Source organism: Sander vitreus, chromosome 21 (assembly GCF_031162955.1).
Source record: "Sander vitreus isolate 19-12246 chromosome 21, sanVit1, whole genome shotgun sequence".
Lineage (NCBI taxonomy): Eukaryota > Metazoa > Chordata > Actinopteri > Perciformes > Percidae > Sander > Sander vitreus.
In genome coordinates this window covers 2,409,611-2,481,699 of record NC_135875.1, presented here as the reverse complement: position 1 = coordinate 2,481,699, position 72,089 = coordinate 2,409,611, and the positions used below count along the sequence as shown (strand labels likewise).

At 42.2% G+C, this 72,089-nt stretch overlaps 3 protein-coding genes across 9 annotated transcripts in view; 1 reads left to right on the top strand and 2 right to left on the bottom strand.

Annotated features, from left to right (window-relative positions):
- Positions 1–8,188, top strand: part of c21h10orf88 (chromosome 21 C10orf88 homolog) — a 14,309-nt gene extending 6,121 nt beyond the window's left edge. For both annotated transcript variants that reach the window (XM_078279288.1, XM_078279287.1), the window contains exons 8-9: positions 441–642; positions 7,484–8,188. In XM_078279288.1, coding sequence (XP_078135414.1) covers positions 441–642; positions 7,484–7,706 — 425 coding nt within the window. In that variant the 3' untranslated portion in view covers positions 7,707–8,188. The remainder of the gene's footprint in view (positions 1–440; positions 643–7,483) is intronic.
- A 5,825-nt stretch (positions 8,189–14,013) lies between these two features.
- Positions 14,014–44,485, bottom strand: htra1b (HtrA serine peptidase 1b). Its single transcript, XM_078279437.1, has 10 exons — positions 43,850–44,485; positions 39,156–39,255; positions 38,311–38,425; positions 37,425–37,514; positions 25,197–25,391; positions 24,681–24,713; positions 22,714–22,828; positions 20,148–20,205; positions 16,165–16,260; positions 14,014–14,634 (listed from the first exon to the last, which is right to left on the bottom strand). The coding sequence occupies exons 1-10, from the start codon at positions 44,307–44,309 to the stop codon at positions 14,466–14,468; spliced, it is 1,431 nt and encodes a 476-aa protein (XP_078135563.1). The 5' UTR covers positions 44,310–44,485; the 3' UTR covers positions 14,014–14,465.
- A 22,254-nt stretch (positions 44,486–66,739) lies between these two features.
- The window catches only part of LOC144535908 (pleckstrin homology domain-containing family A member 1-like), a 31,133-nt gene continuing 25,783 nt past the window's right edge, over positions 66,740–72,089 (bottom strand). For 3 of the 6 annotated variants that reach the window (XM_078278687.1, XM_078278688.1, XM_078278689.1), the window contains exon 12: positions 66,740–68,848. In XM_078278687.1, the coding sequence (XP_078134813.1) occupies positions 68,459–68,848 (390 nt within the window). In that variant the 3' untranslated portion in view covers positions 66,740–68,458. Of the gene's footprint in view, positions 68,849–70,533; positions 70,710–72,089 lie in introns of all 6 variants that reach the window. The other 3 variants (XM_078278690.1, XM_078278691.1, XR_013503713.1) reach the window with 2 other exon arrangements.

Below are 72,089 nucleotides of genomic sequence, written 5' to 3'. Positions count from 1 at the left end.
TGTAGACTTGGAAACATCAATTTGTGATGTGTGTAAGTATGTCTGACATTTCATAAGAAATGTTTTCCTTTCTTCATGCAATTCTTAGTCTCGCGTTTTCATGACCAACCAGAATTCTGACTGTCTTGCTTGGCTCAAAAAAGACAAAATACTTGAACCAACTTGGAATGAAAATGCTGTAAAACTGGAACTGAAAAAGTTTTTGAGGGGCAATAAAAAAAATCGGTCTCTCCTTACTGCCTGATAAAACTCATTTGACCACAACGTTTTTAATGCTCTGAGGTCTCAGGGCATTATTAATATCTTCTTGAATTCTCCTTTTTGCATATAACCTGATCCTCATGTGTTTCATATCAAAATGTTCAAAACAAACTCAGCTTTCTGTATAGTCCGTTTCTTAGTTTTGAAATTCAGTTTGCGATGTGGTCTCCCATCCTTAGCGAGCAGTGAGAGCGGAGGCCCCGTGAGCCACGCCCAGATGGCGGAAATGATGTCACACTTCCTGAAAGGCCAGGGGCGCGGCCAGGCGTCGAGCTCCGGCCCCGAGCTTCTGCCCATGCTCCAGAGCCTCTGCGGACAGGTGACCAAGCTGAGACTGGACGACGCTGCAGAGAAGGAGAAGATGATGAGAAATGGCACATGGTGAGTGAAGTCCAGTCAGTCCGTCCTGTCAGACACTGTGTTTAAAACCAACTGCTGACGTTCAGAGAAATTACAAACAAGAGTTTGCTTATTCTTCTGGTCTGATTAGTCAACGAACAGGGTACATGTTTAAGACTTAAAAGTCTTAAACATGTCTTAAATGTTCATTGGTGTTTTAAGCCCCCAACGCCTGGAAGGCACTAGGATTAGGCAATGGTTAGGGTTAGGGTTAGGGTTAAGGTTAGGGTTATGTGCCTTGAAGTCAACGGTCGCAGCGCTGCCTGGAAGGAGACGTTGGGGGCTTAAAACACCATTGAGCGTCTTAAATATTGGAAAAAATAAGGCCTTAAAAGTCTTTCATTTCTTTAGAAAGTCTTAAATGTCATTCATAAAGGTCCCACCCTTGTTTAAGTTTATTTCATGTATATAGCACTTAACAAGCAAACAAGTTTGCACCAAAGTGCTTCACAAAGACAAAACCATATGTATACAAGCATAAAACACACATATATACATAGATATAGTGGACATCCAACACGATTCAGGTAGAAACAAGTTGAGACACAAATTGAAACCCTTGAAATCAGATAAACAGGAAAATATATATACATACATACACATATACACATACATAAAATAAAAGGAAAGAAAACTGGTTCAACACAACTCAAATTAAAAAGCCAGAGAATAAAAGATTAAGATGCACTTTTGTCCTTTCATAAGATTAAATAACTCCTACATTGTTTCGTCACAAAGCATGTACTGTATGTATTGAGTACTACAATACAATGTTGTATTAAGTTCAAGTATTTGGTAAAACAATTATTTAAATAGCCTAAACTCCTTTCTGATATTCCATTATATCCACTTCACATCAGGCGTCTTCAACGTTCTTTAGGCCAAGGACCCCTTAGCTGAAAGAGAGACAGAGCAGGGACGCCCATACGTATTGAATGAAATTGAGTTGCATTTTAAACGGTGCCTACAATACCGTGAAGGGTGGCCTAAAGCCCTTACACATAGCTTTCTATGGTGCCCTACGATACTAAGCTATTAAAATAATTGTTGACATAATCATATATTTATACATCATGTTTTAATGTCAAACATACATGTGGAAGGCACAGTGTATACTTGAGCTTAACTGTATCTGTGGATGGCTACTATAGTGGCTACCTTACCTATAGCCCAGTAAGCCTATCATCAATGTTGGCTAACTTTTTTTTTTCCACAAAAGGGGTTATTTATCTGTGCTAATATGTTGAATTCATGTTAATATATATTCTCAGACCATTTAATAAAAAAATAAAAAAACTTTCTGAAAAACAATCAAACAATAATTTGGCGGCCCCCCTGCAGTAACTCTGACATATCCGTAACTAAAGAGAATGGAAAGCACTGTAGAAGAAACAAGGATGATTTTTTTGCAGCCACATCATTGTGGCACAGTCCCGAGGGCGTGGATGAAACAGAGACTTGTTTATTTATTGGGCCAATAGTTCTGGATGTCTAAGGTGGCATTGTTAGCTGAAAGCTGACGCCCAAACGTCTCCCACTGCCTCGGGGTAAAATATTCACTGATCTCCAAGCTGCGTGTCAACACATATCGCACATTATAACGTTGTTGTTCATCCGACTGCATGGAGCTGCATAGGGGGTGTCCAAACTTTTTTTTTTTTTTGAAAGAGTCCCAGATTTGATAATGTGAAGATGCCCGGGGGCCAATGGTCCCTTCTGACATTTAACAATGAAAGTTACATACAGATGCACTGTTCTATAACCATTTTCATTGTCACAATTATAATTTTTATTTTTTAAATGGCAATGTAACCAAATCTACATCACTCAGGTACCCCGGAAATCCAGAGTTCTCGCGAGAGCACAATCTGAATTAGCTCAGCGAGTCACTCAGTAATGATGCTCATTAACTATGCCCTTGTAGCCGAGCTGCACCAATCACATCGGTGTATCTGATATAGGCGGGCCGGAGGCCAGCTAAACAGATGACGACAGTTTAATCTACCAGTTAGCTCCGCTGGTAGCTAAGAGTTTAATCTACCAGTTAGCTCCTCTGGTAGCTAAGAGTTTAATCTACCAGTTAGCTCCTCTGGTAGCTAAGAGTTTCATCTACCAGTTAGCTCCTCTGGTAGCTAAGGGTTTAATCTACCAGTGAGCTCCTCTGGTAGCTAAGAGTTTAATCTACCAGTTAGCTCCACTGGTAGCTAAGAGTTTAATCTACCAGTTAGCTCCTCTGGTAGCTAAGAGTTTAATCTACCAGTTAGCTCCTCTGGTAGCTAAGAGTTTAATCTACCAGTTAGCTCCACTGGTAGCTAAGAGTTTCATCTACCAGTTAGCTCCTCTGGTAGCTAAGCGTATGGAGCTCTGGATACGTCACCCCGTGTATTGTTGTGATTGGTCGTAGTGTTATCCAATTGCGTGCAGTGAGATTTTCATATGCATGCTTGGTGCCCCCCCTTGAGTTGGGCCATTTTCATTACTCAATGCCAGACCCTTTAATCTTTCGGATTTGGGTCTGGATTTCCAGGCTATCACTCAGGCGTGAATAAATCGGAAAAAAAACTAAACAATTCTGCCTTTACTTTTACATCTGTAGTCAGATAACAAAACAAACAAACTATGGACTAGCTTAAACTTCCCATGGAGTTAATAAATATCTGAACCTCAACGCTCATTTTAAACCTGACTTATTATGAATAATGCAAAGTTAATGCAATGTTAATTTAACTTTGGCCGGACTTCGGACATGCCTGTTCTAGACATTGTGGTAACAATTGTGCTTGGTAAACAGCTGACAGACTGGGTTACATAGAAGGATCTGTGTTTAACCAGTGGCTGTTAGCAGTGCTGGGAGGAGGCTGATACAGAGACAATAGAGTTCATTTATCAGCATCACTGTATGTGTTGAATGGTTAAAACGTTGGCAAACTGCACCAGACCTCATTGAATAAATGGAATTATTTTCAGCCATCACTGATGCAAAGGCTTAGTATGAGTTTTACTTAATGTACAGCTGGCATATGTTTCACTCTACAATTGAAAAAAAAAAAAGTGCCTGTGAGCTGGTGTGACAAACTGTTTGATAAATGAGGCTCTTTGTCAGAGCGGTGCAGCACGTGTGGTGCTCAGAGCAAGTCTGACTCCACACCGAGGAGAGGACAGCAGCTCAGCGGTACGTCTCGCCAAAACACATCAGAGTGGTAATCACGGGCTGAAATATTGAAAGAGTTTAATACTTTATATCAGATTATGCTATTATGTTAAAGAGGCGCTATGCAGTTTTGGCCATTTCTTCGCTGTTTTCTCTCTTTCTGCTGGCAGGTTTTTCTACAGAGCTCCCCCTACAGCTTCAGAATAGATATTTGGCAGCTCCTATGTTTACTCGTGTCTGACTCCTCTCTCGGTCAGTCTGCCGTTTCCTCTTTCTCTGTTCCTCCGACAATGCTTTCCTAGCTTTCTGCTTCTTTTTGGCCGGCTCAGCCATGACGATAGTGTGAAAAACCTTCATTGCAACCTTGTTAGCCGGTTCCTGAATGGGCGTATGTGTGCAGTGCCGTGAAGCCATTGGTTACATGGCGAGACCTGATATCACGCGATACTTCCTGACGCTGAGGCCGGCGGCTCGCCAGCCGAAAGATGCAAGGGTGGTTTTTCCGCTCACAGGCGCTAGGGGGGAGCGACGACCTCCATTCAACCCGAAAAAAGTCATATAACCATTCCAATGACTCCGAAGCTGTTCAGTTAAGGTAAATTAAGCTAAAAAAAACTGCATAGTTCCCCTTTAAACAACAACAGAGATGTGAGTACTAATGGTGTCCCTTTGCGACACAATTTTAATGGAAACCTTTTTTTCCCCCTGCATTTTCTGGGAATTTTCTAGACAGTTTGTTTTGTTGCTGATGTTGTTTTTGTAAAAGCCTGACCAGGGACAAGGACTGCAAATTAGCGGAGGCTAGACGTCCTACTCTTTCACATCTGATTGTGATAATGTTATAGGTCTTGTCCCTGATAAATAAACAATAATATAAAAAAAAAATTGATTGAAGTAATATCTACTAATCTGATAAACTGATTGATAAAACAAATACATATATGTACTGTAGTTTTTTAAAGAGAAGTTTGTCATTTGAGTGGTTGGTTGTTTTAAAGCTATGCTGCGTAGTTTCTGTCTCCCCCCATGAGGAATTCTAAGTAATGACAACAACACTGTCAGCGCGTCCACATGATACAAGCCTTCTGTGATCAGATACAGAGAGAGTTGTGTGGAGCTGATAGTCTTAATTAGCTTTGTAGCAACTCATTTGGCAACGGCTTGAATGTAACAGGCGTTCATGTTAATATCAAAAAGTTACGCATTAAAGCTTTAAAAGACGCTAATAGCAGTTTGCTCTCGTGAAATGTTAAAGAATTGTTACAGGAATTCTTTGTCCTCCAACCTGCAAAATAGCCTCGGGATTGAACTTGTTTTGGTGGAACATGTGGACGTTCAAAAGTAGTTTTAGTCGTGCAACAGAAAGATCTGAGGGGAAGTTAACCATAGTCCTCATAAATCCACCGGAAAAGAAGGACATATGGCGGCATTTCCGGTGGCAACAGAGCAATCCCAGAAGTGGAAGGTCGTGGATATAGACTACAATGGAATAAAAATTGCTTAGCGAGGATCAGAGATGAACGTTGGTGGAGTTAAGCAACAATGGGAAAGACTGAGCAGCAGCAGTCAGGAGTTCCTCTGGTTGTAAGAGAGGCTGTACTGGAAGTACTGGAGCTGCCAGAGCGGTGGGAAGGGCTCGAGAAAGACTTAAAGGGGGCTTAAAGATTCTTCAAGATCCTTGAGGGTATAAGGTAGGGCTGGGCAGTATGGAGAAAATCAGATATCACGATATTCTTGACCAAATACATCGATGTCGATATTGCGACGATATTGTAGGGTTGGCAATTGGTGCTTTCACAAAAATATTTACACAATGCAATTATCATCAATAATGTGGTTATACAGTTTCAAGTGAAATTATAGAGGAAAAAAAATACATGTTTTTTTCCCAGCTATATATGTTTACATGCATGCACAGAAAATAGTGTGATGTTAAAACAAATCTGCAATTCCTCAAATGATATTCCCTCAAAATGTTTCTGAGAAAAATGTAGTTAGTATGTGCTTGTTGTTATCAATTTAGACAACGTCATTGTATATCACGACATCTTGATATATGATTTCATTGAAAGACGATAAATTATCATATTGAATTATTGCCCAGCCCCAGTAAAAGGGAGTTCTGAGAAAACGCAAAAGCCCTGCAGAGAGACTGGAAATGTTTGAGAAGGTGGAAAAAAAAAAAGAGAAGAAGCAGAGGAGATGTTTTGTTAAGCATCTTGGTTTTGAGATGTAACCCGCAGGTGGTTAGGATGAAAGTCGGCTGTCAGAAGGAAATGTGAGTCAGATGGACGCAGCAGGATTTGGAGGTTAGGGGGAAGACGGTGGTCAGCATCGACTGTGTGGAGGCTTTAGTTTTAGTGTCTGTGTTTGTATTTGAGGGTTTTGTCTCTGATGTGGCTTCATGTTTGTTCATGAATCACTCACACTGACTGTCTTCCCACTCTCTCATTCCTCTAAACTAGACCCAAACATGCCTCTGTCTTCACATTTGAGTGCCTGATGCAAAGTCACAGTACAGTTATTATTACATTTAACACGAGTCACAACTTGTATTAACAAAACCTGGTCTAAAAATGTTATGTAAGGAGTTATCAATTTGCTTTTATTATTTATCATGCAAAAGTTCAGCTTAGTAAAAGTTTACTGTGGGTGTAACAAAGGAAAAACATCCACACACTTTTACCAAATAAAGCAGAGTTCCTTATTAAGATGGACAAAGAGAACTTAAAGGGTAACTTAGGGTTTCTTCAACCCCTATTTTCCTAAGTTTTTGTGTCTAAGTGACTGATGGGAACAAACAGTCTTTGACATTGGTCCAGTATTAAGCGAGATCGCTGCAGTCGGGGGAGTCAGCAAAACAAGCTACAATGTAAATTAATAGGGCAATTGTCCAGCTTATATTTACCTTCACAAAAGTGCTCGTTTTGCCGCTGACAGACTCAGATTAATATTCTGAGTGGCTGACAACATTATGGAAAGGATTTCTAAGGAGGTCGACCTTTCTGTTAAAGAGTAAGATCCTTTTTTTAAACATAAAAACATCCGCGAAATTGTGTTCGCTAAACCCACCAGACTCCATGTAAATAAACAGTCATTTTAGCATCGTAAAATACACTTCATTTAAAGTCCACAGCAACAAAACGCCAGAGCAGGGGGAATGAGAGGGGGAAACACCAGAGCAGAGCAGGGGGAATGAGAGGGGAAAACACCAGAGCAGGGGGAATGAGAGGGGGAAACACCAGAGCAGGGGGGAATGAGAGGGGAAACACCAGAGCAGAGCAGGGGGAATGAGAGGGGGAAACACCAGAGCAGAGCAGGGGGAATGAGAGGGGGGAAACACCAGAGCAGGGGGAATGAGAGGGGGGAAACGCCAGAGCAGGGGGAATGAGAGGGGAAAACGCCAGAGCAGGGGGAATGAGAGGGGGCAAAAGCCAGAGCAGGGGGAATGAGAGGGGGGAACACGCCAGAGCAGGGGGAATGAGAGGGGGGACAACGCCAGAGCAGGGGGAATGAGGAGTAAAAGCCAGAGCAGGGGGAATGAGAGGGGGAAACACTAGACTAGGGGGAATGATAAGTTGCTTTCAGTGTTCTCATTTTTGGAATTTTGACTTTTACTCTGCAGCCAGGCTTTTTAACCAAACGTTACCTCATTGTGGTGTCACTCTGCAGGGAGCTGGACCCGGCCATGGAGCGTCGTCTAGAGGAGATGGAGAGGAGGCTGAAGGAGCACGTGGACCGCCGCCTGGACGCTCTGGAGCAGAAGCTGGAGAAGGCCCTGCTGAGCGCCCTGCCGCTTGTCGTCCTCAGCCAGGGAGCCACGGGCAGCGGGGAGGGGGGAGCAGCCTCCACGGGAGCGTCGGAGCAGACCGCCCCGACAGCAGCCACGCACTGAGTTCAGAACCGCTTAAAGACTAACGTAACATGTAACCTGGAAGCCTTTCTGACCCTCGTCCTTCTCCAACTAGACCTTAGTGGCAGAGGGGAGGCAAAGCAGGACGCAGATAGTAAAACGAATTAAGGCTGAAATGGGAAATATGGATAGAATAACACAATAATCTCCTAAAATGTAAAATTGTGTTCAACTACAAGTATCCAGCTGTAAAGGATGCAGCCTCTGTAACAGTTGGTTTGTTTTTTTTATCTCTGGGAAAATAGCAAATGCGACACTGCTCGACAACGAAAAGGGAATGTCCTAGATGTAGGATGTTTGTTTGAAAGAAACCAAGAAAATGTGTATCTGCAGAGAAACCATATCCATATCACAGATAACAAGCATGTCCTGTGGCTGCAATGTATTCTGGAAAAAAGTCTTGGCCACATGAAAAAGTTCCTGGAAATACATCACGGAACAAAAATGCCATATTAAACCAAGCACTTTTTAAACAAACAGAAGACATGACCGCATGTGATCTTATTCAGGTTTTAACATATTAATAATGTACTGTACATGCATCACCACGAGAACACTTATTTATTATAAACACAACCTTGCAGGTTTAATGATTCACGAGTATCCATAACAGTTATTCTTATTCACACTACGTACTGTAAAGGCCCTGACACACCAACCCGATTATCGGCCGCCGATTCCACATGTTGAATCGGAAGGCGGGCAGTCGGACTCCATGACCAATCTGATTGGTGGAGCGCTAACCCGGAAATGACAAGCGGGATGAACCTGACTAACGCCTCTCAAAATCTGACGAAAATCTTTTAAACTGACCTTTGTTGATCTGAAATGAAGACAGATTCAGCAACTGCACGGCCTATTTCTCGCTTAAAATGTTTTCAGGAACACGTTTCGGTGAACTATTTTAGTAAAATATGAGATCGTATTCCAAACGAAGCCGCCATTATGCTCGGTTGTAAAATCCAGCCAGACCCACGTGACGCGTTCGTCCAATCAGCTGCCGGAGTTTATTTTTGGGTCGACAATGCAGATTAGCGCACGCGCAGAACGTACGGTCGCGTCGCTTCGGTGTGTTCTGAGGCACTTTTTGGACCAACTCGGGGAGGCAGGTCGGCCGTCAGGTTGGTGTGTCGGAGCCTTAACTGCACTGATCTGCTGAGACGTGTTCTGGTTAACTGTTTGGTTCAGTAAAGTTTGGTTTGACACTTGCGGAGACTCTCAAAAGGAACACACACTCCTGTTACAGGAGTGTTTATACAGGTTGTGACTGATTTAAAACGTATTTTAATATGGCACTGTAATGTTTGAAATAATGCACGTCTGTAACATAATGCTGCCAGTGTAAACCGTTTTGATCTGTGATGTTGATGGTTTGAATAACTATGCTTACATAAATAGCAATAAAAAATATATTTATACAGATCTTTTTTTGGGGGGGGTGTTTATGAACTCTGCTAATTCTACAGCGTTTCTTAAAGTGCTCATATTATGCTCATTTTCAGGCTCATAAATGTATTTAGAGGTTATACCAGAATAGGTTTACATGGTTTAATTTTCAAAAAACACCATATTTTGGTTGTACTGCACATTGCTGCAGCTCCTCTTTTCACCCTGTGTGTTGAGCTCTCTGTTTTAGCAATGCTAGCAGTTAGCCACCTCGTTCTCAATGGCAAAACACTGCTACAACACACAAGAGTTCACCCTAATCTACAAAAGCAATTGTATAGAACTACTTACATGTGCTTCATCTGCAGATATTCCACGCAAAGTTGGAAGTGCGCCCTCGTTAAGAAGAAGTCTCCCGGCTAATCCTGCCTTGTACTGACAGCTAGCTGATGTGGTATTAGCTAAAGTGGTTAGCACACACCAAATGTTTCGGCTAGTGACGTAGAAAGCCCTGCAGATGTTGACCAGCTGACTCAGAGACTGAAGGCAGGACACATTCAGAAACCGTATCTCACTCAGAACAGCATGGGTGTTTTTTTTTTTTTCAAGTTTGTATGTGTGTGGAAGCACCAGAGACAAAATAACACCCCAAATCCCAGAAAAAATGATTTTTTTCATAATATGGGCACTTTAAAACAAAGAGCAGTGCTTGTGCAACAAAAAAAAGACATTCTGAATAGAGAAGAAAGATGAGTGGGGGACTAATTTTGCAAGAGATAAGTGATTTACTTTCCCCAATTGGAAAGCTGCCGGACAGCAAGACATTTCAGAGGATAAGCAACTTGAAAGAATGATGTGGAACTGCGAAGAAAAAAACAAAAATCACATATTTTATGCAAACATAAATGCAAAAAAAAAGGCATATAACTGAAGTAACACTTAATCAAAGTTCAGTTAACTATGGCAACGATAACAAGCAGAACGTTTTTGGCATTCAGTTTGGTATCTTTGGGCTCCAGCGCTGCACTTTCTGACAAATATATGAGTCAGAGAATACTCTCAAGAGCTGACAATGCTGATTTATGGATAGTTTGTGTGGTACGACAGTGGCAGTTAGAGGAAAATTTCCAAGAGTTTCCCGAAAAGGCAAAATCAACTTAGCCGATGGTTCCTTCCAGTAACGCTGACTCATAATGAGTGGGTCCGAAGTCAACCATGAAGGTCACTGAAAGTCTTCTTATGTGGAGACCTGCAGCAGTTAGCCCGACATCTGAAAGCCAGAGGGCCTAGTTGCCAAAATTTAAAAAGAAACAGAAGAGATGGTCGGTGCCAACCAACTGTCAGCTGTGAGCTGAGTCAAATGGGGTCACATATTACGTAAGGAGGATACCGAATTATAAAATGATGTGCGGATGTTTTGTTAGACATGTGGAGGACAGACACTGAGTCAGCAGAGGAGAGCTCAGGGAGAAAATCTGCTCCATCAGTTAGGACAAACTGGGTCACCGGTTCCATTCACATCTCATCCAACTGGGATCGAAACGAAAGAAAAAACTCCCTGCTCCTGGAAGATGGGATTTATCTGCATTCCTGGAGGATGAAAAGATGTCAGTCACGTTTTAATGGTGAGCCCACCTCTGCTATGTGAGTGTGTAAGCACTTCAGCTTCTTCCACATTACAGGTGGACAACACACTACTGTATGTTTGCATGGTCAAGCAGAGTTAGCTGCAAGATGGCAACTCCATATTATAGAGGTGTCAAACTCACTAAGGGCCACATTGGAAAAAGAGAATCACACCAAGGGCCAGACATGTATAGTTTGTTGATATGCTTTTGTTTCATTGAAAAAGTAAAATATCTTTGACTTTATTACTGCATGTCGCTTTTTTATGTACATTTTTGTAGCTTTTTATCGTAATTTTTGTTGTTATTACCAACTTTTTGTGGCTTTCTCAGACAGATATGTCTCTATTTTCTCGCATTTTTGTCGCATTTTTGTCGACATAAAGCCCCACAAAAGTCAGCAAGAAAGTTCCTTAGCCATCATGGAATTTAGCAAATCAAGCAAAACAATGATTCATTTGTTTACAGCAAACTGTTTCTCAGCCTGAATATAAAAACTCTCTGCTTGTGGGGGGATTTCTGAGTCGGCAAATCTGCCAAATTCTGCTTTGAATGTCACGTAATTGCAGTTTGAAAAACATTTCCCCGTGTTTTTGGTCTGGTGCACAACTAGGTGCGCCAAAATCTAATGTGAACCTAAGTTGATATGAAGGCTGGCTCTAAATCTGCAAGGGGCCGGATTCAGCCCTTGTGTTATAGAAGGTAAGAAGAGACAAAACATTTGCAAAGGTTGCCCATTAAAGTGAGTCTTTCTGTTATCTCTTATACATCTTTCTATAATTGTTTTTGTGCCACATAAATTGGTGATACTGATGATCAAAACTCTGCAATCATGTGCAATTTGAGAGTATATTTAGTAATTTGTGGACACAAATCATTAGCCTGGCTGCGCCCTCCTACGTATTTCTGCTCAATTTTAATTTTCCTTCAGTACTGCGTCTGGGTTTGCGGTATATTCTTGGGTTTTCTCCGGCCACATCTTTACCGGTCCAATCAGCGAACAGAGGGAGTGGCTGAGAACGATGACGTTGAGGTCGTGCGCTAGTTTGAGTTGTAGTTCCGTAATGGCGGCGTGGCAAGTTAAAGCCCGACCAAGAACAATCTTTGCTGAGTTGTGTTGGTGGCCATGATGTTGTGGCCCTCCTCCCCACGGGGTTCGGGAACAGTTTGATTCTCCAGCTCGCTCCGTTAGTGGTGAAGGAGTTGGCTAAGGCTAACGCTAGCGATGCTAAGCCAACGTCACGACCAAACGTTAGCGATTGGTTATGTCAGATCCAGAGTGGCTCTGGGCAGATCCCAGTTAACACTTGTCTCTGGACCAATGAAATGGACCAGAGTCTGGTAGGACCAGGCTAATGGACCAGAGTCTGGTAGGACCAGGCTAATGTACCAGAGTCTGGTAGGACCAGGCTAATGTACCAGAGTCTGGTAGGACCAGGCTAATGGACCAGAGTCTGGTAGGACCAGGCTAATGTACCAGAGTCTGGTAGGACCAGGCTAGTGTACCAGAGTTTGGTAGGACCAGGCTAATGGACCAGAGTCTGGTAGGACCAGGCTAGTATACCAGAGTCTGGTAGGACCAGGCTAATGTACCAGAGTCTAGTAGGACCAGGCTAATGGACCAGAGTCTGGTAGGACCAGGCTAGTGTACCAGAGTCTGGTAGGACCAGGCTAATGTACCAGAGTCTAGTAGGACCAGGCTAATGGACCAGAGTCTGGTAGGACCAGGCTAGTGTACCAGAGTCTGGTAGGACCAGGCTAATGGACCAGAGTCTGGTAGGACCAGGCTAATGTACCAGAGTCTAGTAGGACCAGGCTAATGGACCAGAGTCTAGTAGGACCAGGCTAATGGACCAGAGTCTGGTAGGACCAGGCTAGTGTACCAGAGTCTAGTAGGACCAGGCTAATGGACCAGAGTCTGGTAGGACCAGGCTATCAAATCATGAACTATAGGAAAAACAGTTGAAGTCATTCAAAGATAAAAAATCTTAAATATATCACCAGAAGGTCCTCTCATTATCAGTCCTGGAGCTTTTCGCCCGTATCACTCGAGCTTCCTCAGCAGATGGAGTTGCTTAATTTCCTTTTTTTTGACCATGTTGGTGTAAAAGTTGAGATTAATACTGTCTTCATGACCTTGGAAACAGCAGTTGACACAACAATCTAAAAAAAAGCATTTAAATAATTGATTTGAGGAAACAAATTTTGCACAGAACTGTAATAGAAATACATATTAAAAAAAGTTGTCATTTAAAAATGATATAAATGATTTTTTTTTTTAGCATTCAACAACTTGTTTCCCAGTAATGAGCAACTGGCACTCTGTCAGGATGCTTGGAATCTAGTTGTTAAGTGCTAACAAATAAGTTGCTGTTTTGTCTTTGCCAAAATGTTGAAACACTTAAATCTAGCCACTACAGTAGTAGACTCTTATTTAGTTTATAAAGTCTCTGTGAGAAACCCCATGGCGTTGGCCTACAACAGCTGGCCTCCATGAACCTGCACAGAAACACGTTACTAACCTCACTGAACTCAGTATTTCAGTGTACAACATGGCACCTCTCCGGGAACCATCACCTTATCGTGGTGGAGAGGTTTGTGTGTCCCTATGAACCTGAGGGCTGTGTTGTCTGGAGCTTGGTGCTCCTGGTAGGGTCTCCCAAGGCAAAGTGGTCTCAGGTGAGGGGCCAGACAAAGAATGGTTCAAAAACCCTATGAGTGATCGAGGAAGAGATGGAGTGACCCTGCCCGGAGGAAGCCCGGGGCCCCCGTCTGGAGCCAGGCCCAGATGGAGGGCTCGTCAGCGAGCGTCTGGTGGCCGGGTTTGCCACGGAGCCCGGTCGGGCACAGCCCGAAAAAGCTACGTGGCACCTATCTCTCCATCCCATGGGAATGAGGAAATTCTAAGTATTAACAACAAAACTGTCTCAAGGAGGACACAGAGGATTAAAGAAACATGATGGACTCTTCAGAAGAGGTCATTATCTTCACTCTAGTTTCTGCGTGGGGAAGTCGCCAGACGCCACAATCTTCTGAACATAGTCATACTGAGAAATCCAGAGAGAGTTGTGTGGAGCTGATAGTCTTAATTAGCTTTGTAGCAACTCATTTGGCAACGGCTTGAATGTAACAAAAGTATTAGTAGTTAGTAATAACTATTACTAAAAGTAATTAGTACTAGTATAAAACTCTGTTGTGCTAATTGTTAGTTCCTTTTAGCTGATGAGGAACCTGTTGAAATTAAACATCGACTGACATCGACACGGTCCATAAAGAAAACACTTTTGTAAAATAAGTTTATTCCCTTTTTTGAAAAAATGTCATCAAACACATAGAAACAGAAAAAAACTATTAAAAATATATTCTGTCAAGAACATACACAACAAAACAGAACTACGGGAACCTGCAGTAACCTCTTTGTAGCGACAGATGGCGTTAGTAGAATATAAACGGTCTGTGATGATGGAAAGTAAATCGAGATTAGAAGAAAAACTAACATGAGAAGTTGAAGGGTTTGACCTTTGAAGGCGTGTGCGAGTGTAACAGCATGGAAGAGTAGTAGTGCTAATAATTACAAGTTCTTAAACCCAGTAGGTGTGGCCTCGGACACACACATACACCTGTTGGTTGCTTGGTTTTTCAAAGTGTTCATATTTGGTTGAAAAACACTGAGAGCCAGCTCGGGATTGGTTGACTGGTTGGGTTTGTTATGCTCGTTTCCGTCGAGAGGTCAAGGCTCGAGCTCCTCGGGCACGATGGTGAGGAGGACGTCCTCGTTGCCTCGCCTCACCACCGTTCGCAGCGTCTCGTCCCGCTTTATGGCTGCACTCACGTCGCTGGCCGTGGTGATCCGCTCGCCGTTGATGCTGATGATGACATCTCTTTCCTGCAGGCCAGCACTGTCACCAAGAAAGAAGAACGAAGGTTTTTGTCTTTAGCAGGATATCTCAGGTTATATCTCTGATATCTCTAATAACTTTTCCTTATTTTATATCCTTTCCCTGAAAATATGTGCAGTAATTTCTTCCTTGTTTTTTTTTAAGATTTTTTTTAGGACAGCTAAGATGTGAAAGGGGAGAGGGGGAATGACATGAGAAAATATCTTTCTCTAACACTAACTTTTTTTTGTTACTTATAGTAATACATGTAAATAATGTAGAGAAATACTAAAGATTTGAAGCCAAGTTTTCAGGGGCTTTGCTTTTATAAATAAAGCAGTCTCTTTTTTTTGTTCCTTAAATATAGAGGCTCTGGAGCAAAGAGAAATAATTTCTCAGCTATGACTGAAGCAGTTTGTCCTCCCTGCCAGAGGGAGTTGGACAATCTGGGTGGGAAACAGTCATGATTCTGTCCTCACTGCCAGATTTCAGCCCGGTTCCAAAAACAAAACAGCAGCTTTAAAACACAGAAGTGAACTTTCCATATCCTGCAGTCTCCACACACACACACCCAGAAACTTCAAATCTAAAACATGTCCTTTCAGTCGTGGAAGAAGTATTCAGATCCTTTACTTAAGTAAAAGTACTAATACCACACTGTTAAAATACTCTGTTACAAGTAAAAGTCCTGTATTGAAAATGTTACTTAAAGGGTAACTACCGTTTTTTTCAACCTGGACCCTATTTTCCTAAGTTTTTGTGTCTAAGTGACTGATGGGAACAACAGTCTTTGACATTGGTCATCAGGAAAATTAAAGTATTAAAAGAAAAATCCTCCCATTTAGAAACTGGAAACGATCAAAACAGTTGTTTAATGGTCTAATCCTTTCAGCTGGACTTGTAGGCCGTTATATTGTTGGCTAGTTTCATTTAGAATAAAACATCAGATTTTATAAACTACATGTGTTCTGTGTGAAAAAATCTTAACTGGTAAAGTAACTAAAGCTGTCGAATGTAGTGGAGTAAAAAGTACCATATTTCTCTCTGAAATGTAGCGGAGTAGAAGTAGAAAGTGGCATGAAAAGAAAAGTACAAGTACCTCAAATTTGTACTTAAGCACAGTACTTGAGTAAATGTACTTAGTTACATTGCACCACTGTGTCCTCTAAGCCAGATCAGATCATCCTGACTCCTGCCTGTGATCCACAGAAACCCACCAGACAATATAAGAAAACAAACTAGCTGCTGTTTTCTCAGGTGGAAAGCTGCGGCTTGCTGTCAACAAGCTTTTCATGTGGATACCAAAAATCGTTCCAGGGGCAAAACATATTTTGCAGCAGTGTGCCTGGAACCAACCATCATGCACACTTCTACAGTACCTATTTTCACAATTACTGAGACGGAACTACAAGAAGGGAAAACGGCGCCATTTGTGTCATTTGCTGGCATGAAAATAAAACCTGCTTGTCGAAATGCAGCCTGTTGATTTGACATATTGGGCAGTGAGCACCAGATAATGTGGGAATAAGAAGTGATGAGTGAAACACTCACGTCTCAGCTGGAGTCCGGCTTATGACCTCAATGACATACGCCCCGGAGGTGACATCTGGGAAGTCTGGCTGCCTCTCCTTAAGCTCCTTAGCCAGCCTGATGGGAGGAGAGAAGAGAAAAACAGCCAAAAACTTAGCTCCTAATTGAACTCGAAGGCATGATGCGTTGTGACTCATTTTAAATTCCGGCGTGTTAAGCATACAGTGTGGCAAAAAAGTATTTAGTCAGCCACCAATTGTGCAAGTTCTCCCACTTAAAAAGATGAGAGAGGCCTGTAATTTTCATCATAGGTACACTTCAACTATGAGAGACAAAATGAGAAAAAGAAATCCAGAAAATCACATTGTAGGATTTTTAATGAATTTATTTGCAAATTCCTTGGGAAAATAAGTATTTGGTCACCTACAAACAAGCAAGATTTCTGGCTCTCACAGACCTGTAACTTCTTCTTTAAGAGGCTCCTTTGTCCTCCACTCGTTACCTGTATTAATGGCACCTGTTTGAACTTGTTATTAGTATAAAAGACACCTGTCCACAACCTCAAACAGTCACACTACAAACTCCACTATGGCCAAGACCAAAGAGCTGTCAAAGGACACCAGAAACAAAATTGTAGACCTGCACCAGGCTGGGAAGACTGAATCTGCAATAGGTAAGCAGCTTGGTGTGAAGAAATCAACTGTGGGAAAAATTATAAGAAAATAGAAGACATACAAGACCACTAATAATCTCCCTCGATCCGGGGCTCCACGCAAGATCTCACCCCGTGGGGTCAAAATGATCACAAGAACGGTGAGCAAAAATCCCAGAACCATTCACAGGTAGTGAATGACCTGCAGAGAGCTGGGACCAAAGTAACAAAGGCTACCATCAGTAACACACTACACCGCCAGGGACTCAAATCCTGCAGTGCCAGACGTGTGCCCCTGCTTAAGCCAGTACATGTCCAGGCCCGTCTGGAGTTTGCTAGAGAGCATTTGGATGATCCAGAAGAGGATTGGGAGAACGTCATATGGTCAGATGAAACCAAAATAGAACTTTTTGGTAAAAACTCAACTCGTCGTGTTTGGAGGGGAAAGAATGCTGAGTTGCATCCAAAGAACACCATACCTACTGTGAAGCATGGGGGTGGAAACATCATGCTTTGGGGCTGTTTTTCTGCAAAGGGACCAGGACGACTGATCCGTGTAAAGGAAAGAATGAATGGGGCCATGTATCGTGAGATTTTGAGTGAAAACCTTGTTCCATCAGCAAGGGCATTGAAGATGAAACGTGGCTGGGTCTTTCAGCATGACAATGATCCCAAACACACTGCCCGGGCAACGAAGGAGTGGCTTCGTAAGAAGCATTTCAAGGTCCTGGAGTGGCCTAGCCAGTCTCCAGATCTCAACCCCATAGAAAATCTTTGGAGGGAGTTGAAAGTCTGTGTTGCCCAGCGACAGCCCCAAAACATCACTGCTCTAGAGAAGATCTGCATGGAGGAATGGGCCAAAATACCAGCAACAGTGTGTGAAAACCTTGTGAAGACTTACAGAAAACGTTTGACCTCTGTCATTGCCAACAAAGGGTATATAACAAAGAATTGAGATGAACTTTTGTTATTGACCAAATACTTATTTTTCACCATAATTTGCAAATAAATTCATTAAAAATCCTACAATGTGATTTTCTGGATTTCTTTTTCTCATTTTGTCTCTCATAGTTGAAGTGTACCTATGATGAAAATTACAGGCCTCTCTCATCTTTTTAAGTGGGAGAACTTGCACAATTGGTGGCTGACTAAATACTTTTTTGCCCCCCTTTAGCTCTGATTAATCGTGACTCTCTGGTAAAACTGCAAATTTCAAGCTTTGAAAAGCTGCAAATTCAACAATACAGGTCTGAATTTGACAGCGTTGGGAGAAGTATTTAAATCCTTTACCGCACAGTAAAAGTACTAATACTACACTGTGAAAATGCTCCACTACTAGTGAAAATCCTGCATTTAAAACCTTATTGTGTTCATGTGAACTCATATTGGGTAGTTTAAAGGCAGGGTTGATAACTTCTTCCAACATACACTTTTTTATATAATGTTTGAAATGGTCTTTACACCCCTGACAGCACTAAATAACTTATGGGCTCTGAAAAAGAAGCGAAAAAGATCCGTCATCTGTAGCTGCTTTAATCCTGTAAAAAAACACCAATCACTGTTTCGAGGTCCGCTTGGAAAGTCTACTGTACAGCAATGCAAATCAAGAACAGACAATGTAAAATTGGACATTTTTTGCACTAAAAGTGTTGCAGCCCTAGTGTCAAAGTGTCCTTAAAGCTATAGTGCGTAGTTTCTGTCTCCCCCATGAGGAATTTTAAGTAATGACAACAAAACTGTCGGCGCGCAACAATCTTCTGAACATAGTCCTACTGAGAAATACAAGCATAGCAACTCATTTGGCAATGGCTTGAATGTAAAGGAACGTTCATTAATATCAAAAAGTTACATTAAAGGTCCCATGGCATGAAAATTTCACTTTATGAGGTTTTTTAACATTAATATGAGTTCCCCCAGCCTGCCTATGTCCCCCAGTAGCTAGAAATGGTGATAGGTGTAAACCGAGCCATGGGTATCCTGCTCTGCCTTTGAGAAAATGAAAGCTCAGATGGGCCGATCTGGAATCTTCCCTTTATGACATCATAAGGGGAAAGGTTACCTCCCCTTTCTCTGCTTTTCCCATCCTCCTCAATAGCATTTAAAGCTACAGACACAGAAATGGCACATCCTAAGGAAAGCTCATTGTGGGACTGGCTCTAGTGGCTCAGATACAGTATTAGGGGACCACTAAGGTCTATATAAAAGAGACTTCAGATACAGTATTAGGGGACCACTAAGGTCTATATAAAAGAGACTTCAGATACAGTATTAGGGGACCACTAAGGCCTATATAAAAGAGACTTCAGATACAGTATTAGGGGGACCACTAAGGTCTATATAAAAGAGACTTCAGATACAGTATTAGGGGACCACTAAGGCCTATATAAAAGAGACTTCAGATACAGTATTAGGGGACCACTAAGGTCTATATAAAAGAGACTTCAGATACAGTATTAGGGGACCACTAAGGCCTATATAAAAGCATCCAAAAAGCAGCATGTCATAGGACCTTTAAGCTTTAAATGCAACAGCAGGGAAAGTGTTCACTACAGTCTAAGCTTGCAACTGCTGTACCATATGATGAGATATTTGCCAAAGAAACATAAAGGTGTGAAATATGACCTATTACATTTGCTCTACATTTCTCTCGGTTCACTCTCCTGTGTGGTGTAAAAATGTCTAAGGAGGGAAGGAAATCATTCCATAAAATGATGATGTGCTTTGAAAAAATAAACAACCAATTCAACAACCCACTGGTATCTTTAAAATTAACGAGCGGTCATAAAGTGGAGCTTGTTTTTGGTGTTTTGAGGCGTTTCCTCCTGTGACACACTCTGGAGGGGCAGCTTGGGCGTTTCTCGGTCGGCTGTGGCCTGGGGTTGACTTACACACTTGTTATTTGACAGCAGGTACCTAAAGCTGAGGTTACGTTTTCGATACGATCGCCTCCCGTGTTGTGTAGGAAAGTTGGGCGTGAGAAAAATACTTTTCAGGGAGATTAATCAGACTCCCTGTTCTCTGAGTTTAGTGGCATTTCTTATACACAGAACAGTCTGATCTCATATATTCAAAGAATAATGCCATTTTATTATCAGTACATATATACGAAAAAATGAGGACTGCATGGATAAAGCCACTGTTTTATAACAGTAAAGTAACTGAAAACCTGATAAAAACAGCAACTTTGAAGCCTGTTTTTTTCTCGAAAAACTGAACTAAATAGATGTTTCGAGCGGTTTCATTGTCATATGAATATTAAATGTTTTTTACACAAACAGCTACCACTCGATTTACATATCCACTAATGTGAATGTGTAACTTTAGCACAATGTCATCAGAAACAGGAACTTACGTTTGAGTGAGACTCATCATCCTGACGCCGATGTATTTCTTCTTCTGGAATGTTTTACCTGAAAAACATAAGAAAAACGTGCCGTTTGTATAGTTGACTAATGCAAAGGGTTATCATCTTCTTCTTTCACTCTATTTATCTTTTTAAATCAAACTGTAGCACAAGTCTAGAGCCAAGTACAGACATCGTCTGTAAAGATGTTTGACAGGCAGCTTTGTATTCCTGGATACTTTTGAAATGAATATGATGTCCATGTCTTGTAAATGCCTGACTTAAAATCAACAATAACATTAATTCCTTTCACATTGAAGGCAATCATACACTCACATCATTTGTGAAATAATACTATGGACACATTCTGCAAACATACAGATACTTAAAGGTCCCATGGCATGAAAATTTCACTTTATGAGGTTTTTTAGGTGTAGGTATAAACCGAGCCCTGGGTATCCTGCTCTGCCTTTGAGAAAATGAAAGCTCAGATGGGCCGATCTGGAATCTTCCCTTTATGACATCATAATGGGAAAGGTTACCTCCCCTTTCTCTGCTTTGCCCGCCCAGAGAATTTGGCGCCCCCATGAGGAAATAGAGCTACAACCGTGGCCGCAAGCAGGTCAAGGCCACACCCCCACCCTCCACCTTGCCCCCCCCTCCACCTTGCCCCCCCTCTCCTCAATAGCATTTAAAGCTACAGACACAGAAATGGCACATCCTAAGGAAAGCTCATTGTGGGACTGGCTCTAGTGGCTGTAATTCTGCACCAAGGCTGAATTTTGGGAAAGAGACTTTAGATACAGTATTAGGGGACCACTAAGGTCTATATAAAAGAGACTTCAGATACAGTATTAGGGGACCACTAAGGTCTATATAAAAGAGACTTCAGATACAGTATTAGGGGACCACTAAGGTCTATATAAAAGAGACTTCAGATACAGTATTAGGGGACCACTAAGGTCTATATAAAAGAGACTTCAGATACAGTATTAGGGGACCACTAAGGCCTATATAAAAAGAGACTTCAGATACAGTATTAGGGGACCACTAAGGTCTATATAAAAGAGACTTCAGATACAGTATTAGGGGACCACTAAGGTCTATATAAAAGAGACGTACAGTATCAGGGGACCACTAAGGTCTATATAAAAGAGACGTACAGTATCAGGGGACCACTAAGGCCTATATAAAAGCTTCCAAAAAGCAGCATGTCATAGGACCTTTAAAACATCTTGCGTGCCCCAAAGCTGGCCCCAAAGCATATCTGCTAAGATAATATTTAAATTTTCTGAAATAGTAATATATTTTATACATTTTACTGCTTCACTCCCTTACTGTTAACTTACTCTAAGGTGGGTTATAGTTTTTATTTCCGTGTCATGTCCATCCCACATGGAATTGAAAGACACTGTTATATATCAAACATCAGACATATACCGAGACATCTTCTGATAATATTTATGTGCAAAAAAACAAGCTGTACACCAAATAGCAAGCTTAAAGTTTATCCTGATAAAGGGATTGTTCATACTGATACTGAATAATGGTGTACCACAAAAAGCTGGCCTGAAAGCATATCTGCCAAGATAATATGTATAATATTCTGAAATAGGTATATATTAAATACATTTACTGCTCATACTTCTCTTACTGTTAAGCTAGGTTATAGTTTTTGTTTTCCGTGTCACGTCCATCCCACATGGAATTGCAAGACACTTTTATATATTACACATCAGAAATATAACAAGACATCATCTGATACTATTTGTGTGCAAAACTTCTAACAAGCTGTACACCAATAGAAAAAGTACACAAGCTTAAAGTTGAAAGCTTCTCCCTGCATGGCTTTCTCCAGGTAACTTGAAGTGCTCATATTATGCTTTTTGGCTATTTCCCTTTCCTTTGTTGTGTTATATATCTTTTTTGTGCAAGTTATAGGCTTTGCTAAGTGAAAAAGCCCAAAGTCCCCCCCAAAGGGACTTACCATCTCTAACAGAAAACACTGTTCACAAACTGCTCCAAACAGCTCTATTGTAGTCCAGCCTTTACTTCAGAGACAAACGTGGTCACTTTGGAACACACGTTATAATGCTCGCCTAGCTGCTAGCATGGCACGCCCTCATACTCTGCTTCTGACTGGCTAGTAGTCCTTACCTAGCTACTGTGCGACTCCCAACAAAGATGGAACAGAAGTGAGATGTCTCACTCTGTAGCTAAAACAGAGAGCTCAACACACAGGGTGAAAAGAGGAGCTGCAGCAATGTGCAGTAAAAATATGGTGTTTATTGAAAATGAAACCATGTAAACCTATTCTGATACAACCTCTAAATACAATTATGAACCTGAAAATAAGCACAATATGAGCACTTTAAATGTTTTGTATGTGAACAGCAAACTCAGTCTTGGTGCATCATTCATGTTTACCAAATTCATTTCAAGTTCATTTTAAATTTCCATCCCACTAAATAACATGTCACGTGGTTCCCTTGAGAAAGGACAATAGAAAATAGTCTCGGCCTCTGATATTGACTCTGTGATAAAACAGAAGAGTGAAAGTGAAAGTGTTGCCAACCTTTGGCCTGTCTGTCGTGTGACTCGGCCAGGAACTGTCTGATCTTGTCTGAGGGGATGGCGAAGGAGATTCCTGCTGTGACTTTCAGAGTGTTGATTCCAATCACCTCTCCATCCTGCACGACACTCACACACACACACACACACACACACACACACACACACATTAGTTTGGCGTTATTCCTCCTACGCCCCACAGTAAAAGTCCAATTTCCACATGAAGCTCGTTAAACAGCGTTCCTGACACCACATTGTTCTTGGTTTAGTAGGGCGGCCGGCTGAAAACAAACCTATAATCAGAGTCAGCTGTGTACTTTGACTACTTGCCAAGCATTACCTAAACTCTTTATTTATCTTTCCTAACGAGGACATTGTGGCCCTTGGTGTTTGTTTATACGAGATTACATATATCTCGGTTTCGCAACATATGGATGTGGTCCCAGTAATGACAAACTCGGTTTCTGTCCCCGTTTCAAAGATGGCGAGAGGTGAGGTTACAATTAAATGAACATGAATCTCAGTGTGAGACAAGCAATACATGGCTGGTAACGTTTTTCTCAAACGTTCAATTTCAGCTCCCCAAACAAGAGATGAAAATACATTCAAGTGATGAATGATTCACTATCAATACCCTATTATCATATTCAACACCTTGGGAAGGCCTAAAAACACTTCAATAATCATGTATACATGTAGTTTCTAAATGGTTTAATGGGATGTCCACTCTTTTGGAAAAAAATCTAATTTTTAAAGTACTTTACAACATGCAAAATGTTCTAATTAGTGTTATTATTTTACGTAGCAAATAGTAAGATGAAGATGCGATGAAAAATAGGAATATACTATTTACTATGTCTAGTTTGGATGGGTTATTATTCGGGTTTGATGTAGATAGAAGGAAAATAAGTAGATAGATGGAAAAGAAATAAATGTGTTGTGTAGTTAGATATACTGTGCATGTACAGTACATATATGTATGTCAAGATATACAAATAAGTGAAGCATCAAATGGTTTTGTATTTGACTAAAGTATAAAAATAGAAAAAGTTTTTTTTAGCTTCTTCCTACTCCTTTGTGAATATGGAATTCCTTATTTGAATCATTTACAATCATTTTGAAAGATTGTGCTGAAATGTCCATGTTCTTATGTAGCTGTTATTTTTTTATTTGATTTTTTTTTATTATCATATTCTAAACTAAATAGTCTGAATAGGAATAAAGTGTAAGTGAGTATAAACGGATGTTAGTAGCCAGTAAAATTAGAAAATGTTACAAATGTGGAAATGCAACATTGAATTGAGAATATTAAAGCATGTTTTCATGCTAATCGAATGTGACCAGTTTTAGCGCAAAACCGCTAATTAGCTTATAACGCTAGTCGTCGGGGCAGAGGGTAAAGTAAAAAGAAATCTCTATTTCTACACCACTAATAAGGCTCAAAATATCACCACACTTCCACGGTAGCATAATGAGGGTCCCTACATGTAAACTGAAGCATTGAGAACTTTGTAAGTGTACAGACAGTTTATTAAAAAGATAGTTTAGAAAGACAGTACCATTCAATTATACAGGCGGGCGCCATTTTGGGAAAACAGTCATGACCAGTCGAACGACGAACGCCGTGCTTGAGCTATGTTACTGGTTGCACGGCGTTCGTCGTTCGACTGGTCGTGACTGTTTTCCCAAGATGACGCCTGCCTGTATTATGCTACCGTGGAAGTGTGGTGCCATTTTAAGCCTCCTCCTCCTCCTTTAAGTGAGCAGAGCGTCCTGACATGCAGTATGAAATATGGGAGAAAATAAAGAGTGTTACTAGAAACTTTTAGCCGATAAGGAGGACATACGGATGAATCATTTGTGGGAACACTGCACATATGCAAGATGAATAATCCATTTTTAAACAGGGAACATTTTATTTTGGAACCAAGCTTTTATATGGTTTCTCAGAGCAGGTTTTTCTTCACTCACCAGATTGACTAGTGGTCCTCCTGAGTTGCCGTACTGCAAGAAAACAAGTAAGAAAACAAACAAAGAATGTAAAAGCAAAGACATCACAATAAGTTGGAGGAAATCATTTTTGCACTACATGCACCATGCTGTGGTTTCGTATTGCTTATCAAAAGATCTTTTCAGTTACTTCTCAATCACTTCCAGCCAATCAGCAGATCAATGCAGAGGATTTTGGACTAATCAGGGGACGTTGAATACACTCAGACTGCATCAAACATCTATCTTAACAATGTTAAGCACACACATGGTTATCATGAACCAAACATTTGGAGAATTTTGAGAACAAAATTGCTGAACCTCATTAAAACACAGTATTTTTGTTCACCCCACAGACTTTTCTTTGTTTGTCTGTCTGTCTGTCTGTCTGTGTGTGTATCTGTCTGTCTCTCTCTCTGTGTGTGTGTGTGTGTGTGTGTGTGTGTGTGTGTGTGTGTGTGTGTGTATCTGTCTGTCTCTCTCCGTCTCTTCACTCACGTTGATGATGGCGTCGGTCTGGATGTAGTCCATGTCAGAGTTGCGTAGGCCCAGCTCCTTGCCCCCCCTCTGGGTGGTGCTGACGATGCCAGTGGTGACGGTGTTCTGCAGGGAGAAGGGGCTGCCTATGGCGACCACAAACTCGCCGGGACGCAGGTCCGCTGACCGGCCGAGCAGCAGCACCGGCAGCTTCATCTGCTCCACCAAACACACAGGGGAGGGAGACAGCAAGAGAAGTATGGTTGAGGACAGTTTGAGACACAAAATACAGAGCTTTTATTGTCTGCAACTGTTGTTCAAAGTAGTGGCCAAAGACAGCTGTCAGTATAAAGTTAATAGTATCTGTTTGTATTACCTGACTGTCTGATTGAAGCAGATAAACACATTGTTTATGTAATACAATCGTAACACGTGCTTTTAGTTTAGAGAGGCTTAAAAAAAGAAATGATCCTCCAAACTCTTTAAATGCAGAGTAGGCTATCACGTTGTGTATTTCATCTAAATTTGGTGGAAACAAACTTTGGTAAAAACAGAGTCATAGGAACATGAATGAGGAACTAAGATTGAATGTACACACGGACACACAGTGATAAACAGCAGTTTATTCCCTCTAAGCTGTTTGGAGACAGACCGTTTGGATTTCCTGTGGAGAGCTGAGTCAGCGTGTCTTCATCCACAACTCAAACTCTAAACTGTAAATCAGGATAAACGACGGCCTGTTTCAGCCTGGTTTCCATCAGGACGGAGCAACTTGTCAGTCAGACTCGCTGCTCTGCGTTTGTTGGGCTTCTAACTGTAACACCTCTAAATCCCTTCATTTTGTTTAGCATTACATTTTGTATCCTGTAAGAATAGAATAAAGCACCAACCTGCCACTCAGTTCATTCAGAGTTCATGTATCAGCCTCCAAAAATCACACATACACACCGGTTCAACAGGTTCATTTAGTACAACTACACTTTTTTTTTTTACGGAAGCTTCACAAAATAGGATTTGACACAATGTTTAGTGTTTAAATCCAATAAAACATCTTTTTTCCATCATATCAATCGATTCTCAGGAACATGTGGGCAGCCCTGGCTGTTGCTTTAGCACATTTCTGCCTACATCTCTGTCAACACTTACATGTGCAAATAAAGAGGATTGCCAAAGAAATTAATCACACCCATGTGTCATTACAGCATGAGATGGGAAGAGAGATCCAGAACAAGACTAGCGCGATAAGTTTATGAATATCCAACAGATTTTTATTTGTACTGGCTGCAGCTCTGATTAGCTGACTCGCAATTATTAGATTTTGCGCATGCATACACACACAGCCCAATAAATACTTGTATAAGTAATAATCTGTTAAAAAAGATTTAAAGGACAATTCTGGCGCAAAACAAACCTAGGGGTTAATAACAGATGTGTACCCACTCTGTCGCTCTCTGGGACATGTTTTCATGCTACTCAAATGTGTTTGTAGCTTGAAACAAGCTAGCGCGGACCGCTGATTAGCTTACAACGCTAGTATTCGGGGCACAGGGACAGTAAAAACTAATCGCTATTTATACCACTAAAAAGGCTCAAAATATAACCACACTTCAACGGTAGCATAATGAGGGTCCCTACATGGTAACTGAAGCATTGAGAACTTTGTAAGTGTACAGACAGTTTATTAAAAAGATAGATTATAAAGACAGTCACGTTCTCGTATACAGGCGGCCGCTGTCTTGGGAGCTACGGTCTTTCTAAACTATCTTTTTAATAAACTGTCTGTACACATCTGTAGAAAGTTCTCAATGCTTCGGTTACCATGTAGGGAGCCTCATTATGCTACCGTTGAAGTGTGGTGATATTTTGAGCCTTTTTAGTGGTATAAATAGCGATTAGTTTTTACTGTCCCTGTGCCCCGAATACTAGCGTTGTAAGCTAATCAGCGGTCCGCGCTAGCTTGTTTCAAGCTACAAACACATTCGATTAGCATGAAAACATGTCCCAGAGAACGACAGAGTGGGTACACATCTGTTATTAACCCCTAGGTTCATTTTGCGCCGGAATTGTCCTTTAAGTAGATCTCTCAATCTCTCTCTTTCTCTCTCTCAAAGCCAGGAAACTCCTGGAAACATACCGCAGGATGCTGTCTGCTCTGCCAGTGCTAATTATTTTCAGGCAGTATGCACACACCCAAACACAAACACTCAAAGGCATGTAACAAAAATTTTGCAAATTCAAATTTTCTAAGATAAATACAAGTGGCACAGGCTTCTTGCCGTTTGGAACAAACCCAGCCGACCTCAACTCACGCTATTACTGTAAAGTCACAAAAGTCCTCCCTTTTGTTGTGCAAAACTCAGTGTCAAAATGATTTTCAAATATGTTGTTAAACCTATTTTCTCAATCAGCGTGTGCCAATGTTTGAAAGGTTTTTGACATTTTAGCATTTTCGATTTTACTAGTTTCGCTGGTTCGAAAATGGCCTGAACCGTGCGTGTGTGTGTGTGTGTGTGTGTGTGTGTAATCCTGATGATAGACACGTGTTACCGATTTCTTCTGTTAGGTAACAAGCCTGAAGATTCTGACCCACTTAAGGGTATGAAAGAGAGGGGGGAGGGGGGGGTAGAAACATATTGTACGCATCAAGGGAGAAAGAGAAGGCAGGAGGAACAAGATGAGGAGGGCAGTAAGAACAAATGAAATGAATTGACAGATGTGAATGTGTTTCACATCTCACTGCAGATGTGGAGCGACGAAGACATTTCCAGACAACAAATGAAGACGAAACGCAAAACTGACTTTGAATGATATGCACGAAAAGCACATCTCAAAACCTCAGGTATGTGCAACACATCTGTACATGACCAACACCTTGAGTATGTGTGTGTGTGTGTGTGTGTGTGTGTGTGTGTGTGTGTGTGTGTGGTCTGGATGAGTCATGGCATATGACAAAGCAAAATAAAATGCGGAGCCTGAAACAGAAGCCAAAATCTGAGCTTAAAGTGTGCATCCACTGTAGCCTTCATTCTTTTATTTAACACTTCCATCCAGACCAGTAAAATGAAATCATGTTTAAAAATATGGTGTCCCAATTCAAATTCAAATATGGTCCCCTCAGACGATCAATAACATTTTTGAGTAACTTTTTTGCACATAGAGCTGGCTTGCTAACCTAACCTACTGTAATGTCAGCTGATAACGTAGCGCCACCTTTTTGTCCAAATGTGGTCACTTCTAGGCTCCAAAAAACCAAGATGGGGACAGCCAAAATGCCAAACTCGAGGCTTCAAAACAAAAATACTGTATATACTTAAGCATTTTTCTTCATTAAAGAAACTGTGACCAAGACTTGTACTGAGCAGTACATTTAAATTACAGTGTTAACAGTGTTGCCAACTCTTTCCCTATAAAAGACGCTAGCAATAGCTGTAAAAGTCGCTTAAAGGTCCCATGACACAAAAAATTCACTTTATGAGGTTTTTTAACATTAATATGAGTTCCCCCAGCCTGCCTATGGTCCCCCAGTGGCTAGAAATGGTGATAGGTGTAAACCGAGCCCTGGGTATCCTGCTCTCTGAGAAAATAAAAGCTCAGATGGGCCGATCTGGAATCTTCCCTTTATGAGGTCATAAGGGGAAAGGTTACCTCCCCTTTCTCTGCTTTGCCCGCCCAGAGAATTTGGCCCCCCCATGAGAAAGAGAGAGACATCATGGCTTGAAAACAAGCGAAGCATGGCAGTTGGTCAAGGCCACACACCCCCCCTCCACCTTGCCCCCCCCCTCTTAAACAAGGTGCTTATGAATGGATTCCTTCAGCTCTTCTAATCAGAGCTTTACCCCATCGGTTAAACATAAAGCTTCCCTGTTTGGCTGCACTGAACCAGAACTCAAATCATCTGAAGCCACCGGCCGTCACACTGCCTGCTGAGCTCCGCCCACCAGGAAAATGACCATGTTTCTCGCTCTGTGGTTTTCAGGATGACAGCACTTTGTCCATGGTGAGATCACAAAGCCGATGCGCTGTGTTCAGTCGCAACTGAAGAGATGCCAACACAGCAGAGTGCAACAAAGCAACCAGATGCAACAAACACAACAAAGAACACTTTGGAGCTTCTTCTCTCATCATTCTCTCCAAATCCATTCTTCCATCGTGCATAAAATCTCAAGTACAGTAAGCATGTTACAGGGTCAGTTAAAGGACAAATCCGGCGCAAAATGACCCTAGGGGTTAATAACACGTGTACCGAGTCGACCGTTCTCTGGGATTTGTTTTCATGCTAATCGAATGTGACCAGTTTTAGCGCAAACTGCTAATTAGCTTATAAAGCTAGTTGTCGGGGCAGAGGGTAAAGTAAAAAGAAATCTCTATTTCTACACCACTAATAAGGCTCAAAATAGCACCACACTTCCACGGTAGTATAATGAGGGTCCCTACATGTCAACCGAAGCATTGAGAACTTTGTAAGTGTACAGACAGTTTATTAAAAAGATAGTTTAGAAAGACAGTAGCGTTCATGTATACAGGCAGGCGCCATCTTGGGAAAACAGTCACGACCAGTCGAACGACGAACGCTGTGCAACCAGTAACCAGTAACATAGCTCAAGCACAGCGTTCGTCGTTCGACTGGTCATGACTGTTTTCCCAAGATGGCGCCTGCCTGTATTATGCTATCGTTGAAGTGTGGTGCTATTTTGAGCCTTGTTAGTGCTGTTGAAATAGCGAATTTCTTTTTACTTTATCTGTCCCCCAACAACTAGCGTTATAAGCTAATTAGCGGTTTGCGCTAAAACTGGTCACATTCGATTAGCATGAAAACAAATCCCAGAGAACGGTCGACTCGGTACACGTGTTATTAACCCTAGGGTCATTTTGCGCCGGATTTGTCCTTTGACCCACATCCCACAAACAAACATTTCTCACTTGTAATGGTATCAAGCCATGCAGATGGTTTTGTTTTTATGTAACAAGGATCTTCCCCTCTGCTGCCACCCCAGTACAATGAGGTCAACAGAATTTTGTTTTTAGCACTCAAAGGATCACTTTTTTTTTATATACTCTACATCAATTTGTCTTTACAACAACAATATCTTTGTAACTCTACTGTACTACCTGCTTCTACCGGTTTTCGGAGTGAGTGCAGTGACTGATGAGGGAATGAGATGCAGGTGACGAGGTGGCCGGGGATGGCCACTAGGAGCGGGGGCACGTTCAATCTCAAAATGGCTGCTACGGTTTCCGTGTTGAACGACATGTTTCCTCAAAACGGTGTGAAATGATGTGCAACGGGCTTTGAGGTACGTTTTCACTCGTTTGGTGGGTGTGTCAGAGGTGTAACCCAATCATCAGTGACGTGTATTAAATAGGCGGTGCGCTTGCGCACACAAGAGGGTGTTTAAAGCAACACTAAAGCACTTTTCCTCTTCGGTCCCCCTACAGGTTGGAAGCGGAATTGACTACAGATCCGCTACCTGATCTGGCAAACTTGCATAGTGCTGTTATAGCCGGTAGAGGGCCGCAAAGCGAATGCAGAAGTGCCGTTCACCCTGTTACGAGTTGATGAACCACTGAAACAATTTTGGAAACATTATTTTAAGGTACAAAAGAATCTTTAGTGTTGCTTTAACGCATCCCGTTTCAATTTAAATAAAAATAAAAAATTCCCCCCATTATGTCAGGGTTGAACTAGTCTCGCATTGCCAGACCTTCCTCCACAGCGCTGGGAAGGAAGGTCTGGCGAGTCCACACAGCATTCTGGGATGGGAGACAAAAGTGCTCTGATTTATTGGCATTTCTTTAAACCAATCACAATCGTCTTGGGTGGACACAATGACTGTGCCTCTGCAAAATAGTCTCAGGAAGGAACTTGTTTTGGTGGAACATGTGTACATTCAAAAGTAGTTTTAGTCGTGCAACAGAAAACTCAGATTGGACAGATAGTCTAGCTAGCTGTCTGGATTTACCCTGCAGAGATCTGAGGAGCAGTTAACCATAGTGCTCAGAAATCCAGTTTAGAATGCCAACACAAAGAAAGTGGAAGGGATGGGACATCCGGCTGAAAACAGGGACATCCGAAAGGAAGGAAAATCAGAGGGCATCTGGTGGTTGTATGGACAATGGACAGATATGAAGGTCTGATGTGTTTAAAGCTGCTGTAATCAATATTTTCATATTAATTTACTGAAGGGATAAAAGCTTAGAATAAAAGAAATGACAAATCAGCAAAGATAATGCTCTCTCTGTGCAAACAGGTATTACTCATGAACTCAAACTACAATTAATACCACATATGCGTTTTCTCCAGATGTCTCTCAATCTCTGTAACTTTAAAATGATCTCTGTCGCTCTTTAGAAGACCATAATTTCTGCATCCCTCCAGCTGTTTCACTACAAATGTTAAGCACAAAATGTCTGCAGTAGCACGAGTAGTTCTTTCAGCAGTCATAGTAAATGAATCACATGCTGGCCTGTTAAATCCTATGAGCTGATCAGATCAGCTGAGAGCAGTTTCTATAAGCTGCTCATGGACACGTGTCATGGAAAATGATTGATGCTGAATATAGGTGGAATATCGCCGTGAGGTTTTACTGGATGAGTCAAAACAACACCAAAGAGCTCCTGTCTGCACATGCTCAGAGAATACTTGCCTCAGTGGCAACAGTACAAGCCAACACTGGTGACTCAAACACACATTTACATATTATATTCTGTTGAGTGGGGTTTCACCAGTAGCTTATAGCAGGGCTTCTCAAAGTCCGGACCAAGGTCGGCCCATACCTCGTGTTATGGATACAATACCTTATGAAGTGTAACGTTTCCTATTTTGAAATACATTTTCTATTGATCAAAACATTGTTAGTAATGTTGGCTATTCACGAATAAATCGACAAAAAAGGTTGAAAAATGCGACAAAAAGGTTGACAAAGGGGGACAAAAACATCAAAAGGCAACAGAAATGTTGCAAAAAGTGTCGCAAAAGTTGTTGAAAAAGGCGGTAAAATGCCAGAAAAAAACCCAGAAATGTATAATGTGTAACTTCCTTTATTACACAAAGCTAAGAATACTGCTGTACTTTTACTACATGAAGCTAAGAATACTGCTGTACTTTTACTGCATGAAGCTAAGAATACTGCTGTACTTTTACTACATGAAGCTGAGAATACTGCTGTACTTTTACTACATGAAGATAAGAATACTGCTGTACTTTTACTACATGAAGCTAAGAATACTGCTGTACTTTTACTACATGAAAACATCCCATGTACATGAATGTTTTTTGTTATTGCCAATTGTTCCGGACCTTTGGCCTGGAATATAAATGAGATGCGGACCCTTGAGTGATGTGTTTGAGAACCCCTGGCTTATAGGAATGATTCCAATGTTTAGTAAAATGTCCCACCCTAACAGGTGAAACAAACTTAACAGTGGAGGGGGTGAGATGTCAATCAAGCCCAGTCCTGAGATGGTAAAATCAGGAAACATAGTGAAAACACCTGAGTGGGTGTGTCGGGGCTTTAAAGTGAAATAACTGATTGTTGTGCCACTTTAAGCTGTAAAATGATCACTAAGATATTATCAGAGACTGTCCTCCCCTGAAAAACGACCCCATAAGTCGTTTGTTCAAGCAGCAATTACGACTTAATTCACGTTTATATTACGGTGCCCTCTGGTGGCCGTAGTAGTTATGACGGGAGCAACGCAGGAAGTAAGATGACAAAGTATAAGAGCGCCAAATCAAACGCAGAACTTTCACCCAGGAGACCGAGGTTCCAGTCTCGTTTGAGAATAAAAGTAAACAGCGAGTTTTTTGTCAACCTTACGGAACAAAGTGACATACGTCAAGTTCTGCGTCATGCGGGTGATCTGAATTGAAGTAGTGTCTGATCTGAACTGAACACAAACCACGATCATTTTCTAAACTTCACTATTTAGTGTTGGTGCCTAAACCTAAGCAAACTGCGACAGTTTCACAACGTTAACGACATATTTAAAACTGCGATCGTTACGTTCTCTCTGGTTTAGATGTAAGGTTGTATTTCCTTACATTTTCCCTTATTGGAGATCACAATAATTATTCCAGGGCAACACAAGAGAAGTCCGTAGAATTTGCAGTGACAAGAGAAAGACTTAGATTAGGAAGTAGAACAAATCCTCTATGTCTCTCTGAAAGTTATGAAGCAGAAGCTTATCTGCCCTGAACATGCACCTACACGTCTGACTGCTTCGTCTGCAAACTCAGTTATCCATAAATAGGCCATCAAAATCTTGATTTGGAGATTTTATAACACTTACTTTTCTGCTGTGATTTGATCTTTGAAAAAGGCAATTTAATTGTTATAATACAGTATTTCTTGGAATAAAATATTTCGCCTTTTACCGACATTTGGAAGAGAAAACTAAGGAAACCTTTTAAATCATTACACTAACTGCTGTAACTGTTGGTGTAAGCAGCTGAGGGAGTGTAAGTGTGTGTGTGTGTGTGTGTGTGTGTGTGTGTGTCTTGGGATGGATGTGTGGGAGGGTGGAGGGCTGTAAGACATCAAGTAATTTGTGCAGAAGTACTGTACAGTTGCCTCTTAGTTTTCATGTGCATGTAAACCACAACCACAAGTGCTCAGCAGTTTCTGGATTTCTGCACAATTTCATCCCCTGAAGCTCCAGTTACACCCTGCCCCCCCGCCCAAACATGCCGAGGAAAACCATGATTGTCTCTGTCTGACCGGCAAACATGAACTCACATCCTGCAGTGTCTCTCTGTGTATGTGTATTGTCTGTGTATGGGCTCAGATCTACAGGTAAATATGTCTGAGTTTAATTAAACTTACAACAACAGCAGGAGTTTGGTTTGGAGAAAATATAAGAACCTTCATTGATCCGTCAAATCTCTAAATAGTGGAGCCCACATGAGATAATAGAAAAGTCCAACAAGTCCTCTAAATCATACAACGATATAGGTCCTTTATTCCTACATTCTAATACGAACCACAGAAGCATTTCATAAATTAGCGCCCCTATAGCGGTGGCAGGAAATATGTTGTCATAACTAAACCAGAGACGGTAACGGTCGTGATTTTAAACACCTCGTTAACATTGTAAAACGGTCGCAGTTTGGTTATGTTTAGGCACCAAGACTACTTAGTTAAAGCTATAGTGCGTAGTTTCTGTGTCCCCCATGAGGAATTCTAAGTAATGACAACAACACTGTTGGCGCATCCACATGATACAAGCCTTCTGTGATCGCGCACAGTCCTCCTCCACACAGCTGCTAGTAGCCAAGGAGGACACGGAGGATTAAAAAAACATGACGGACTCTTCAGAAGAGGTCATTATCTTCACTCGAGCTTCTGCACGCAAAAGTCAACAGACGCCACAATCTTCTGAACACAGTCATACTGAGAAATCCAGAGAGAGTTGTGTGGAGCTGATAGTCTTAATTAGCTTTGTAGCAACTCATTTGGCGACGGCTTGAATGTAACAGACGTTCATTAATATCAAAAAGTTACGCACTGAAGCTTTAAGTTTAGAAAAAGATAGTGGTTTGGGTTAAAATCAGACTTCACTTCCGATTACGCACGCGGCGCGGAACATGGCGTAGCTACGTTTGTTCAGTAAAATATAAAAAAATATTTGCCCCGGTCTTCACCACCCCCAACCAGCCTCCGTACGCAGAAATTTGGCGCTTTTGTACTTCATCACCTTACTTCCTGCTTTGTTTCTGTCGTTAGTACTACGGCCACTAGAGGGCGCTGCAATTATAAACATAAATATACGTTGTTATTGCTGCTTGAACAAACAACTTATGTGGCCGTTTTTCGGGGGGAGGACAGTCTCGGAAATTCATACTTTTTTCTGCCATACACGAGTAACTACAAATGATATAGCCTAGCATTTTGTTTTAATGAAAGTGAGTGCAATCCTGTCCAAACCCTTATAAAATCTAAACAAAACCACCAAATCTCATGCAGAGTAAATACCACGGGTCCTTAAATAGAGCCATTTAATATCTACATTTTAAGATTTTAAAAAAGGTCATAAAGTTTTTCAAATCTTGTGGTTTTAATATTGTAGAAACATAAACCAGATCAGACTTGTGTACTGCATCCTTGTATCTGCTTTTTGTAAGCACAGCTGGATGCAATGATATACTATTTGAGCCCTTTGTTCTGGTAAGTGAATCTGGCTTTAAAATTTCTATTTTTACCCCTGAAAGTGGACAACATTCCCCTTTAAGTGTCTGACCGAGTGCAGGATGTTGCAGCTCTGACTTTCCAGTGTCTGTACTAAAATGAGACACAAATGTTTTTTTTTCCTTTGCACAAGTTTTGTGGAAAACTTCCCTTCCTGAACTGAACCCGGCCGTCCAGTCATCCCTGGACCAAAAGCGAGAAAATGAAAACCCAAAGTATCCAAAGAGACAATAAATGAGTGCATTCAACCATGGAGATACCACACAAAAATTGCAAGAATCATTGCAGATCACATAAAACGTTTCCCTCCGTCTCCTGACCTCCTCCACAGATATCCACTTACATGAGTCATGGTATTATTTCGCCGAGGCGCCTCGCTTAAAAGATCCCACTGTCATCAAATCAAAAAGCAAGCTTTCCATTTAGGGAATGCTCACGTAAGCACATTTTACAAAAAAAGGAATGGATACCTGACTTTCTTTTAGAAAACAAAGAAAAGACAAGTCTGTCAAAGAGAGGGGACACAAAGAGAGGAACTTTCAGAAACAAAGGCAGACAGAGAGAAGGAAAGAAAAGATAAAATGAAATGGAATGATGATGAAATTAGGGGCAAGATGTGGTTTCTTGTAGCCTGGATGTCAGCCGAACTTAGCCCCGCCCACAACATTTGAGGTCAGGAAGTTGGGACTGGACCTGATCCGTTGTGGAGCAACTATGCTCCAACCAGAGCTGTTCAGACCAATCAAATTGTCAGAGTGGCCTTTATACGATGATGGACAGATGATCAACAGTAACGTGATCGACCACGTCACCAAAGAGCGCTTGGGTTGACTTTGTTTACAACAAAGATGGCTGCCATCGCGTCTGTTATAGAAGATATCGACAGCACGTTCATTTTAAAAGAGGAACAGAGAACCACGATCACGGCATTTGTCGATCGGAAAGATGTCTTGCCGTCCTTCCTACGGGATTCGGCAAAAGTTTAATTTATCAACTGGCCTCGATGGTCGCTAAGAAGATGGGGCGCCTCTGATTGGTGGTAGGTCTATCCAATTGAGTGCGGAGGCATTTTCTTTCCTGGTTGGGTTGAAACACGCCCTATAATCACAGCCCAATGGAGCGGCATCAGACTCAGAGAATCAGAGAGTATGACCACGTCAGGCTAGGTTTCTTGTGAATGATTAAAAACAAATGTCACCTTATTTTATGATATATCTCTACTTGATATCTCCTCTTGATTACGATTCATTACTTCCCTAAGTTGTGTCACAATCAAATCAGTGTTGTCTTAGATTTTCGGACGACACATGAATGGACAAAGATTTTATCATCGCCTTTGATTTTCTAAAAAATTGGACAAATAAATAATCACTGCAGCCAACCAGCAGTCTGTCAACACCTGACTGTTCCTCTGCACATGCTCAGCTTCCACAACTACGAAAACTTCCTGCAGACTTTGAAATAGAAATAGGTTGCGTCCGAAATCTCCTCCTCTGCACTACATACTCAACATGTAAACTATCATTCAACGTACTTTTGTGTAAATAAACAGTAGTGTGGATCTTTTTGGATGCGCTAATCTGTAATTTTCAGCGTCGCTTCCTGAGAGCCTCCTTTCTATTGAAGATGCGTAACCATGGTTTCCCCTGCCGACCTCCGCTCTAGCCGCATCGCCAGATAACGCTTAAATTACTGAAAGAGGTGAATAACTAGACCACCAGTCGTTTAAATATGTAGAAATGTAAATTAGAGCGTTATTGACGTTACAGAGCTCCTTGGTTTCTGTCCGTTTGTTGGTTATGAACGCTGTCATTACTACTAAAATCTCACATACTGTTTTAGCTTACTAAATAGCATGTTAGTGTGGAATTTCGGACGCAGCCATAGAAATATTGAGGGGAAATTATCATCTAGTGTGAACATCTAAGACATCAAGCGCGAGACAGAGAAATGCAGATTTTAAAAAAAGAACATAAAAAAGGGTCCCTACAAAGACAGTAAAAATCAAGAACAGGAAGCATCCCATCACATCCATTCATGTCTCCATTCCTCTCTTTCTGCTCACCGGTGCATCAATCTTAATCAGGGCGATGTCGGCCTTCTCATCAACATCTTTGATCTTGGCGTCGAACGTGGCTCCGCTCTTCAGCTCCACCTGGAGGAACCAACAAACGTTACCCTACTCAGTACCAGCCATGCTGCCTTTGCCCTAGTCTCGCATTGTCAGACCTTCCTCCACAGCGCTGCGGAGGAGGGTCTGGCGAGTCCACACAGCATTCCTGGATGGGAGAAAAACGTGCTCTGGTTTATTGGCATTTCTTTAAACCAATCACAGTGCTAAGCGCTGGATGGAGCCACGGTGCCTCTGCTAAATAACCTCGGGAAGGAACTTTTTTTCGTGGAACGCATACGTTCAAAAGTAGTTTTAGTCATGCGGTTAACCATATTTTACCATAATCCTCATAATTCCACCGGAGTTCAACACAAAGAAAGAGGAAGGTAACGGATATCCAGCCGAAATGAGTGACATCGGAATTTAGGGCAGCACCGGAGCAATCCCGGAAGTGGAACGTCGTGGATATAGATTACCTCTGCCCCTGATAAACTGCCATTTCATTTGATATTCTTTGGTTATTTGTTAAATATGTTAAATGCAGACGTTTGGAAAACAATAAATTACTTATGGTACAATCCATCACGAAAACAAAATGTTTGTAAAAGCCGTATGAATGCTTTGCGTATGTGGCCGGGTTGGTTCAGTGGGTAGAGCAGGCGCACATATACTGAGAGGCTTATGCCTCGACGCAGAGGTCCAGGGTTCGAGTATGACCTGTGACGATTTCCTGCATGTCTTCCCCCTCTCTCCCCCCCCTTTCTCACCTAGCTGTCCTGTCAATTAAAGATGGAAAAGCCCAAAAACATAATCTTAAAAAAAAGAATGCTTTGTGTACCTTAACTCGGTGCTTGTTGGCCACCACGTGGGCGTTGGTGACGATGAGTCCGTCCTCTGACACAACAAAGCCAGAGCCGCTGGCTACCGCCACCTCCCGCTTAGAAAATATCATCCTGAGCAGAAAGAGGAAGAGGCGGATCATGTTTCTGACTTATAACATCAAACAACATGAACCCTAACCTAAACCCCTAACCCCTAACCCTAAACTAAGTCAATCCGATAATATATATACATGAACGCTACTGTCTTTCTAAACTATCTTTTTAATAAACTGTCTGTACACTTACAAAGTTCTCAATGCTTCGGTTAACATGGAGGGACCCTCATTATGCTACCGTTGAAGTGTGGTGATATTTTGAGCCTGGTTAGTGGTATAGAAATAGTGATTTACCCTCTGCTCCGACTACTAGCGTTACAAGCTAATTTACCAGTTTGCAGTAGCTGGTTTCAAGCTACAGTCACTTTCGATTAGCATGAAAATATGTCCCAGAGAACGGTCAGCTCGGTACACATATGTTAATAACCCCGTAGGTTCATTTTGTGCCGGAATTGTCCTTTAATCCTGAGGAGGACATGGATGTCTGTAACAAGTTTCATGGCAATCCATTTAATATTTCATTAATGCACACAAATGTGAACCTCATGGGGACGCTAGAGAAAAGGTCAGAGGATCACCAAAGTCAAAGGACTGGGATCTGCCAGGGGACCATGAGTGGAATTCATTTTTAAATGCCAATATTTGACCACCAGGAATCGTCAGATGCCAGTGATATTAAAATGACATTTGTTTAGCCAATGACTGGAACTTCATTGTTAGTATTGTTAGGTAGTTTTTTTTCTTACTTGCGATACAGTTCGATATGAACGACAGCAGGTGCAATCTTCTCCACCACGTCAGCGATGAAGTTGTACTTGTGACGAAGACTGTCAGGGTTCTGCTGACCTGAAGGGGGGGAAACACACCATCAATGAACTGCATCACTCACATGTGATAGAACCCAAACTGTAGCTGCTGTTTTAAACCAAATCCAGATGTGGAGTGCAGTGTATGAAGTGTAGATCTGAGAGCAGCTGCAAATGGTCTTTCGTTCCCACTGATGCTTATAAAAGAAAGGAAATGACTCAGAGCATCAAAATATACAGAGAGATAGCGGGTGGGGGGGGGGGTGTTAGGATGTGTACTGAGATAATGGTATCGGTCCTTGTGTAACCGCTGCTGCCCCCCTGCTAACCCCATTTTGGTTTCACTCCAGCGGCACTAAAACATCTTTCTTTTTCTCATTAAGGCGCTGTTCAACAAGCCAAGTTTGTTTACGATGAAAACACCAGTTACAAGCAACCAACTATTTTGATAATCCGTTTCAGTCATTTTTTATTAAAAAAGGAGACAAAATCTCTGCTTCCAGCTTGTTAAATGTGAACATGTTGTAGTTTCTTCTCTCCTCTGGGACAGTAAACTGAAGATCTTTGAGTTGTGGACAAAACAAGACATTAGAGGATGTCCTCTTGGGCTTTTTGGGGAAACACTGATCCACATTTTTCACAATTTTAGAGACCAAACAACTAATCCATTATTTGAAGAAGTAATCAACAGATTATTCGACAACAAAAATAATTGTTAGTTGCCGCCCTACTTCATATCACTTCTTCTTACTCAGAGTTTAAATAGACCATGCTGGAGGAGCAGATAGAACTTTTTTGTCTAGATTACAAACCAAAGAAAGTGTGTCCTTTGACTTTGCATATGAAAGTGCATAACACAGTAGTGTATTCTGTTTTTGCTCCAAAAGAAGAAGAAAAAAAACTATCAGGAGCTTAGGTTACATCAGTTCTCACACAGGCAATAATCACATTTAAATATTCATCAGAAACATAATTATAACCATAATGCCTGGCACTCTACATTATCATTACTTAGTTTGCTAAGTATTTATGACGTTTTTCAAAACAGCACACACAACAGAACATTAAAAAAAAGTTATATTTAGTGCTCAAGCTAACACTTGTCAACGTGACATCATGACTTGGCGTAAACATACACGCCCACTTTCTAAAGCCAAGTGGCGTGTTATCTGTACGCATTTTGAGCTATCTGCGTGTATGTCTACGCTGTATACAGCGGCGGTAAACATACACGTCACTTTTATAAAGCCAAGTGGCGTGTTGTACACATTTTGAGCGCCGTATATACAGCGGACGGGTTGGGTTTAGGAAAAGAAGAAAGCGACGGTTGACTTTAGGAAACGTGACACGCGAGACACGATCCCCGGTCTCCTGGATGAAAGTCCTGTGTTTGACCCATCCTCCCCCCCCCGACCAACCTCCCTATGTGGATTTTCGCCCTTTCATACTACTCGCTACGGCATCAATTCACACGCAATCGCAAGGTAATGTAAGTCAAACCAATAAACTCAACTAAACTCTGGAAACTGATGAGTTTTCCTAAAGGACCACCTCCAGTGCTGCTGTAGAGTTTCTGACTGAGCAGCTGTTTGTTGTGAATGTTCACTTCAGCCTCAGCTGGCCGCCTCCAAGACACTGATGTGTGTGTGTGTGTGTGTGTGTGTGTGTGCGCGCGCGATGTGTTTGGCTGGAGGATTAGTGGTGAGCCAGCTGCTGCAGCTTTGAAGTGAACTGAAAGGAGCCAGTCAGATGAACGGAGAAACACCCCGACCTCAAACACACTGCAGGTGTCGGTACTGAAGTCCAAAAAGGTCAATTCTACACTGACTCAGTGAATAAAGCTGCAGCAGGTTCATTTTAATATTCTCTGCTCAGATGTCAGCGTCCTTAAGGCCCTGACACACCAACCCGATAATCGGCCGTCGGACAGTCTGGCGAGGTCAGTGACTCGAGTCTGTTCGGTGTGTTCCATGCCGTTGTCAGTCGGAGGAGCTGTCGGCCTTCATTTTGGCCGACCTGACTTGCTGGGCCGGGAGGGCGGGCAGTCGGACTCAATGACCAATCTGATTGGTGGAGTGCTAACCCGGAAATGACGAGCGGGATGAGCCTGAGTAACGCCTCTCAAAATCGGACAAACATCTTTTAAACTGACCTTTGTTGATCTGAAATGAAGACAGATTCAGCAACTGCCTATTTCTCGCTTAAAATGTTTTCAGAAACACGTTTCAGTGAACTATTTTCGTAAAATACGAGATCGTATTTCAAACAAGCCGCCATTATGTTCGGCTGGAGAAGCCAGACCCACGTGACGCGTTCGTCATTTCCGGGTTTTCATTTTTTGGGCGACAATACAGATTAGCGCCGCCTGCTGTTATGGAGATGTATTACGTCTCGCGCATGCGCAGAACGTACGCTCAAGTCGGCGTCGCTTCGGTGTGTTCTGAGGCACTTTTTGGACCAACTCGGGGAGCCGACTGATCAGGCCGACTGCCTTTTCTGCCGACGGTTGGCCGTCAGGTTGGTGTGTCAGGGTTGTGCTTTGTAAAATGATCAGCAGTGAGGGAGTGTAGCCTATATGTGATTTGTAGTTGCGCAAAACTGGCTTTTTAACTAGTTCCACACTTACACCTTGGCTGAGCAGTATTTTCCATTTTAAACACACAAAACTGCAGTTTAAACATGCCATCCTCAAAAGTCAAATGACACCGTGTTTCGAACTGTCTGTGAAATCTCATTAGGAGCTGGACGAGCCTGAACTGGGACACATTCCTCCGGTCCCTCAAAGAGTTGAGTCACCGTGCAACTGTGTTTTGTTGATGCTGTATCCAAGCATGTCAATGTAAAAAAAAAAAAGAGCATGCAAGTCTACACAGGAAATAGAAATAATACAAGAAAAAAAAAAGGATTCCTTCAAATCTGGGTTGAATAACCTGGATTGACCTAGATCTGCGTCTCTGTTGGGAAGTTACACAATCAACCAATCAGCTCCAAGAGATGAATCATTAAAGAGAACTTAACAGTGTGTGTGTGTGTGTGTGTGTGTGTGTGTGTGTGTGTGTGTGTGTGTGTGTGACATCTTCCAGGTTTCTTTCCTCAGCTCAAAAAGTTCAAATCCTAAGAATAACTTGCTAAACTTCCATCCCTCTTGGATCCACAGATGAAGGAAAAAGGGGATGCATGAGGAGAAGAGGAAAAGGGAATCGGAGGAGAACATTTGGAAAGAGGGGAATATAATATGGGAAGAACAAAGAAGAGAAGAGTGGAGAGGAGGCAAAGTGTGGCAAGACATTGAAAGAAGGGATGGAAATTAGGACAGAGGAGGAGCAAACCCGAATCCTCTCTGTATTCATCTCTCCTTTCCATGTAGAGGGGGGGAGAAGAGGAAAGGGAGGGAGAAAAGATGATGAGAGAAAGGAAGAGAGGGAATGTGGGGAAGAAGACAAAGAAGAAGGAAGAGGATGGCAAGAATGAGGGGAGAACAGAGAAAAAGGAAGGTATGGAGAAGAAAAAGGAGGGGACTTTGACCTGGTTGAACTCGACCAAGAGTCAGAACAAAACTTTACTCAGCAAATTGTGTGCACAGCTGCAGCTCCACAAAGTGTGTGTGTGTGTGTGTGTGTGTGTGTGTGTGTGTGTGTGTGTGTGTGTGTACGCCCTAATATGCTTTCTCACATACACACTCACAGGGACACACTCACAGGGGAACACTGTTTGTTTTTTCAGCACTCAGGACCTCCTGGCCTAATTTCAAGACATCATGACCTTGTTAAGATACCTTGAAGTGTGTGCGTGCATGCATGTGTGCATGCATGCACGCGTGCGTGTGTGAGTGACTGAGTGAAAGAGAGAGAGAAATGAAAAACAACCCCATTTTAAGAGTTTTGGTGCAGTGCGAGGCGCCGATGCAAATCTGACTGATCAGGAAATGGAGAGAGAGAGAGAGAGAGAGAGAGAGAGAGAGAGAGAGAGAGAGAGGGAGAGAGAATGAGGTAGGGCAAAGATGGACGAAGAAAGCAGCTTCTTATAATGTAATAAATGTCAGATACTGTACACTGATGCTGTAACTTATCAACATATTAAAAATGTCCCTCGACTAGTTGAAGTTGTGAGGAAACTGATGTCATCACTGTGGACTGCAGAACCCAGGGGTCCCCCAGAGGTTTGAGATGGGAAGTATTAAAGCAGGACTACAACATTTGGCCAACGCTGACATTAACAGGATGATGGCTAGAATGCAAAGTTACAGTAGCACAAGCAAAAGTTCCTCAGTTTTCTCAGTCACATACATCTAAACGTTTACTAAAGATAGCAACTTGGCCATACATGTGGTGCTTGGTAGCTTCCTTGGCTACTCTTTCAGCATGTTGTCTTGGTGACTCAGAAGGGCTATGGTCACAAAACTCCAGTTTAGGTGGTTTACTCTATGAATGTGTCAATTAGGCTTAGGCTATTTGAAAATGGATTCCTGGGAAGATTTGAGAACACTGATCAACAGAGGAGGAAGAGAAAGTTCAAAACACACACACACACACACACACACACACACACACACACACACACACACACACACACACACACACACACACACACACACACACACACACACACACACACACACACACACACACACACACCTTTCCCGCAGGATCCTCTCTGGATGAAAATCACCGGCGGCTGCTGCAGCTTCATCGCCCGGTTGCTGACAAGCTTCAGCTCGCAGATGTTCCGGTAGGAGACCCCGTCACTGCCGCACACGGGGTCGGGGCTGGAGCACTCGCACACACCGGCCTTGCCCCTCCGCCTGACGGTGACGGACACCTCCACGCCGTCGGTCACCACACACTCCATCCCCTCGGCGCACTCGCGGTCTGCAGTGCCGCCGCACTGCTCGCCCTCCCCGGACGCGCACACCGGGCAGCAGTCGCAGCGATCCAGTACGTCTCCGGCCAAGCAGTCAGCGGGGATCGGCGGGCACTGGGACTTGTCGCACTTCTCCGAGCAGCCGATGGCGAAGCGTTTGGCTATCCGCGACCCGGCGCTCAGAAACGGGCAGACGAGCAGGGCCATTACGCAAAGGACAAACTGGAGACGCATGGTGGGACAGTCCTGGAGAAACTGAAAAAGAAACGGGGAGCTGGACTTGAAATGGATATGCAATGATATAGGCTATAGTTTAGAAGATTTAAAGCGTGCTCTCATAGCGTGGAAGTGCACGAGAAACAAACTGATGCAGTGTGGGACTTCTGTCTGTTGTCCCGGTTTATAAAAGCTGCAGGATAAACACAGGAAGCGATTGGTGGGTGTGTGTGACGTCTGTCAGGGGGGAGGAGGGGATGATGGGGTGGGTGTATGAGATTAAAGTTGTGCATGGTGGAAAGTAGAGCTGCAAAGATGATTTGATTAGTTAGTCAACTATTCCATCTATCCCCAACTATTTAGTTTAACGAAAAAAAAACTTCTCTGATGGCAACTTCTTAAATGTGAATATTTTGCAGTTTCTTCTCTGTCACAAACAATGATCCACATTTTTCACCATTTTATAGACCAAACAACGAATCGATTAATTGAGAAAATAATCAACAGATTAATTGACAATGGCAACTAGAAAATGCATTTCGGATGGATTATGGTGGCACCAAGATCTTGGGTTAGGGTTAGGGTTAGGTTTTTCCTCGCCATGCTTGCTCTTGGCTCTTAGAATTGTTGGGGCTTTGTAAACTATAGAGTGTGGTCTGGACCTTCTCTATCTGTAAAGTACGGTGGCCCTGAAGTGCAAATCATAACAGCAAATAGAAAAACGCGACAGCAAATCATAAAACACAACGCCAAATAGGAAAACACAACAGCAAATATGAAAACACGACAACAAATAGGAAAACACGACAGCAAATATGAAAACACGACAACAAATATGAAAACACGACAACAAATAGGAAAACACGACAGCAAATATGAAAACACAACGGCAAATAGGAAAACACGACAGTAAATATGAAAACACGACAGCAAATATGAAAACACGACAACAAATATGAAAACACGACAACAAATAGGAAAACACGACAGCAAATATGAAAACACGACAGCAAATATGAAAACACGAAAACACGACGGCAAATATGAAAACACGACAACAAATATGAAAACACAACAGCAAATATGAAAACACGACAACAAATAGGAAAACACGACAGCAAATATGAAAACACAAAAACACAACAACAAATATGAAAACACAACGGCAAATATGAAAACACGAAAACACAACAGCAAATACGAAAACACGACAGCAAATACGAAAACACGACAGCAAATACGAAAACACGACAGCAAATAGGAAAACGCGACAGCAAATAGGAAAACACGACAGCAAATAGGAAAACACGACAACAAATATGAAAACACGACAGCAAATTTTAAAACACAACGGCATTAACTTCTACTGGAAAAGGTAGGGCCTATCTAGCAGAGGACGGACCCTCCTGATTGGACAGACCGACTGTCTGTCTTTTAACAGGAAGGAGAGGTGAAAAACACAGAAACTCTGTCCAATCAGGAGGGTCCGTCCTCTGCTAGATAGGCCCTACCTTTTCCAGTAGAAGTTAATGCCGTTGTGTTTTATGATTTGTTGAAGTGTTTTCCTATTTGCTGTCGTGTTTTCATATTTGTTGTCGTGTTTTCGTATTTGCCGTTGTGTTTTCCTATTTGCCGTTGTTTTTTATGATTTGCTGTTGCATTTTTCTATTTGCTGTTGTGATTTGCACTTCAGGGCCACCGTAATAAAGTGTCTCGAGATAACTCTTATGATTTGATGCTAGAAATAAAATGTAATTGAATTTCCTGCATAAAATGCTTGTGAATGCTGAAAGCTAATTGCTAAAGCTAAACTAGATTGCTGGCTTTAATGCGTAAGAAGAAGGTAAAGCAGTTAGAATAGTTGGAAAAGTGGGAATGGTTTAAATAAGTATACATTTCAATGACAGGTTAAATAACACCAAAAATGTATGAAACACAAGTAGAATATTTTAAGGTTTTCTAAAAAAAAAAAGCTGTCACTACAATGAATTGCTGGTTGTAAGAAGGTGAAGTTGTAGGAAAATGTGCAAAAGAGGAAATGGTTCTAAGTAATATGAATGTCTTAAAAAAGTTGAATAATACAAACATTGTATGGAAGTTTTTGTAAAAGCCGATGCTAAACTGAATTGCCGTCTTTAATTTGAATGAATTATGAATAGAATTTACAAGTTGTATAAAACTCTTAGTGAATGAAAGATGTGGAACATTTTAAGACTTGAATGCAGACAGAGAAAGAGACGGGCAGGTAGGCAGGCAGACAGTCTGTGGAAAGTGCTGTGTCATGGTTGAGAACGACGTTCATTAAAGGTGCTGTAGGTAGGATTGTGAAGATCCAGGACTTAGCCAAAGAATTTGAACGTCGACAACTTCTCAGTCACTCCCCCCTTTCTGCTAAAGCCAAAACGGTCTCCTAAGCCCCTCCCCCCACAAGGGAGAATGAATGCGTGTGCATGAGCAGTGATTGACATGCAGTTAGACACCCCCCCTGGCCCTGATTGGTGCATCTGAACAGTTAGACACCCCCCCTGGCCCTGATTGGTCCATCTGAACAGTTAGACACCCCCCCTGGCCCTGATTGGTCCATCTGAACAGGGAGCGGTGGAGTTTTGCAAATCTCACTCCAGGCTGTAGGTGGAGCCAGAGGAGCTGGATTATTTTTTTAATGACCAGCTTCATGTAGTTCTACTGGAACATAGGGTCAGTTTCAGCAAATATGACAGAAAGATAGTTTTATAAGTCTTACCTACTGCACCTTTAATATCAAGAAGTTACGCACTAAAGCTTTAAAAAAACCCAGTCCTACTTTATACTTTTACTCCACCACATTTCAGAGTATAGGCCCACATGTCTTCTCCACTATTTATTTGACAGCTGTGTACGAATCATATGATCAGCTTAAATGAAGTCTATAGATTGAACAATCCAACAGTATGAGGCAATTAAAACTATACAATACATATTTCCATCTGTGTTACTTGTGATTACGTAAAAGATGTGAATACTTATTCCACCCCTGAGAAAAACAGGGGCAGCCCAGATACAGTATGTGATTTACAGTTTGTTTTTGTGCATTAAAAAAAAAAAAACTGTTCAGTGTTTACATTATGTGAGACTGATCTCTGGAAGTTTACTATAATACATTTTGATTCATTATCTCAATGATTAACATATATGGTCAGCCCCTTTACTATGAGAAGCATGGAGGTTTATTTCAGTTTCTGCTCCTCCTCTTACAGGCAGCACAATGCTCAAATATTCCACTGATGCATTCTACTGTAATCTAATACTCGGCTGCTGACCTCGTTGACCTCCAGTCAGGGAGTGCTGGTGGGCAACAATTGATTTTTCCAATATGAGAGACAAATCAATAGATTGAAAAGTTCAGCGAGGCTTTGGGAGTTTTTCACGCTCACAGTGGGAAATGGGTTCCAGCACATTTTCATTTTTTAAGAGAAACTATGTTGTCTGTTCTCCATCTATGTTATCTTAATGGATGCAAAATGAATTTCTACTATCTATGAATAATGTATAAAAAATAAAGTGGGGTTACAAGTTTAGCTGCATATTTGTTGCAGAGGATCCTGTTTGTTTTTTCCTTTTTTTTTATTGCTTATAAGTTTTACTTTGTGCTTGCACTTTTAACATGTTCAATAAATTAACTAAAATAATGTGTACAGCTTACACTGTTAGTTTGCCTTAAACATTAAAGTCACCACATTGACCGAGCATGCTTTCTAACACCTAATTAAGATGATTCAAAAATAACAAAACTATTTTTGGTTCAATATTCAATACATTTCAATTGCACTACTCATCTGTGGTAATGCTGAGCTGTGTTTATGCCTTTATCTACGTTCACAGCTCTCTAAATGACATGTTGAGTCTCCTGTTTGCAACTCAAAACACAAACACACAAACGAATGACTTCACATCCTGAACCGAAAGTGTTCAAAATCATTCATTCAAAAGGTTCGTCCATGAGTGTCAGTAATCGTTATATAAAAAAAGATCTGTCGCGTCATTAGCATCATGATACAAAAGCTCAATCCATAACACTCAATAGTTTCTGTGATATCATATGTGACGTCATAGGATTATTATGTCAGGGAAACTCAATCTTATGGATCCTTGTAGCTCTGTAGGCGACAGCGTTGAAGTAGGTCATCTGTCTCCCAGTTTTGGAAATGTTTCAAACCACAAATGGTAACAACCTTCTTTGCTTACTGCCAGTGATTGAAATGGAAGGATTGCAACCTTAAACAACGTTACAAACTCACTCAGCACTGTGAGACAAAGTTCAGCTTATTCAATGCAGACACATGGGTTTCCAAGACTGTCGCAAGCCAGCTGTCATTGGGCCAAATATTTGTGCCATCTCACCAAGTATGGCACAAAACCAACCTTTGGTCAACTAGTCTTCTTCTCTAACCTCTGGGCTTCCAACCGCTCAAGTTGGCTACTTATTATTTGTACCAGCCGACCCTGACTTAACAGGCTAAGGTCCTGAACAAACTTCACGTGAGGAAGAAAGTTGGATCGGCGGATGGGTCAAACAAACACTGGACTTTCACCCAGGAGACCAGGGGTTCGCGTCCTGTTTCAAAATAAAAGTGAACAGGAATTTCATTTTGAACAAACGTAACACGCCAACAACTTCAAGTCACGTTCTGTGAGTGAAGTAACGTAAGAAATGTACAGATTAAACGCAAACTCGATATTCCGACCATTAATATAGCAGTACACATATTTTTGCTATATAAAGATATAGTAGAGTAATAACCAACACTCCCTCGGTCTATGAAAGCCTTATGGAGGCCATCCCCGAACACTCGTTTATCCTGAATATCAAGTACAGACCCTTTAAGTAGTTTTGTTGCCCAAACTAACAAAACTGTGACTGCTTTACAATGTTAACAACTCTTGCTTGTTTAAAAGCGACTGATATGTTTAGATATGGATATGAGGACAGAAAAACGCTCCCATGGGTTGTATTTTCTGCCACCATGGGGCTCTAATATATGAAACCCTCCTATGGTTCGTATTAGAGGATAGGAATTACGACTTGTTTTGAGGACTTGTTGGGTTTTCCCCTCTGGGAAGTATAGTTGTATGCACTTGCTTAAAATACTCAAGTAGAAGCAAAGACATTCATCACAAAGCAAAACCTAAATGATACACTTACTTCCTTGAACTTGAATGTTTGTCACGGATTCAACAGTTGCAGGTTAGGAACCCAAACGCAGAAGAAGAGACGAGGACGTAGCAGGGAGAGTTCCAATAATTTAATGACGAAGAAAAATAAACATTTAGTCCACGCAACTCCGAGAAACAAAGAAATAGAAAACAGGGAAAACGAAATACTAGAAAACAGGCAGAACTTCTTGACACCAAGTACGACAACCAACTGACGCCAGACAAAAAGAGCACTCAGACTAAACGCACAAGGCAGCGAGGGTTGTTACGAGAAACAGGTGACATGAGGGCTGATGAACAGGTGAAACACATCAGCACAGGGCAAACAATCACAAAGACAGGAAGTCAAATATCAAACAAGAGATGGCACATGGGAAGTGACCCTCCAAAATAAAACAGGAAACTAAACAAAACCCAGGGCCATGGAAAGTTTAATACATTTAATTAGCGGTAGCTACTGGATACATATAGAGCAAACACAATATTCAAACTTTCCAGAACTATCACTAAATGTTTCACAATGGCAGCTCATTCATTTTAGTAAAAGTTGATTCGCGTGGCCAAACACCAAAATGTTCTTCCATTTTTTTCAGCCCAAAGAACGACGAATTTGGATTATTATTGACTTGGGAGCGTGCCTATGTTTTTCACTGAAAATTCTGCCCTATGTTCGCCTAACCCCTAACCCACCCTAACCCTAACCCTTGAAGGGAAATGGAGGAACACAATACCTCATTTTGAAATGTGGGCACATAGGGCTGTGGGACCATGGGGCTGTGGGACCATGGGGCTGTGGGACCATGGGGCTGTGGGACCATGGGGCTGTGGGAACGTAGGGCTGTGGGAACGTGGGGCTGTGGGACCGTGGGGCTGTGGGACCATTGGGCTGTGGGAACATTGGGCTGTGGGAACATTGGGCTGTGGGAACATAGGGCTGTGGGACCGTTGGGCTGTGGGAACATAGGGCTGTGGGACCATGGGGCTGTGGGAACATAGGGCTGACCCCATTGACTTTAATAGCTTGTGTTTGGGCAAGAGGGAATCACATAACCTGCAATTCCAACTGCAGCCACAAAACCGAAATCACTGCAAAACCCAGAGCTGCTCATGAGGGCTTAGTACTGGTAATGCTTTGGAAATATCCAAATCATGTTTTATTTTTATACACTTCAGTATTGCAGGGTAAAATGAACCATGCAGCCTGTTGGAGACACTGGAAGGACTTCAATGTCTTTATTTTTTATTTTAGTTAATCCATGCATTTATTTCCTCACAAGTCAACAAGACTTTATCCACTTTTTGCAACAGAATTCCACAAAACTCAGACTGTATTCATTTACAGCCACGCCACAACAGGCTTTTCCACTCAGCTCTCTGTTTCTAATCTAGTTGCTAAATATTTAGACATAATTAACTAACAATCAGCTCTGCAGTTTTCCCTCCATGCTGTGTGATGTGACTGTCCGGGCCTCTGCTGGGCTAATTTCCTTCCCGTCTGGCTCGACTCACCACAGAGCTGCTGCTGTTGTGTTTGTGTCAGAAGGCTCCAGCGGCTGCAGAGTTATTGCAGGAGGAAGGGAAAACCCAGCCAGAATCAGATCCCTGGAGGCAGTGTGTGTGTGTGTGTGTGTGTGTGTGTGTGTCTGTGTGTGTGTGTGTGTGTGTGTGTGTGTGTGTGTGTGTCGGTGTGTACCAGAATGTGTGTTCCAGTGTGTGTGTGGGTTTGTGCCAGTCAGGAATAAATGTGGTGACATATAAATCTGAGTAATAAAGGATGAGTGGCTGAAGCTATTTAATTATACCCACAAATAATAATGTTTTTAACCTGCTAAACAGTTTGTGCTCTCAGTCTTAATGGATGTGTGTGTGTGTGTGTGTGTGTGTGTGTGTGTGTGTGTGTGTGTGTGTGTGTGTGTGTGTGTGTGTGTGTGTGTGTGTGTGTGTGTGTGTGTGTGTGTGTGTGTATTTGTGAGAGCGTGTGTGCTATGCATTTGTTTGACCCCAACACTTATTGTACATTAGAGGATGGATACCTAAACTGAGCCCGTCCCAGGCCGGGTTCGGACAGATATTTAGAAATGAGGTTCGGGTCGGGCTTGGTCACATCAGCGTGATAAGGCATTGAACATTTTAAATTTAAAAAAGCTTATTACTGTGGATTTCCACTGGATGTGGAACATCTGCAGACCGGCTCCGCTGCGGAATGGCTGTGTGCTCCGCAGATCTCCAGATTTGTTGCGGCAAGTCTGCGGCCATGACTGACAGTTGTAGTCACGAGGACCCACAATATCTTGCGAATTCACGTGGAATAGAACCACAAAACCATTAGGTTTCCATTAAAGTCAATGTGTGTATTTCCACTGACTGCGGAACGTCTGCGTCCCTACTCCGTCCCAGCTCCGGCGGTCCGCAGCCCCTCCGGAGCAGATATGCAGAGCAGAGCGGGACAGGAAGAAACAAAATAAAAATCCGGTTAATTTTCAAAGTAAAATCCACCGTGCTCACGGCGGATCATATTTCTCTGCACTACACCTTGAAAACACAGCACAGAGTTGTTTCCCCTCTACTCCTCTGGATGGAAACAAACTGTTGTTGGTTTTGTGGTTCTATTCTATGTGAATTCGCGAGATATTGTGGGTCCTCGTGACTACAACTGTCAGTCTTGGCCGCAGCCGTGCCGCAACAAATCCGGACCTGGTGGGTATTGACGGACGGCGGAGCACGCAGCCGTTCCGCAGCGGTGCCGGTCCGCAGACGTTCCGCATCCAGTGGAAATCCACTGTTAACGTGCGCTTGTTGCTCCGTGTGCGCTGATGACCTCATCTGTTGACATTTCTGAATGCCTTCCTACAGCTGCTTAATAAAAGCTTTCCACACAAACAAACGTACATGTGTCATTAGTATGAGAAAAAAATGAGATTTTAACTCAGACAGAAATATCTTAATGCCTGTCGGGCTCGGGCCGGGTTCTGTTACTGCTCTGTCGGACGCGGCGTGCTCGGACAGAAAAATGTGGCCCGATCCGCACTCTATTGTACATATGAGTGTTTACTGAACATGCAGTTGAGAATTTTAATGTCCAGGTTTTGAAAGAAGAATTGGCGACTGTGTATTTATGTTTTTGAAATATCAGAGTTTTTGGGGAGATTCATAACATATATGACACAGTGTCTGCCTTAATTGTGTGTATTCCTGCACTTTCTTCCTAGTCTGGCCATCACCAGACCAAGCTCAATCTTTTAAGATTGAACATTAGTCTGGAGAGTCTGCTCTGTGTTTCCTACTGCACAAGAGGCGTGATCAACGGGCATAGTTCAAATGACTCTGTACGCAACTGGATAGTCCTTCAACCAATCAGATCTCGAAAACTCCAGGCAGGAAACACGTTAGTTTGTAGCATTGATCAGCGGTTTGCAGAAGCAGCAATGGCATATAAACGTAAAAATGAATGTAAACAAAAAGCTGCTTGCCGTCGCTTCTCTATCGTCATTGTGTTAAACCCGACAATGGCACGCCAGGTGGATAAGCCAGTTTGTGATTGGTCCCCGCAAAATTGTAACGGAAGCAGGATAGAATAATGTACAGGTTTCCAGCCTGAGCTGTAGGGAGAAATCAAATCGCCAGCAGATCGGGCTGGGTTTAGCCAGTCTACTTTCTTCCTGTCAGTCATTTAAACCTCATTTCTTATCAGCTACGTACTACGCTAAAAAGCGTTTTGTACAAATGTGGCTTAAAACTGGATACAAAGTCAATTCATGACAACCACATCACTGACCCATGCACAAAGGAGGACGCCATCGAGAGGTGACCAAATGTAACGGAGCGCTACCTTGAATAAAATGACAGATTTCTCTGTGTTGAACACATTGGAAACATTTGGGATAATGTAAGTACACAACTCAACCAAATTTATGGGTGTAGACGTTTTTAGACATTACAATGCTTACATATGATATCTTTAGTGAATCTCCTGACTGCTGTCATATTTGAAATTAACTAAAAGAAATATAGCAATACAAAACTACTTACAAGTAACTTTAAAGCTTTCCTGTTCCTGCTTTCTTTGATTGATAGAAATGATTTTTCCTTAACTTTTAAATTTTGCCTTTGCCTTACGAAGAAAAGAAGACTCTGCACAATTAGTTCCACATGTTTTGAGTACCAGAAACAAGAACACTGGGATTTAAAGCACAGCCTGTTCAGTCGAACACCTCGGTTCGGTTTGGAACAGCCCGGCCTCTGGAGGCCACTAGTGCGATTTTTAGACCCTGAGTTTGTTTTTTATAAACGTCCTGTCAGATTATTTGATCACTCTGAACCCTCAGGGCCGTTCAGCTGTTCTCATCAGTCTGAGAGAAGACGTGATGTGGAGGGGATTTTAATCCATCTCTGTCTCTCTGTTTTTGTGTGTTGATGTTGCCACCCTCTTCGCCATGGAGACGTACTCCAGAGGATCTAAGAGAGCGTGAGCGCATCAATGATCTCAAGACTCACCGCCTGAATAAGGAGGAGGACGCGAGCATGTTCTCTATAGTTCCTCACGGGCCTTGAAAGATTTCCAAAGTTCTTTAAATGGGTTCCAGGGAGGATTCAAATGGTCATTGAAGGCGTTCCAGTGATCCCTTGACAGTTTCCAGTGGTCATTGGAGAGATTAGAAATCCGTTACTTTGTGCTAACACAAGATCACCTCCGGGTAGACAAATGGCCATTGTTTTGGTTTGCGGAGACATGTGAAATCAGCAAACTTGTTTATTTCTTTCTATTTTAAAGATATATAGTTAAACACGGAGGTCGGACCTATCTGTCGTCTCTGCTCTCATTATTTTATGTATTGTCTTGCGTTGCTAGCGTCTTTGATAAACCAAATCAGCATTAGGAACAGCAACATGTCACCGCCGATCGGACTGACTGCTGGTTTGGTTAGTGTCATTTTTTTTTAGTCTGTGGCCCAACAGGTAAATTAGCTCTCCAAGCTAACATTAGTCAAAGTGTTGACATATGAAAGCATCAAACTAGGTTTTATATTGATTGAGACTGGAGTATATCCAATATATTCAGTTTGCTCAGCGCCATTAAATCTTATGTACGGGACGCAGGAGGTTTCTACCCAGAAGTTATTGTAAACAAACATTGTGATTGGGTCTTTACAGATCTCTGGAGATCTTTTAGGAACCCTTGAAAGTGTTCCAATGAGACTTGAAAGTGATCAAAACTGGTCTTTCGCCGTTGAAGGAGTACCAATGTTTCCGTGCAGCATCCGAGGTCATTTGAATTAGTCCAAGTGATCCCTCAAGGGGAATCCTGGAAGGAGTTCCATGGATCCTTGCAGGGGCTGGTAGTTCAAGGGGTTCCACTAGTCGTTAAGATGGTTCAAGGGGTCATGAAGGAACTTCATGGATCCTTCAAGGAGTTCCAACGTTATTTGAAGGTGAATCAGTGGTCTTAGAACAGGTCTGGGTTCAGTGGATGGGTACTAGTGGTCTTTTTACAGGCTCCATGGGTCTTTGAATGGATTTAAGTGGTCATTGAAAGAGTTTCAGGGGATTCAAATGTGCTACTGGTAGTTCAAGAGGTTTTGAATAAGTTCCTTGAAATGCGAAAAGGGGTTCAGTGGCCCTGAATGGCTTCTTAAGGACCAGGTCGTTAAGGAGTGGCAAATATCCTTGAGGCAGTTCCAGTGACCCCCGAAAAGTGTTCCAGTGATAACTGAAGGCCTTACACGGGACTTGAAGGGATACTATTGGCTGTTGAAGTAGTTCACAATCTGTGAAAAGGATTCCCAGATCCCCAGCGACATAAGGAAAAAGTTAACAGACGCAGGCTTTGCCAAGTGTGTATGTCGTCTAATGTTTTTCAAACACGATTAACTATGTTATACAGTAATAAGTGCACTGGGAGAAGGAGCATTATGGGATTCTTCTCCTCACACACAGTCTGTTGGATGTTTAATTTCCTGGAACACAATGGTGCGATGTAATAGCAAAGAACATTTATTTGGCTGCAGGGAACAAAAGTGTTCTCTGTTTAATCAAATAATGAGCTTTTCTATACAATAAAGTAGTCTGCATTTTGTAATACGTTTGTCATTTCATTTAACCGTGTTTACAATGCATTTGATTTCCCTGTATTTTTAAGATGAAATTCATATGAAACAGTAGTTTATATACACAACCTTCCACTTCCGGGATATGTGCTGCTTGGAAGAGAATGACTGAGCCTATGAACAATCTCAACGTCCATTTAAAACCTGTTCTGGAGCTTTTATTCATCATCACCCGATTTTCCTCAGGAAAAGGTCTTTGTCCAGTTGTCATGGAATTGTAAATGTTCAAATTAAAAAAATGTCCAAGCACTTTAAAGACTTCTCGTCCCTGCTGGCCTAAAGAGGTTGTGATTGAAAGTTCATTATAGACTTTGGAAACATACATTTAAAATGTGTATTATGAGTCGTGCATTTAAAATGAGTTATAATTCACATTAAACAGATACAAAATGTAATAAATGAACAAAAGCTCATTACGTCAGTAATGCACGACAGCTCACCATTCCTGTTTATGATGTAAAGTCCACTGGAGGCCATTCAAACACTCTGCTTTGCTTTTCCTGGAAGCCCAGTCTGTGTGTGTGTGTGTGTGTGTGTGTGTGTGTGTGTGTGTGTGTGTGTGTGTGAATCCAATTCCATTTAAGTTGAGTCAGTCAGCAATAGTGTTTTGATTTATGTATGTGCATGTCCGAGTTGGAGAGAGAGCGCGAAAAAGACACGAGAGAACATCAAAGTCAGAGCTGGCATACGTTAACATGCAGCTGTCAGGCCTGTACAGAACGGCTTGTGTGTATGTCAGAGTGTGTTTGTATACATGCGTGTTGGTCTCAGATGACTCAGGCCCCCTCCCATCTGTCCCAACAGTCCAGTGAAGTCCTTATGTCAGAGCCGCTCATCATGTTTGTGGTTGTGGTGTCAGATATTGGCTGCAAGTGAGTAATCACAAAAACCTCAGATCTTGGTTGCTGATTTTGGTCTTAAAAAATCAAGACAAACAATGACAAAGCGGACATTTCCAGGTCAGAAGTCTAAAATGTATGCAAAAATGTAGATGCATTATCCTATGAATGTCCAGCAACACGAGCGATCAAGCCCCTGCAGTTCAGAACCTGTTTAGGCAACGACACTACTTGGTTATGTTTAGGAAAAGATTGTTTGGGTTCAAATAGGTAGGTTTGTTACGTTACTTACGTACGTGGCGTTAGTTAAGTACGTAAGTTACGTTTGTTTGACCCGTCCATCCACCCTAGTCTATATCCACGACGTTCCACTTCTGGGATTGCTCCGGTGCTGCCAGGAATTCCGCCGGATGTCCCTCTTTGGGGCCGGATGTCCGTCCCCTTCCTCTTTCTTTGTGTTGGCGTTCTAACCTCTGGTGGATTTGTGAGGACTATGGTTAACTGCTCCTCAGATCTCTGCAGGGTAAATCCAGACAGCTAGCTAGACTATCTGTCCAATCTGAGTTTTCTGTTGCTCGACTAAAACTACTTTTGAACGTACACATGTTCCACCAAAACAAGTTCCTTCCCGAGACTAGTTTGTAATGGCACCATGGCTCCGTCCGGCGCTTAGCACCGCCCAAGATGATTGTGATTGGTTTAAAGAAATGCCAATAAAACCAGAGCACGGTGTTCTCCCATCCCTGAATGCTGTGTGGACTAGGAAGACCTTCCTCCGCAGCGCTGTGGAGGAAGGTCTGACTTCCTGTGACGACTTTGCCGCTCTTTGTCCATCTAAGATGCTGGGACATCAATCCATGTTAACCTGGGGTAATATTTTACACCGAGCTCATGTTGCTGCACTTAAAAGAAAATGAAGCAGCTTTCACTTTGATTTAAAAGCTTTTGGACTGAATATACAGCAGCGGGGCTCCAGTGCAGGACTCCTTGTTTTGCTTTTGTTCTTACTGCCAGCGTCGCGGCTCGTTCTTAAATCCTCAACTGGCAGCACGCGTTGGTTTCTGTCTCCGTGAAAGAACACTTGGTCCCTTTCTCTGAAGTCTATTAACAGGGGCCTATTTTCAAAATATGAACTCAGAGCCAGCTCCTTCCACGCTCCCATTTGTCTTGATATGTGCTGAGCGATGGTTGCTTCACTGCCGAATCTAAATCCCAGGGTGGAGATGGCCGGCTGGATAACAGCCTTTTGGTGTTTCAGCAGGAATGTGTTAGATTACGAATGTTCGGTAGCCTGAGATCAATATGGATTGACTGGGAGACTCCGGGGTTGGAACTAGGGGACCCAACGTGTCTTTCTGATCTGCGTTATAATTCAGGGCCCACCGTCTTTGAAGTCGGATATTGAAGACGAAAAACATCATAACAAATCAACAAAGGCCCTGTTCGACGTTTGAGTTTTCGTTGTCCAAGGAGCTAAAGAAATGCAATAACTAGTCTCTGTTTTGTATGTTCACGTTTGTTTTTTCACCGCATCTGAAAAACTGAAGATCGTGGTAATTGAAAAGTACGAAAGAGGAATAGGGCTAATGTGTGTGTCTGACTTTTTCCTCAGAACTCAAGTACATTTTTCACATGTGGCCCTAATCCTCTTCCGTAGAAAAGAACTATCTCCAGAGGAGGATGTTTTTTTGGGGCCCGAAAACTACAGCCTCAGAACTCAATTTAGTCCCTAGTTCCTCCAGTCGAAATGCAGGTAAAGTTCCTGAGTTCCTAAAGAGGTTCCTGTAAAAATTCCTGTTGTGGGGTTTTTTCGAGGACAAGACACCAACAAGTAACTGTGCCTGGCCAACAAATAGTCTTTTGCAGGGATCAAACAAACAAGACATAACATGTCAATCAGTGAGCTTTAGAGGTGCTGATAGGGGGATTTTTTTTTAAAGCATAAAGGCTTGCTGTTTCCCCGTTTCCCATCATTATGCTAAGCTGAACCTACCGGCTGCTGGTTGTAACTTCATATTTATCGTACCACTCCATCAATCTTCTCATCTAACTCTCTATCTCTTCTCATGTAAGTTCATGGAGGCTGATGTGTGTTTTCTACACATCAGACCCAGCTAGTCTCGCATTGCCAGACCTTCCTCCACAGCGCTGCGGAGGAGGGTCTGGCTAGTCCGCACAGCAAAAAACGTGCTCTGGTTTTATTGGCATTTCTTTAAACCAATCACAATCGTTGTGGGTGGTGCTAAACGCCGGACGGAGCAAGATAGCTTGTTTTGGTGGAACATGTGTATGTTCAAAGGTAGTTTTGGTCGTGCAACAGAAAACTCAGATTGGACAGATAGTCTAGCTAGCTGTCTGGATTTACCCTGCAGAGATCTGAGGAGCAGTTAACCATAGTCCTCACAAATCCACCAGAGGTTAGAACGCCAACACAAAGAACAACACATTCTCACTCCCGTCGTGTAAAATACCGATGCTTGGGCAGGTGCCTTTGGTGTTGTTATTGATGCTTAAAGTCTCCTTTAGCGTCATATCTAATCGCGCTTGGTCGGGATTCTTGGCGTCACTTTTTGACGCTCTTGGTCGGGACGTACATTTAACTGACATGTGGCACAAGAACGGGACAGTTACGGTTAGGGAAAGATTGTGACTAGGGTTACAAAATGTACGTTTCAGTAACACGCGGGACAAGAACGGGACAGGGCTTTTCCAGGGGGGAAAGCCCTGTGTTGTTTGGCCCATCCACCCCCCCATTTATAGTGTTGTCTTTCCAAAATATGTTTTTCATTACACTTGATTTCTTGTCAGCTGCAGATATTCTGAATTCCATCAGCAAAATTAAAGGTGAAGGAGTAGATTTACTTATACATGACTTTACTTAGAAATCTTTAAACACAGACTCAATAAGGACTCACAAAACTACATGTTTGCTGGACAAAAGTTTACTTTGGACAAGGACATCACTTTGGGTTCGACATTGGGAGGGTTAAGGGCTCCAACTAGGGAGGTCCTGGGACAATTCAATTTTATTTATAGTATCAAATCCTAACTATAGTTATCTCGAGACACTTTACCGATAGAGTAGGTCTAGACCACACTCTATAATTTACAAAGACCCAACAAGTCCAGTAATTCCCCCAAGAGCAAGCATTTAGTGCGACAATGGCGAGGAAAACCTCCCTTTTAGGGAGAAACCTGGGACAGACCCAGGCTCTTGGTAGGCGGTGTCTGACGGTGCCAGTTGGGGGTGTGATGTGGGGGTAACAGTGGTAATAATAGTCACAATGAAAATAATGGAACAGTGACTAGAAATAGTAGTTGTAGTAGTTCATGTCATAGCAGGGCACTGCATACATGCATGTATTGAAAAAAGCGCAAAAACATTAAAAACAATTCCCATAAAAACTTTTAAGAAAAAAAAGGCGACAAAAACTTTGAAATTTCTTTCCAAAAAACCCCTTTTAAACAGCGACAGCGACCAAAACATTGAAAATGTGTCCAAAATGTGTCAAAAAAGGTGACAAAAACGTTGAAAAAAGCAGCAAAAATGTCGGAAAAAAGCAACAAAAACCTTTCAAAAGAACAAAAACGTTGGGAAAAAGCTCTGTTTTGATTATTGAGGGGGTTGTAACACCCCCCCCTAAATTAGACCTATGCTTGAGGAGAATGAACACAACATTTACACCTTGAGAAGGTTAACCTACAACAACATTTTAGGGTGGAAGGACCTTTTACCTTTTATTTCTGTATGATTGATCGCCTTCAGTATGACAACATGGTAGATTCAAAAGGGGGTTCTCACTCAAAAACCGGTTGCAATGATTGAAATCTCTGTAATGTTTTCTTTTATCAAAATCCACTCTGGGAAACATCTGGAGCGAGACGTCACTGCCTCTCAGTTTGGCCAGTTACCCTCAGGGACAAATAACTCTTGGGGAGTTTCTCTTTAAGGCCTCTCAGCAATCCACATGAACTGAACCTCATTTTGAAATATTTTTGTGGAGGGCAGCCTGGAGAACGCTTACGTCCTCTACACCAAGTTCATCACGAGTGACATAGTCTCGCATTGACAGACCTTCCTCCACAGCGCTGCGGAGGAAGGTCTGTCTAGTCAACACAGCATTCCTGGCTGGGAGAAAAACCTGCTCTGGTTTTATTGGCATTTCTTTAAACCAATCACAATCGTCTTGGGCGGCGCTAAGCACCGGACTGAGCCACGGTGCCTCTGCTAAATAGTCTCAGGAAGGAACTTGTTTTGGTGGAACATGTGGACGTTCAAAAGTAGTTTTAGTCGTGCAACAGAAAACTCAGATTGGACAGATAGTCTAGCTAGCTGTCTGGATTTACCCTGCATAGATCTGAGGAGCAGTTAACCATAGTCCTCACAAATCCACCAGAGGTTAGAACGCCAACACAAAGAAAGAGGAAGGGGACGGACATCCGGTCGAAATGAGGGACATCCGGCGGAATTCCTGGCAGCACCGGAGCAATCCCGGAAGTGGAACGTCGTGGATATAGACTAGGGTGGATGGACGGGTCAAACAAACGTAACTTACGTACTTAACTAACGCCACGTACGTAAGTAATGTAACAAACCTACCTATTTGAACCCAAACAATCTTTTCCTAAACATAACCAAGTAGTTCTGTTGCCTAAACAGGTTCTGAACTGCAGGGGCTTGATCGCTCGTGTTGCTGGACATTCATAGGATAATGCATCTACATTTTTGCATACATTTTCACAAGATATTATACGAACCATTGTATGATAATATGGTTCAGGTCAGGTTCTTGATCTGCCAGGGTTGTCTAAATCCAGCTAGCAAGCTAGCAGAAAAGAGCTAGGAGAATGTTTTCTAAACAAGGAACAAGTCTGGTTTTTATTTGGACAGTTATCCACAGGGAGTAGAAGTATTCCTGGTTCTTCTGTTGATCTGTTTCAGGTGGTAGACTTCTGACCTGGAAATGTCCGCTTTGTCATTGTTTGTCTTGATTTTTTAAGACCAAAATCAGCAACCAAGATCTGAGGTTTTTGTGATTACTCACTTGCAGCCAATATCTGACACCACAACCACAAACATGATGAGCGGCTCTGACATAAGGACTTCACTGGACTGTTGGGACAGATGGGAGGGGGCCTGAGTCATCTGAGACCAACACGCATGTATACAAACACACTCTGACATACACACAAGCCGTTCTGTACAGGCCTGACAGCTGCATGTTAACGTATGCCAGCTCTGACTTTGATGTTCTCTCGTGTCTTTTTCGCGCTCTCTCTCCAACTCGGACATGCACATACATAAATCAAAACACTATTGCTGACTGACTCAACTTAAATGGAATTGGATTGATATTTCACATCGCAGCGATGTAGTAACCATGTCGGTTAGATGTATTACAAGTTCCTCAGTTGTTCGCGGGTCATTTGGAAACATCGTTTATTGAGCGTCTGGGCGTCTTATTATGATGGAAATCTATACATCGCAGCAACGTATTAACTATGTCGGTACAATGTCATTCAGGTTCCTCACTTGATCGCTGGTCATTTTGAAGCATCGTCTAATGAGCGTCTGGATGTCGTACGGTACGGACAACATCTGTGTCCCAACAGGTGACGGTACGTCAGCGCGGACAGCAGTGCGTCCGACCTGCTGACAGATAGAAACATGTCGGGAATTAATGTTGAGGCTTGCTACCTGTAAATACCACTGCATTTTATCAGCCGTGGAAAGTAACTGTGCCGTACTTCACTACAACTGTAAGGTACTTTTAATTAAGTATTTTCATTTTCTTCTACTTGCCTATTGTACGTTTTACTTCTCTATTTTTATAGTTTTAGTTACTTTGCATATTCATATTAATTATACAAAATATTATGAATAATCTATGATGTATTAAAGTGGATAAAGAGGAGACTTTATTGATTCACAAGCTGCCTGCCAAGTCAAACTTCCGCTGTTATTTTGGTGAAAGTAACTCAAAAGTAACGCAAAAGTAGTGTTACGCATTACAATTCAGAGACAGTAATACTGTAATATAACTAATTACTCTCAAATGACAGTAACTAGTAATCTATAATGTATTACATTTTGGAAGTAACTTGCCCAACACTGGAGTTTAGAACGCCATCACAAAGGAAGAGGAAGGTGACGGATATCTAACAAACCCGGAAATGAAACGTCGTGGATATGGACTACGTGAGACAAAACGCAGAAAACTCTGCACTTCTTCTGTATGTTGCTGTGATGTTTTATAAAAAAAGATGTCTCGCTCGCAGAGACTTTCACAGAGAAAAGTTGGGATATTTGAGGGAAAAAAAGTCTAAAGATTTCTAGGAAAAAGGAATATCTTTGATTCATTGTTCCACTGAGGAACATGTGGTCTCGTTGAGTTGTCTCTAGTGAATAATGATGGAGCAATGGCAAACATCTTCCTCCTAACCTGATAAAAGGTACAATGTAAAAAAACCAATAATCATGATATTAGAAACAAAGATCATGTAGAAACTGAGCACAAAATGAACTCAGAAATGTGGATGAAAGAGAGCTATTTTATGCACCAAAGGGACTGTTCAGTGTTTCTATCCATCAGCTCAGATAAATATGTCTTCATCACACTCAGTGATGTTCATCTTACAGAACTCTAGTCCCCGAGGTGTGGGACGGGACTGCAGCATGTTGCCCTGCAGCCAAAAATCATGACCTACGAGTTTATTTGGAGAGCCTCCACCCGAGGAGAAACAGCAGGAAGCACGGATGCTTCCTGCTGCCATAAATCTGGACAGGCCGTCTGTAAAATGAGGAAATATGTGAGCAGATTAACATTTGGAAACAGTGACGCCTTGTGAACATACACAGATCTGCTCCTCACTGAGAGATTTAAACCCCAGTCCTGATCCAAATGTCTTCATTCGAGCTGATTTTAAAATGGACGTTATTTAATCAATCAATCAAACATTTCATACAAATCAATGTAACACAATGTGCTTCGTACAAAAGTGACATAAAGACTTTGTGCAATTATACAGAGTAAAAAAGAGTAATACACACACACACACACACACACACACACACACACACACACACACACACACACACACAGGGCTTCCAGGAAAAGCAAAGCAGAGTGTTTGAATGGCCTCCAGTGGACTTTACATCATAAACAGGAATGGTGAGCTGTCGTGCATTACTGACGTAATGAGCTTTTGTTCATTTATTACATTTTGTATCTGTTTAATGTGAATTATAACTCGTTTTAAATTAAATATATATATATATATAAATATATATATATATATATATATATATATCTGCTTGGGGAGCATTGGCTTAACTTTGAACAAGACTCTTAATGTGCTGATTGAATTGGAGGTGTGTGTGCGCGTGCATGGACAAATCTTTCTCTAAATGCTGCTCTGTTTTATGATGGAGTGTGTGTCACACACACACACACACACACTCTTTTCTTCAGTAGGTTCAGGACCAGAACTAAGTGTTAGTGAGTTGGTGGAAAGTCTTAATTACAGGTTTTAAGATACAGAATTATTTCCCTCCCAGCCTACAGAAACGTTCTCCTTTATCATTTAAAAAAAATCTGTAGAAAAATACTTTACCATATCAATAGCTCAACATGTTTCTTCTTCGTTTTTTGTTTTTTTCCCCTTTTCTTTCTTCTCATTTTCTCTCCTCATTTGATCGTTCCTTTCTTCGGTCCCTTTTTCACAGACTATACGTTTTTTATTTGTCTCTTCATGTTATGTATTGTTGAATAATTGTACGCAACCAAACATGCCAAGCCCCTCAAGACGATTATGAATGAAATTAAAGACCTTAATCACAACATCAAAACTCGTGCTCACCACCACGAAAAAAAACGGCAGAAACATGTCCGTGTGTAAAAGAGCCTTTCTTTGATGTCATTTTTCAGTTTTTCAAGAATCGGTTTAGGAATCGGAATCGTTTTCAAAGTACCGGTTCAGCATCAGAATCGTAAAAATCCAAACGATACCCAACACTATGAGTGACGTTTCCTCTGCTTTGGTGGGCGTGTCTCTCGTTTATTGGCTGGGTGGTACCCAATCAGCAGAGACGTGTCTGTAAACCCGTGGTGATGAGAAAGGCAGAGCGCGGTGCTACGTTTTGTCTGCGCTGAACGTAGCCCTGGCTCCACCCTCCTACAACCACCATGGCTGCACCTGATTGGACGAACACTGCTTCACTCTTGGGGCTGTCTGCTCCCGGAATTCAAAACAGACCATATTGGTGGATCAAATGAAAATGATCTCTTATTTTATAAAAAAGTCACTTTAAAAGATTTTCAGGATTTTTCGGAGAGGCAACCTTTTTCCTTTGGTGCATTTTGCTTTTAGATCCACCTGTTGGCTAAGAAGACACCTGAATGCAATTAGAAGATAATTTTCAAATGTCTTTTAATAAACAGAGCACATGGTCTAAGAATCACGTACACACACTAGAAAGGGTCAAAACAGCTCGTCATTTTTTATCAACTCTTTAGAAAGAACAATGGAGGCACTTTACCCAGCTTATGTTTAACAGGGAAAAACAGCGGTGGTGGTGGTGGTGGGAGGGAGGGGGGGGGGTGCATGCAGCCATGCACACGTGTTTATAAAACATATATATGTAGATTTGTTTTCCTCAAAAAGCACCTCATCACTGTGAATAATAAAATTACCAAAACTAAAAACACAAATCAGAAGATAAAAAAAGAAACACGACCCGTCTCAGTGTGCAGCGCTCTCGCAGCGAGAAAACTTAAAAAAAAAAAAAAAATGGCTGAGATTTTGTTCCAAAAACAACGTTTACACATTGACAAATCTACAATATGAGTTTGGTTTCATGTCTTAACACAAATACACTAACATCTGAACAAGTCCATATCCACGACGTTTCATCTCCGGGATTGTTCCGCCGGATGTCCGTCACCTTCCTCTTTCTTTGTGTTGGCGTTCTAAACTTGTTGGCGTATTTATTTATTTCTTTCTTTTTTTAAAAAGGGACAAAAACATATAGTCAGACATAAAATCGAAAAAGAGACAAAAACGTCAAAAGGCGACAAATGTCGGAGAAAGTGCCAAAGACTTGAAAATGAACAAAAAGAAAGCGAAACAAATGTCCAAAAAAAACCCTTGAAAAAAGGGACAAAAATCGTTTTTTTCCCTCTCCGAAAAAACGTTGAAAAGGGACGGCCTCTAGCTCGCCCCACGTTGGCTGAGTCCTCTGCAGCGGCGCGGGTTCGAATCCGACCTGCGGCCCTTTGTTGCGCGTCATCCCCCATCTCTCTCTCACCTTTCACGTCGATCCACTGTCGCTATAATAAAAGGGAAAAAGCCCCCAAAAAAATGATCTTAAAAAAAAAAAATTTAAAAAAAAAGTGACAAAAAAGTTGAAAAAAAAACTTCGGAAAAAGCTCAGTTTTGATTATTTCGGGGGGGTTGTAACTCTCACCGCCACCCCATTTTAATTCTAAAAGAAACGATGCCACGTTTCAGAAACGTTGACATTTTAGAAGTGCAATATTTTCACTTGGATGTCAAACCCCCCCCCACCCTGTATCTGTAGACGACGCGGGGACTACAGAAGAAAAGTAGCTAAATCTGTATCTCTGGTGAATGTTTTTCCTGCATGTGTGGGAACATTTTAAGGCTTAAGGTTGAAGGTTGTAGCCTTAATGAGTGTAAGCCACATTCACAATTAAATCGGACATCATCGAAATTAGATGGTGCAACATAAGTAACATGATTTCTCCAATTTGGACTCTACACGGAAGCTCGAGGACCTCCTGGTTTAGGAACATGATGTCTTGAACAAGTTTGTTCCTTCTTATTTCTGAAATTGTGACACTTTCGAGAGGACGATGGTCAATGGAACGTGAAAACAACGTGCGGACATCTCTAGAAATGCAACCTCAGTGACTCTGGACTTTGGGGCTCTAAAGCGCTACGACATCATCTGATAACTTTTTCTACTGGAGGTGAGAGAGAAGAGACGGTAAAAGTTCTCCAGAGGACAGATAGGATTACAGAGTTGATAACGTCAAGTGGGATTGTCTTAAAAGATCAAACCGAGGACTCGGATTAGTCAGGCTCTCGGCAGCGTCGACTCAGACAAACTGAACCGCAACGTTTCCTGCGTGAATCCTGAAAGCAGCCCATCGTTGTGTAAATGAGCCGCGTTCATGGCCATAACGTCGCCGTACAATATCGAAGAGCTTTCTTTCTTTCAGTCCTTCCAGAATTTTTTTTTTGTGATTGTTTTGGGCAAAAATCCTTGATTATGCGTCACGTTTTCTTAAAAAATGCGATGGAATATGTGGGATATTTATGCAATGTTATGTGATGAAATGGCGGGAACTTGCAAAAACCGGCGGTTCCATCGTGGCGTCATCGCGGGGTTTGCAGCTTCTCGATGACGTTCACGTCGCGTAATTACGTCACTTCATAACGTTCCCATGGCAACAGGGGGAAACGGCTGCTCTTGTGTGAAGTAAACACAACATTTTTCATCTTTCTGCTAAGATATATGGGACTTTTTTACAACGAAAATGCGGGGATTATGAAATCATGCAAGCCCCGCATATTTTGTGCGGAAATCGGCAATTTATGCGGCGAAAGTGTGGCGTATTTGAAAAAAATGCGCCCCCCCCGCATAAATATGCGGACTTTGGCTGATTATGCATTGAATTATGTGATCTCATAATCACGTTTTTCTGGAGGGACTGTCCTTTGCACGACAACGTGGCTTTTTTCTTTGCCAGCAGCCGTACTTTGTTAATAATATCCGGGAAGACAAAAAGTGAAGGAAGGAAAAAAAACAAAAAAAAACAGTAACACTTTACTTGAAGGTATCTACATAAGAGTGACATGACACTGTCATGAACGTGTCATAAACATTTATGACATAACGCTTCTTTTAGTAAGGGTCATTCGGTTTTTTGTCATGACAAGTCAGGGTTAGGGTTAGGCGTCCGGTATACCCGTCGTTCCCGACCTGTTGTGCGCCAATGTGACGTCATGGGAGCGCCATAAGTGGGGATTTCCACCGAATGCAGAACGTCTGCGGACCGGCTCCACTCCGTGCTCCGCCGTCCGTCAATACCCACTAGGTCCGGATTTGTTGCGTAACGGCACGAGATCTCGCAAATTCACGTAGACTAGAACCACAAAACCAACAACAGTTAGTTTCCATCCAGAGGAGTAGAGGGGAAACAGCTCTGAGCTGTGTTTTCAAGGTGTAATACAGGGAGATATGATCCGCCGTGAGCACGGTGGATTTTATTTTGAAAATTAACCGGATGTTTTATTTTGTTTCTGTGCTCGACTTCCTGTCCCGCACTATCTGCCGTGTGCTGAATTGCTGCGGAGCTCTCCGGCGTCCGGAAAAAATAGAAGCTCTGCGTATCTGCTCCGGAGGGCTGTCAGTGAAATTGGGGGTAACTGTTTATACTGGCGCGTGGTGCTCGCGACACTAGCTGCAGTCTTCTCCTGAACAGAGGTGGCGCTAATGAGGAAAAGCTACCGCCTTTGCTGTTTCTTCGGACTAAAAGAAGAAGAAAACGGTAAACGACGGCAGAACTGGCAGCAGCATTGATGTCAAGGCTTCGATTTGATTGGATGACCTACTTGGTGGGATCAAGCCTTTCATTCACCATAAAAGAACTCATGCACTCAAAATCCTGATCTACGACATTTTGACGTCACATTGGTGTGCGACAGGTCGGCTACGGTTAGGGCTCATGTGTTCATGACAGTGTCATGTCACTCTTATGTAGAGACCCTCAAGTAAAGTGTAACCAAAAAAACAGCAGCGGAAGAAAATCCTCTTTCACACACGTACAAACAAAAATGGCCCCCAGGAAGTTTTGTAGACGGATCATTTTAGCCAATCAGGTAGTTTCCGAAGCACACAGAGCAGTCTCATCACATGGAGCCTGTGTAGAAGTGTGTGTGTGTGTGTGTGTGTGTCTGTGTGTGTGTGTCTGTGTGTGTGTGTTCTCGTTGATCATCATTATCGTCAAATCAGAGTCATCTGCCGGTCGGTGTTCTCAGTGGTGCGACTGTTCAGCTCCTCCCCGCCACGGCTGCCGGCGAACCCCCGCCGGGCCATTTCGCTGTGCTGTTTCCACGGGGAATCGTCCTCCTCCGTTATTTGGAAGAGTGCAGCGTCTCCTGCAGCGACAGGCGGGAGCGCGCCGAAGGGAGGGGCATCAACACGGTCTGGACGCTGCTCAGCCTCCACGGGAGCAGGCCCACGAAGTTGTCCTGGTGGTGCGTGTCCAGCGTGAAGCTGAGGGCGCGCGGAGGCGCCGATGGAGGAGCATTGTGGGTGGTGTGGTTCCGGGCCAGAGGGGTAGTAGAAGGTGGACGAGGATGTCGGAGAGGATGAGGAGTGATCGCTGCGTTCCTGGAGAGAGACGGAAGAGGGAGAGGAAGTGAGCGGCAGAAGAGAAAGTTGGTTGTGAATGACGAATGAATGGATGGATAGATGGATGGAGCACAGCGATGACTCAATGGATGGATGATGGATGAGAAGTGCAGCGAGAGAAAATAAAAAGGTAAAAAGGGGAAACAGTCCGTCTTCGTTCAGACAAAGGCTAACTACCGTTTTTTTCAACCCGGACCCTATTTTTCTATGTGTTTGTCTCTAAGTGACTGATGGGAACAACAATCTTTGACATTGATTCCAGTATTCAGTGAGATCGCTGCAGTCGGCAGCGGTGAAACAAGCTACAATGTAAGTTAATAGAGCAATTGTCCAGCTTGTATTTACCTTCACAAAAGTGCTCGTTTTGCTGCTGACAGACTCAGATTAATATTCTAAGTGTCTGACAACATTATGGAAAGGATTTCTAAGGAGGTCGACCTTTCTGTTAAAGAGTAAGATCCTTTTTTTAAACATAAAAACATCCGCGAAATTGTGTTCGCTAAACTCACCAGACTCCATGTAAATAAACAGTCATTTAAGCATCGTAAAATAGACATCATTCAAAGTCAACAGAAACAAAATTAAAACTATGAAAAGCCCGTTTTGGGTCGTCTTTCCACTTTTCCAACCATCACAACTCTAGTTTTGCTTGAAATAAACACATAGTTTACCGATTTACATGTGAAAATATGTTGCCTCTACACACGCTAAAAGTACTGTTTTTTTTAAATGGAGTCTGGTGGGTTTAGCACTAGCGACTTCAGAGCTGTTTCTGGTTAAACAGAAATGTCTTAAAGGTCTATCTCTGTAGGGATCCTTTCCATAATGTTGTCAGACACTGAGAATATTAATCTGAGCATGTCAGCGGCAAAATAAAACACTTCAAGTAGACGCTAACTGACGTTGCACATTTGGCCCCGTAGGGTTACATTGCAGCCCGGTCTGTGGCTGCCGGTTACAGCGTTCACGCTTAATACTGGACCAGTTTCAAAGGTTGTTGTTGTTCCTATCAGTCACTTACACACAAAAACATAGGATAATAGGGTCCAGGTTATTATATTACCTTTAAAATATGGAACTTTAAACGTCATCTTGTTCACCAGTAAACTTATTTTACTTAACTTTTGATATTTTAGGAAATAACGTTTCTTCACTTTCAGGTGTAGTTTAAGAAGAGAAGCGGCCAGTGCATCTGCCTTTGGCTTCCCATAAAATGCTCAGTCGTCGGACGAAGATTAACTTTTCCTATACCTAACCCTAACCCATTAGCATCCAACCCTTATTTAACCCTTATTTAATCATTGAGCTTTTGTCTATATTTGCTGGTGATCAAGGAAACATTTACCTAATACAGTTTGACATGTAATTAGATTTTTTACATTCACTCCTGATATGAACAGAAAAAACAACATGCATATCAGGTTTTAGAGGTTAAAATTAAGTTCAGCAGTCCTTTTGTATTAGTAGAGAAAGTAGATATAGCAGCCAGAGCCATATCACAGCAACAACATGACACAAAAGTATATGTCCAATGGGAATCGACCATTATTTCCATATTTTACATGCCAGCTTAATTGCTGAGAGTCACACAATATGCGTCCAAAAGAAACGCTGTTTATCGCGACTGTAACACAAGGGTTCATGCAGTTACAAGCGACACGTACGAACGAGTGATGCTGCAGTTGCCAGGGAGCAGGGCAGGAATCGAACAGCAGTTGCTAAGGAAGCGGAGAGGCAGTGGGGCTTGGTGATTGGACGATGAGCAGCGGTGGGAGGGGCAGGAAGTAGGCAGCAGTGCTCATTTGGGGAAGGTTAGTACGTCACTGTCACACCTCACTCTCTGAAAAGCAGACACACACACACACACACACACACACACACACACACACACACACACACACAGAGGAAATACAGAAAGACACAGAGGGTTAGCGGAAAAAAAGGAAAGCTTGTGATGCATTTGGTTTGGCGAAGTTCTGCTGGGAGTCAGGAACGCTGTAAATGTTATTAACACGTGAATAATGACACACAACATGAAAACAGCTGACACAGTAAAGAGAGGAGACAGAAATAAAAAAAGGTCCTGAGATGACTGTTCACGTTATGAGAATGAAATGGAAAGAATGGTTGACCCGACACATAGTGGATGGATGGATGGATGGATGGATGGATGGATGGATGGATGGCCCTCGAAGTTTTCTGCCAACATAACGTGTGTAAAAAATATCAAAAAGAGATGAGAAGCTGGGATGTTATTGGACCAGTGTGTTGATCTAAATCAGATTAACAAGTAGACGATGATACCTGGGTGGGACGAGTTGTGATGGAGGATGAGGATGAAATGATCTCGCATCCAATTAGGCTTCATCTAACGTACACTACTACGTTTTCAATTTTCAAAAAACGATCTCTGTCCACACAGTTTTTAGCCTGACGTGGTCGTACTCAGATTCTAGTCAGAATATGAGTCTGATGCCGCTCCATTGGGCTGTGATTATAGGGCGTATTTCAACCCAACCAGGAAAGAAAATGCCTCCGCACTCAATTGGATAGACCTACAACCAATCAGAGCAACAGATAGACCTACAACCAATCAGAGCAACGGGTATGTGACGTTCCCGAATCCCGTAGGAAGGACGGCAAAGACTTCTTTAATTTCCGATCCACAAATGCTGTGATCGTGGTTCTCTGTTCCTCTTTTAAAATGAACGTGCTGTCGATATCTTCTATAACAGACGCGATGGCGGAATCTACACATCTCAGTTCTCCAACGGCAGCCATCTTTGTTGTAAACAAAGTCAACCCAAGCACTCTTTGGTGACGTGGTTGATTACGTTATTGTTGATCATCTGTCCATCATCGTATAAAGGCCACTCTGACAATTTGATTGGTCCGAACGGCTCTGGTTGGAGCATAGTTGCTCCACCACGGATCAGGTCCAGACCTAACTTCCTGACCTCATGTTGTGGGCGGGGCTAAGTTCGGCTGGCATCCAGGCTATACAGTTTTAGCTCCAGCAGAAGAACTAATCCCCGTCCATATTAACACTTCCGAAAACGCGTATCACATGACCATTCACACGCACTGGGCATGTGTGTTCCGGTGTACACAGGAAGCAGATTGTCTGACGATTTATTATCTTGGAGCGAGGACGAGGTGGAACTGTTACTGAAAGGTCTGTAAGCTACCTAACCGATAATACTGACTGACGTGCCCCCTC

Coding starts and splice junctions, on each gene's coding strand:
- htra1b (XM_078279437.1), bottom strand. CDS start 44,309: ATGCGTCTCCAGTTTGTCCTTTGCGTAATGGCCCTGCTCGTCTGCCCG. Junction 24,714..25,196: donor AGACCGACGCCATCATCAAC/GTGAGTGAAGAG, acceptor GTTTTCTTGCAG/TACGGCAACTCAGGAGGACC. Junction 22,829..24,680: donor GAGGACCACTAGTCAATCTG/GTGAGTGAAGAA, acceptor AGTGTCGTGCAG/GATGGAGAGGTGATTGGAAT.